We start from the raw sequence: 72089 nt of genomic DNA on the forward strand, positions 1-72089 counted from the left end.
TCAGCACTTTACATTTGGCGACGAGTTACCTCCAACTTTTCCACAAATTTTGTGCACCTAGCTGAGTCCACTGTCTTTCAGCCTTCCTCTGGCGACAATCTGCATGTCTTCAGGTTCTCCTCTTTGGATGTTTCCAGCTTAATTCCCGTGCAAAACCTCCTGCTCCGCACCGCCTCCGACCTCCAGAACATATTTTATGCATTTTTGAAGATTTTCAACATTTCCAGCAAAGACGTCATCTTCTACATCTGCCTCAATGTCTTCATCTAACATGATGATGTCTTCACACAACATTTGGCGGCCATCTTAGGTATATTCTGGCATTTCTACACCTTCTTCTATTTTTCCTTTTACCTCATCACGCTGCTTTCACAACGGCGGCCATATTGGATTGCATATTTTTTATCGTTTTCAAGCTCTCATCACGAACTTCAATGATCTTCTGCTTGGATCATCAATAATTAACTGTTTCTTCACTGGCCTCTTTTACACAAAATAAAAAAAGTAATTTATTATTTATTGAACTTACCTTCCTTGGGTTACGACCCTTTAAAATGTTTGAACTGTTTCTGCAACCTTATTGACTATTTCCTCATAACGCTTTATAAAGACACTCTGTGGCACCACATTTAAAAATATTTTAAAAGGACCTTTTTGGCATTATAAAAGCATTATTTTTAATGAACTTTCTCAATGTTATTTTTGTTAACACAAAGAAGCTGCCATGTCTTCCATCCAACAAATTGTGCATATAAATCATTTTCTTCCGTTACCTGGTAAACCTACAGAGTCTTGGAAAATTTGGTTTTGTAGTTTTGAAAGTTATCTTATTGCCATTGACGCTGATGATTATTCTCCCAAACGCAAATTAGCAATTTTATACAGTCATTTGGGCAGTGCTGGATGTCACATGTTTGATAATCTTCTACCCTCCATTCCACCGGCTGGTGATGGTGATGGCTGGGATATCTTTTCTGATGCCATTCGAAGACTTAGTAAGAAATCTTTAGAGCAACCCAATGTCATTTTAGAAAGATTCAATTTCATAAAGAGGAAGCAAGATCCCAACGACACAGTGGAGGAGTTTATTTCTGTTTTAAGGAACTTAGCTGCAGATTGCAACTTTGGTGCTTCTCTTGACATGCATAATAAACAGCAATTTATTTATAGTTGTTTTCACAAAAAGATACAGGAACGTATTTTAAGTTGTAGAGACCCATCTTTATTGAAAGTAATCGATATGGCAAAGAGCATTCAAAGAGCTATTGACATTGTTTCTCCCATTAATCTTATTCATAATGATTCTTCGGTTAATGCTGTACTTTTACAAGCAACAATTTAAAACCATTTTAAAGGAGAACAGATACCATGTGTTACAGATGTGGTTCAAAATCGCATTTTGGTAATGGTCCCACCTGCTCTGCTCTTGGTAAAAAATGTGTTCATTATCATTAAATTGGAAATGATCAGTCAGTTTGCAGAAGCAAACAGGTAGTTCAATTTAGCTCAGTTCTTTCATAAGATCATCCTGATTTTAATACCACTGCTATTGACACACCTTTACAAAGTCTTAATATTAATGCTGTTGTTTGACTTCTCATACTTTACCACAAAAGGTCAGTGTCTCCATTGACTCTAATGTTCAACCTTCCTTATCTGAGCGTGCCAAAGACTCTACTTATCAAGTAATGATTGGTGATCTCAATCTTGACATGATGGCAGGCTCAGGTGCCCCTGTCACCATTATTTCAGATACCATTTTTAAAAAATCATTGGTCTGCTACTGTTTATCTGCACTGTACAGATATCGTTCCAAAGGCATATGGTGATAAGGTTATAGATATGCTGGGTTTCTTTTATGAAAATGTAACATGTCTAGGTAGAAGCGTTTATACAAACATGTATGACGCTATTAAAGGTGAAAACATTGTGGGTTGGTAGGACCTTGTCAAAATCGGTCTGAAACTAGTTCCTGGTTCAAATAATTCTGTGCAGATCAATGAGGTTTCAAATTCAAATTCAAATTCAAATTTGATTTATTCATTTGATTTAGTTCTCTACTGAGAACAACAAATAGAATAATAAAACAATAGGATTGCATTTAATAGTCAGCAAAATTGTGAACACTTCTCCTAATACAAATTTTCAAAGGTTTTAAAAAATTTGAACAGATTATAGCATACAAATTCATTGGGAGGGAATTTAAAAGTGGAAATCAAACTCTGTACATTTGTAGAGTTACACTTTGTTTGAACTGGTTTAAAAAATCACTTTCTGGCGGCAACTACAGTAGGGTTAGGAGAAACAAACAAAATATGCGTCACATCTTGAACTCCTCCTTTCCAGAGGTCACATAAGCTGGTGGCATTTTTGTTATTTGTCAATTTGCAGGTAAGAGATTTGAGAGGAGGGATCGCAAACCAAATGTAGGTTTCAGTTTCCATTGTTTTGGAGAATTTTTATTCAATTATTCGAGTTATCTTTTCAGAATTCCCTGAGGTTTTCAGTACTTCTATAGGAAGAATTACAAATGTTGAACATCTCATCAAACTCAAACCCACGGCAATACTTGCTGCACACAAATCAAGATCCATTCCCTTCAGCGTTAGGGAGGATCTTAGAAGATTACTCGATTCCATAGTCTCTGAATGTATTATTGAACCTACTGACTCATCTGAATGGGTCGGTCCGATTGTAATTGTCAGAAAAAAGGATTCCAGTGTCTGTTTATGTGTTGACCTTCGCTCCCTCAACTAAAACATTATTGTTGACTGCCATCTCCTTCCCAAGATTTATTAACTGGTATCAGTGGTTCCGCATTTATTACTAGACCTTCGCTTAGCATATCATCAGATTCCCCTCTCCCCCTGCTCTACTGATCTAACTACATTCATAACTCCTTTTGGAGCATTTAAGTATCTCAGAATGCCATTTAGTTTGGCCTCTGCCAGTGTATTTCCGAAATTCATGGATTATATGTTAAAAGATATCAACTTTTTTACAAGCTTATCAAGATGATGTACTTATTTACTCAAAATACAAGACAGAACATATTGCTACTTTAAAAAATGCTCTCTCCATGTTTAAAGAAGAAGGCATTACCTTGGGTAGAGATACATGCAAATCTTTTGCAGTTGAAATAGACTGTTTATTTCATTCTATTTCTTCTTTTGGTATAAAACCCAAATTTCCTTTAGCCCAAGCCATCTCCAAAGTTGCCATTCCCAAGTACAAAGATTCCTTGAAGTCTTTTTTGGGCATGACTGAATAGTACTCAAGATTTATTCCAGAATATGCACAAATTGTTCACCCCTTAAATGTTCTTTTAAAGAGAAACTTGTTTGAATGGTCTCAAAAGGTCAGTCATGCCTTTGCTCTTGTTAAAAAGGTGATCATTGAAGCTCCTGCTTGTCCTCTTTCACAGTAGTAAAGAACAACAGAAGTATAACCCATAGACAGGATTGAGATCTGGGTAAGTATACATTTTTAAACACCAATGTCTCAACCGGATTCAATGAGGAAGGCAGATACACAGGTATGTACACCACATTACAAGGTAGCAAAGAAAGGAGAGACTCACTGTATTTTTTCAAAAGTGTTCATGGCATCATATATTAAATCACAGTTTATACAGGACAGTTATAACATCACTGTGGGCATAAAATGTGAAGGCAACCCAAGGGAACTTTGTGCACTTAGTGCTCGTGAAACAAAGAGGGACGGCACGAGTGACAAGTGGAAACACAGCGAAGGACGCAAGGTGACAAGGTGAAAAAAAATATTATATACAAAAACAACTGTTCCTCTACTATGATTGGAAGACATATAACTGTTTGTGAACCAAGGTTGAGAATGCACTGTGAGTTGCTCTGTATGATCGGTCGACGGTGTTTCGATCTTATCAAGTTAGGATCATCATCAGGACCGGGTTGCTATTTTTAAAGGTGCTGTACAAGAGAGGAAAAGGCAGAATTGAGGGCCAGGGCGGGAGAGGAGGAAGCGAGGTGAGGCGGACAAAGCAAAGGCCATTCTGGAAATGTGGTGGGAATGTTGTGAAACATGGGGTGGGGTAGGAGGGCGGAAAGAAAGGGTGGGGGTTAGGGGAAAAGGGTGGAGTGGGGGGGGGGAAAAGGGGGGGATGGAGGCCGGAAAAGGGGGGAAGAGCTGGCTTGTGTGGTGACCAGAGGGGACAGGTAGAGGAGATAAATGGAACCAAGGATGTGAGGTGGGGAGATGCTGTGTCATCTAGGGGAATGCAGGAGGGAGTACGAGCCCAAGAAGCAAGCGAGGTTTGAAGGGCAAGCAGGGAGGAGGGTGAGTGAGGCAGCAGAGGAGCTTGCAAGAAACGTGGCGGCGGGAGGCTGTGTCATCATGGGGAATGCGCAGGGAGTACAGGTCAGATGAGCAGGAGAGGTGTCCCACTCCTCACCCGGATGCGTGTACGTTCCATTCCACTGCTACATTTAGCATGGCGACTCACCAACCCTAAATGACATCCTTGTCCTCCCGCCTGCTCCTTCCTCCCACTGATGTAGGCCACCTCCAATGTTAATTTCCATGAAATTGCTGTGTGGTCCGTAATGCCCTGTTCATTGTATATTCAACAATCACATACACCTTAATACTAAATTTCTACTACAATCATGAATATCTTGAATTGTCACATATATTTATGTCACCATTGAATTGTTGCAATATGTCACCATAGGATCTTTTTATATTGTTGGCCCACCCTAGTGGCTACTTCTCATGCCCCCGTCCCCTCCCCCCCTCCAGGCACTGAGAAGACTGCTGCCCACCTGCCCTCTCCAGGCACTGACATGACTGCCGCCCAGTCTTTTCCCTACCTCTTTTACTTGCCAGCTCGCTCACCTCTCCATACACGCCTTCTCTCACTGCGAGTTACCAATTTCACCCCGCCCCTTGGCCCACCAGAGGTCATGCACCACTCCCACTAGTTAGGCCCGCCCCCACAACGCGGTTTATTCACCGCCTCCAGCTCCGTCACGCACTCGACTTGCTGGGCCAGACCGCACACGATGGTGGCATCTAGGACCTTAGTGCAGCGACCCGACGGCCTCAGGATTTGCTCCTTGGATCATAATTCCCTCTCTAAGGTAAGCCCCAAACTCGCCGCTCCATCCCAATCGCTTTACCACCTTCCTGACCTCTGAGCTCCATGTGCTTAAACCTTGCTTTTCCCTCCTCCAGTTACCCGCCCAGGGACACTGGCAGTGGATCGGGGCTCCGAACCTACCTATATTCTCCCTTGCCTCCCAGGTAAACGCATGACCTTTATTCCAGCCTCCCCTCACAATGGTCCCCTGCCAGCAATTGCCTTCCCTTTATGCGTTCTGTCTTTCCTTGATCAGGTCACCCCTCTGGGAGCCACACAGTGGATCGAGGATCCAACCCTGCGCCTTGTCTCCTCTTTCGCTCATCACAGTTGTTTACCACATAAGTTCACCCCTTCCCAGCGCGTTTCCCACTCCTCTTCTCCTCCACACCCGCCCTTCCTAACCTTCCTTTTCCTCCTTCACATGGCTGCCGATTCCCATCTACAGCCACCTCCTTGTACAGCACCTGACCCACGAGTTTGCTATAGTCCCGCTCACTCCCTTCCTCTCTACCATGTAAGTTCCTCCCGCCGCTCCCTCATAAGGCTTCCCCCCTCCTCCCTCAGCCCGGTTGGCCCACGCGTTTACCCAGCGGCTCTGCACTTATTTCCCTGGCCGCCTACCATACACTCCGCTCACACTTGCTACACACCCACCCCTACCACCACAGGTCCTGTTAGCTTCCTCTGCCACCTCACTCCCCCTCCCCCTGCTGGCCCCATAACCTCTACTGCTCAACTGACCTGTGCTCCCTGTGCATTCCCCAATAATGGTGCCTGCGCTAGACCTGCTACGGTGGGACCCTTCATCTGCTGGCAGATGTCGCAAATTAGGACAATTTCTTTGTCTGTTTAGTTAACTCTGGCCACCAATAGCGCTGTTTCAATAAAAAAAAAGTCACGGTAATCCCTGCAGTTGCAGAACCTAGACCCTCATGCTTGGTATTACTCTATCCCCCACTCCTGAAATTTGAGCATACGGAATGTTATTTTCATCTAACATGTAGGAGTACTTGAGTGGAAAACCTTTCTGCAAGGCTGTGCTGTTTTTGCGCAAAGCAATGATAGCTACATTATCTGTGCGTCTACTCTCATTTTTTAATGAGTGATTGCAGCTACGGCAGCAGTTCATACTGCCCCCTTTGCGGCTTCATCAGCCAATGAATTCCCTTCAATGTGAACTCCATCACGTTGAAGACTCAGCACGTGTATCACGTGAGCTCTTGGTAGTTCGTTTTATAACTCAGATACCTGTTTCCATAGCATTTTATGCTTAATTGTGCCACCTTTTCAGTCTTTACACCTATTTTGACCCCAGTAGTGAAGATACTCATTGTAAGACTGGGCACATTAAAAAGAATTGCCCACAATCAATGTGGGGAATTCTCGATCCGTATTTATTAGTGCCAGTAAAAGGGCTTTTAGTTCTGTCAGCTGTGCCGTGCAGTCTCCTAGAGACTGTGTCTTCGTACTGCTAGGATGGAACTTGCCTTCCTGCATATGACCCTTCACAGTCACACATGCAGCCCTGTAATGTTGTTAACTTACTACGGCCGGCTGAGCAGATCCATCAGTGTAAATAATGTATTCATACTCATCTAGAGGCAATCTTTCATTTGGGAGAGGATATTATTGTACATATTGCAGAAATGCTTGTGTTTTAAGTGTAGAGTCATATCTGTATTCTACATCTGCTGCAGTGAGAGAATTAGCCCATTTTATCCATGTTGGTAGTAAGCCTTTAGCATTGGGAATTCTAGATGGGTAACATCCTCTAAGGCTGGTACTGGAGTTACGACAATTATTTGTTTCCACTGAGCCAGTGCTCGTTCTCTCGTTACTGCGGTCTGTACTGCTGTCAGAACTTTTCTGTTGAAGCAAAACGCATTTCAGCGTTTGTGTACAAGTGTGATTTGTATGCAATTGGGACTGTCTCACCTTCATTGAAGGTTAAGTATGTATATCCTGATAACCCAGGGACGACCCGTATCACCAGGTTGCGGACATTCACGCGTGTCTGCAAGTGTTTTGGTGCTATCATGTCAGATTGTAGGGAACAAAGGATATCTGTGTGTTCCTGTGTCCAATGCCTAACTGAAAAATCTGGTCTTATTAAGTCGTAGAAATGTTTTACTTTTTCAGCGTAATCTAAAATGTATGTTCTGCCAAAATTTAAATATCCCAATATGGATTGTAAGTTCTTCAAAGATTTAGGAGGCATGAGCAGCGCACAGTTTTCTAAAACGTTAGCTGCCAGGGGTTTACCATCACTTGATAACTCATATCCCAAAAATAGGACATTGAGATGGGCTATTTTTGATGTTTTTAAAGTTGAATTTGTAGCACTTGAAGGCAAACCCCAAAATTACATTGCTCACCCTGGTCAAGTGTTCCTTTAAATCATCATCTGCCAGATAAATATCATCTATATAGGGCAATGCCTCTTCATTCAAATTCTGAACTAACTCTGTTACCCTAGTGGAGAACAACCCAGGACTATTCTTATAACCTTGGGGGAGTCGACAAAATTTACGTTGAGAACCTAGTGCTGGGAATGCTGTCAAATATCTGCTTTCAAGCACTATACTTTGGCAGAAAAATCCATTTGTGATATCTAGTGTTGTTTTGTATTTTTCCGCACAATGTTATTCATCAATGCGGCACTGTGTGCATTCTGTACTGCAAATGTTTTAGTGCATGTGTTCAGAAGTCTGTTGTCTAAAACTAGACAATATGAATTATTGGGTTTCATTATGGGAAGCAAAGGATTATTCATTGAAGAGGTGCAAGTTTCCATTACACCCTGGTATTTAAGTTGATCTCAGATCTCCCTGAACTGTTTTTTCACATCTTATTTTATTGGATACTGTCTCTGTGGAGCTAGAGTAGTTCTTACTGGGATTACATGGCGATGTGACACAATATCCCACCCAACATGGTTGTGATATAATGCTGGAACAAGTGCTACTACCCATTCCTGCACGTATGTATGTCTTAAGTATATTGGAACGAGGTCGGAGAAGGCCCGTAAAATAACCATTTCTCCTTTTGGGCAACCCATAACAATCTGAGATTGCCAATCTTTTTCAGCCAAAAGGATGTCATACCCATATGTCAGGTTCTCCCAAAGTAGACATTTAATTTTTCTCGGTTTGTCTCCCTCCATTTGGGGTATTATCACACGTAACCTATGTAGGAAACTTACCCTTATATCAGGTGTTTCCACCATTATATGCTCATTCAACTCCGCTGTTACCAGAAATTCCATCAGGTGCGGGCAAAATATTGTTACTTCTGCTGTGCTGTCTTGCATCATCAGAGCCCATTCCCCATTCAAAAGTTGAGCCCTTAGAATTCTGCACATGTCTAACTTTAAGACCTGCTACTTTCTTCTTTTTAAAGTGAGATTTAGATTTTTGCTTTTCATCTTTTTTGGAAGTATAGCCTGAAGCACAACGTGTGTCTGTGGACTTCATACACTCTTCTTGTCTGTGATCTGACCATCCTACCTGCTCTGAGTGTTTTTAAGAACCCCGAAAGGAACGAGAGGAACATGTATCAGTATCCTGATACCTGTCAGTTTTTTTTTAATGGTATCACGATTCCTGAGGTTGTACCACCTTTCAGAGGGCTCCTGTTGAGGACACCCAACCCTGGATTGTGATCTGTTCTTTCTATTCTTTTGTTTTTTATTGCTATTATCTGATTTATTCTTGGAAGAATCGGGTGCTTGCTTGTTGTTCTCTTTCTCAGGAACACCGATGAGTTGAGGTTTTGTTGCTCTTGCTCCCAAACTATCTGTTCCTAATTCAGCATAGGTGTCTTTGATAATTTTAAGTAATTCATGTTACTGTTGTAAAGGAGTGAAATCCCTGAGGCGTTGGTGTATTACCACTGCTGCTGCCTCCCATTTTATGTTTGCTAATATAATAGCTGATACCTGGGCAACATTTCCTAACAATTTCATCCCGAAGTTCAGAGCAGGTTCTGCTCCGTACTCATTCTGTATTTGTCTTAATACATCTGGTATTGCTGCTAATGAAGGGATACCATAAGTTCTGGTATATAAGGCAGCAAAAACTGTACCCCCAAGAGTTACAATCCTCTATCTAGGGAAGCAGATTGCTAACATTCTGTGTTTTTCTTGAGGGCTTGTGTGTGGAAATACTTCCTCTAGCCGTGTCATTTTCTGAGCTATCCAGAAAGTTTCTTGAATTCAGGAAACTCCTGAAAACTAGTTTTTTCATATAATCCGCTAGTTCCCCTCTTTCACACCTCTCAGCACCCAATCAGCGCCAGGAAACTTATGGTGTCAGAGCGCTATAGAAAATCCCTTTAAGATAAGAAGATAAGATAAGATAAGATAAGAAAGTCATTTCATAATGTCTAGTGAGCATTTTACCCCTAACTATGTGTAGAGTTTGTGGAGTAGTTTTAGTTCTAGATCCCTGAATTTGTCCTCTTAAGTAGCCCTTGCTGGTGGGAGTGTGGGTGTTCTCATGACAAACTTTGTCACGTTTCTGTACAGTTTTATTATTTCTTTATGAAGTGGATATAAGTCTGCTACCCACATTGTGTCAATGTATAGATGTTGTGTATAGGCCGCTAGGACTGGCCAAGTTGCTCCATCTCTTCTGAGCGGACCGAGTCTTACTTTTTCTGTAGTGTATGGGAGGGCACCTTTAAACCAGTTTATGTGTCCTTGTAGGTAAGCGGAACTTCAATGGCCTCATACGGACATTATTCCTCTGGTGTGTCATCTTCAAAGTAAGAAAGAAATGTTTGTGATTGTGTATATGCTTGTGGGAATTAAACCCATGAATAGAATACCTCTGTTCTATTTGATTTATGGGCCTCAATCACAAATGTGACTGTCCCACTCCTAGCTGCAACTCCATAGACTGCTAGTTTTAAAGTAAGGGCAGTTCTAGCATTTTCTGTAATGTTGATTTCTGACTCACCCTAAATGGGGTATCTCCGCGCTGAGGACAACTAGTGGAACAACACAGTAAAAGCATGCGATACTAGAAAAGCTGGGTCTTAAGCTTTTTCCTAAATGCCAAATAATTTGTATTTAGGCGAAGTTCCGGTGGCAGTTGGTTCCATAATGTAGAGGCAATGTAGGAGAATGATTTTCCTCCTAATCTGGTTTGCTTAATTCGAGGGATGACAAGCAAGCCTTTTCCCTCAGAACAAAGTGTGCGAGCTGGATTGTATTTAACTAGTTTTTCAGCTAGATATGTAGGGCCCATATGATTAAGGCCTTTGAACACTAGGCAGCACACTTTAAAGTGAATTAACTTCCGAATAGGAAGCCAGTGTAAGTTGTGTAGCAAGGGAAGAGAAGGGGCGCGATAGGGAGCACTGGTCACCAGGCGTGCTGCAGTGTTTTGCACTACCTGCAAACTTTGTAGATCAGAATCCTTGGTGGAAATTAACAAAGCATTAATGTAATCCAAGCGACTGAACACCAAAGCATAGATTAATGTTTTTCGCGTTCTCTTAGGAAGAAAATGGAAAATCTTCCGAAGTAAGCTCCGCACATAGAAACAAGATCTTTTGATAGTTGCTATATGATCCTCCAGGTTGAGATCTCTATTTACTAGAACCCCTACATTTTTGACAACTGTCTTGGGTGTGGGAGCTAAGCCCAGTTCTTCTGGCCACCATCTAGGAGACAGTCCTTAAAGAGCATGATTTCCGTGTTTCCTGTGTTTAACTGCAAGAAATGACTCCTCATCCAGGAGATAATCGTTTTCATGCCTTCTGAGAACACATTCTGGATGTTAGGGGTGTATTTGTTATATGTAAAAATAAGTTGTGTGTCGTTCGCATAGGAAATTGGGTGAAACCCAATTTTCCTAAGAAGTGCTGCTAAGGGGGCGACATATACATTAAATAAAGACGGGCTGAGACAAGAGCCCTATGGCGCCCCTTTCGTGACATGGCTGGTCTTTGATTGAAAAGAGCCTAAGTTCACTATTTGTGTCCTATCTGTTAGAAAATCTTGTAACCAGTTCAGGGCAGAGATCTGGACACCTATGGAACTCAATCTATCCAATAGGATTTGATGAGATATAGTATCGAATGCGGCAGATAGGTCAAGCAGTACCAGAATTACTGCCTGACCTGCATCCGCCAGCATTCTTATATCATCAGTTGTCTTCACCAAGGCAAGTTCGGTACTATGTCTGGTACGAAAACCAGACTGGGAATAATCCAAACAGTTGGTAGATCCCAGATAGGCCGAGCGATGAGTATTAACATGTTTCTCCAACAGTTTACTGTATAGAGATAACAAGGAGATAGGACAATAGTTAGTTATAAATGTCCGAAGCCAAATTGGTGTTTTTTCGGATGGGCATAATTTGAGCAACTTTACATGCTTTGGGACGTTTGCCTTCTTTAATGGAATAATTAAGGATGGAACTAAGAGGCTCTGCCAATTCCGCTGCTAATTTTTTGGCAAATTTAGCAGGGATTAAATCAGTTGGCGAGCCAGACTTTACAGATTTTAGTAAGAGTTCCGTATCCTGGGCTGTCAACAACGGAAATTCTTTAAGAATACCCTGTCCGAGAAAGTCAGGGGATTGGATAGTGTCAACGTCACCCTTATTGTTGACAGAAGAGGTTATGTTGTTATATATATCCTCTATTTTTTGAGAGAAGTGATCTGCGATTTTATCACAGAGAAATTGGGTCGGTTCCTTTTCTGTGTTAAGGACTTTAGGATTGACAAAAGTATTAAGAATATGAAAAAGCATTTTAGAAGAATTGCCTGATTGTTCCAGTTGCATAGTGATTTGGTGTTTGCATGCAGATTTTACGTTTTTATGATATTTGATCAAAGCCATTTTATTTCGATCTTTGTTTAAAGAGTCCTTGGTGCGCCACCAATTGCGTTCAAGTTTTTTACATTTTCTCTTCTCCATCCTGAGATCAGTTGTATACCAGGTGGTCTGAGTGCGGCTAGAAACAGTGTTAGATGTTTTTTTCCGGAATTAGAGCATCCAAGGTAGTTTTCTTGGTGTTATGAAAGGTCATATAGTTGCTATCCACTGTGACTGGACCAGATTTCTGCCCATTCCAGGTAAACAGTTCACCAAATTTGTTTGGGGATAATTTATGCCAGTGTCTGAAGGTCCTTTTGGTTGGAGCTTTCTTTACTACCTGTTTCCTTGAGTTTAGGAGGTCAAAAGGAACCATAAAATGGTCTAATCATATAAGCGGATCAGTAGAAGTATAGGTTAAATCAGGTGAGTTAGAAAGAACCTGGTCTAAAATATGGCCGGCAATGTGTGTAGGGACATCATTCCTTTTCGTGAGATTTAAGGCTAACATTTCATTAGAAAAAAATAACAGCATCTGAATCTTCCTGATTATCAATATGGACGTTAAAATCTCCCAAAAGAACAAATTTATCCTATGATATAACATGGGGTGCCAATATATCTAATAGGTGCGAAATAGAATTAGAAATAGGACCTGGGGGATGGTAGACGAGAGCTCCCTTCCAACTCAACTGTGAATGGAAGTCAAGTCTAAAAAACAGAATTTCAATTTTGTTGGTACTGAAAGTGTCTTATAAAGTGGCTTTTATTGGATCTTCATAAATTATGGCGACACCGCCACTTACTTTAATAGGCGTATCCAGTTTTAGGATATGATAACCATCTGGTACCGCAATCGCGATATCCGGAGTAGAGGACGGTTTTATCCAAGTCTCCGTTAAAAACCCAATGTCTGGGGCAGAGGAGGCAAAAAGATCCCAGATATTAATTGTGTGCTTAGGAAGAGAGTGAACATTCGCTAAAAAACAATTCCAGCTAGTTGTAAAAGGGGTGATGTCAGTGTCTTGGGTGGCATGTGACACAACTCCCAGGGAGGATGGTAGATCCTCAAACCCACAGTGGATACATGAGAGTGGACCCTTTATTTTAAGAGGGAACTGATTAGTGCACACATTTATGTTACATCCCCCTTAGCATTATCTTTAGTCTTTCTAATCCTTAACAGCTCCTGTCTGGAATAGGCAAGATGCTGTTTGTGGCATTGTGTGCAATCTACAGAAACACATGCAGAGGGTCTGGCGTCTGGCGGCGGCCTGGCGCAGACAGGCTTGCCTTTCGCGCGCCGCCAGCGTGCCCGCTGCACGTTGCCCAGAGCATCTTTATATGGGGAGGAAGTGGTGAACCACTAGACCGCTCACCCTTACGCCGGAAATGCGTATTTACTTAAATTAAAGAAGAGAAAGGAAGAATCTCCCTCCACAACAAACGAGCGAAGCTCGTGGTGGACCGGGGAGAGTGAAAGCAATCCCTGGTAAGTGATAATTACAATGTTTAAAAAGCGCACTGGCGCACTAGCGCCATGCCGCTACATAATCAGGCCACAGAGTGAGGTTAAAAATCAAATGCAAATTAGGTCATCACAAGCAGTTCTGTCATACCATATGTGTTGGAGCGCGTCAGCTGCGCGTCGCCCAGAGCATCGTTATATGGGGTGGAAGCGGTGAACCACTAGACCGCTCACCCTTCCGCCGGAAATGGTTATTTACTTAAAATGAAGAAGAGAAAGGAAGAATCTTCCTCCACAACAAACGAGCGAAGCTCACGGTGGACCGGGGAGAGTGAAAGCAATCCCTGGTAAGTAATAATTACAATGTTTAAAAAGCGCACTAGCGCACTAGCGCAATTCCCTCTCCAGATGTCTCTGGGTAAATGTGAGTAGGGGTCTCTGAGCACAGCATGACTGAACTACTCAGATTTTTTCTAGTGTAAAATAGATGTGCTGAAACAACCATTAGATAGAAACAGATATAAATGATTAGAAGAACCAACGGAGTAAAAGGATGGTAGATTTCTACCATAGTGCTTAAACAATGAATACAAGCAGGTATGAAAATACATTACAATAAAATGTGTACTCCTATGATGCGACCCTAACTAGATATACCTAAGTATACCTAGCATGTATGTGGTTGTAAAGCCAAGAATCCCTCAAGAAGAAAGTCAACCACATTGCTTGAAGTGAGAGACTGTGGGACCCTATTTTGCTCACGAGATGGACACCATGCAAGGGATGTCATACCAGGGCGAGCTGGGGTGTCTGGATCCAAGAACCTCAGCGTCTCGCTCCAGTGTGTAAGCATGGAAGTCCTTTTTGTCTATGGCCTACCCAGCAAGATATGGTGTTTACATACCCAAAGTGTTACCTTCCGGGGTTCTACCTTTCTGTGTCATGTTGTGCTTAGGATGATTGAAGGAATGACCCGTATAAATAGTTATTATGTAGAAGATGGTAGTCCTGCTGAATTTTCAAGAATCCTAGTTTTCACGCATGCGCAGTTCCCAGAAGAAGGCACAATGGACAAAGATGCGCCGGCGATAAGGTAAGTTTTCTTTTAAATGTTATTTTAGGCGTTGTAATGTAATTTAATACTGCGGGCGGGAGGCAGGCATGAGGCGAGCGGTGGGCGGGCGTCGTGTAACGGAACTATGCGGAGAGGCACGGAGATTGAACAAATCTCCGTGCCTCTCCGCGTAAGTCCATTACGCGACTTTAGTCCACTCCTAAAAGCCAGCATCAAGGAAGAGTTTCCAAGATGCGAGCGTTAGAGGTGATAGAGCCCTTTAACAGTCCTTGGGCAAGCCTAGTGGCCTTGGTCTCAAAGGATGCTGCACCTGGTGCCACGTCTGAACTTCAGTTCTGTATGGATTACCCCTGGATCTACCCCATTGCTAACACTGATGCACACTCTGGTTCCTCAGTACGTTTGAACTTACCTCTTAGTACTGGCAGATTGTCTTGACTGATGGTGTCATGGAGAGGTCAGCGTTCTCAATGCCGGGAGGGGCACTTCCAGTTCTGTGTCATGCCCCTCGGGTTAAAGAACGCCACTGCCGCCTTTCAGATGTCTGTCAACCATCTCTTGGCGGGGCTGGAGTAATTGCAGCACTGCCTACCTGGATTACATTGCACTGCTCTGTTCCAGCTGGGAGGATCTCTTGCATCACCTCTGGGAAGTGCTCAAGATCTTTCAGAAGGTAGGTCTTACTATCAAGGCTAGTAAGTGCCAGATTGGGCAGGGGTTTGTTGTGTGCTTGGGACACCAGGTAGGAAGTGGAGAGGTGGCACACCTACAACCCAAGATTGTAATTTTTCTGGATTGCGAGCCCCCCAAGACTAAGACAGAGGTGAGAGACATTTTAGGTCTCACTGGTTAGTACGGAAAATTTGTCATGGGCTATGGCACCATTGTTGCCGCCTTGACTGAGTTTACTTCCAAGAAGCAGAATGTTTCGGCAAACATTACTATTCGCCATATACGGAGAAACACATTTGGACTTTCTTCCAGGGAACTACTCAGAATTAAGGTAATTGTTTCTTACACTATGAGAGAATCAACTAGTAGCACATTTGGAGACTGGTTTGAAAGATAGACGTTTCAGATACCCAGATGGTTCCACATAACAAATATATACAAGAGTGTAACGAATTCCTTTTTAATGGATGGTATTCTCCTCCTTAATGGATGGTATTCTCTGATCATAGGTCCACTGCAGAGTATATACCTGCGGTCCCTAGAAATATTGTTTGAGCCTTAATTGTGACCCACATAGGACAATCACATGCGGTTTGGACTAGTGGATCTTATTGTTTCTCTCGCTTTTAGGTACCGGATACTTGGGTCCTTGGCAGTACACTTATCTTGCGCCTTCGGTGAATATGCACCATATCTTTCGAATTATCGGATTGAGATAATGTTATCTTAGGTGAGAATCCTGTAGGATTAATTTTCTAACAATTCTCTCACAAGACTTTGGGCCACAAGTAGGGAGAAATGTTCCCGGTTTCCTCTTCTTTTTCACTTCGGTGCGTCGTAATACCTATAGATGATTCCCCCTTCTCTTTTCTTCTCTTCTTTGTCTTTTCTTAATCCCTTGTCCTGGCTCATTGGCACTATACTTGGTTATTCTACTTGGCTCTTGGTCTTGGGTGTCTCTCCTCCCCATTGGGCACCTTAGTATATACGGATTTGGTTTGATGTAAAACTCGGGTATGTACTATTGGGATACACACCTTTTTCTTAAAATTTGAAACCATGCACGGGTGAGGGCGTGCTTGCTTTCAGACAGATGATGCATGTGCCGATTGGCATATTTTAAAATTTTTATGTCTATTGGTATATCCTCTAGTCATTTTTATTTATGTGTAATGTATGTTAATGTTTGTTTCCACATATGAGGCAAATAAGTTTACGTATGTAAAAAATTCTTTTGCAGCCCTGACGAAATTCCCAAGGCACGTAAGGGAATGAAACGCGTTGGCTGTGCCTCTTGATTCAAGAAAGAAAAAAAGAAATCAATAAAGAAAGAACAGAAGACTTATACATTCTATGAACTTTTCTTGTTAATCACACCATTGAGTGCACCTCTTAAATCTTTTGTGAACTCTTTGTATAACAGACATCCTTGGCAGCGGATGTGGAGAGTAGTTGCACCATAACAAATTCATGAAACAGAGGAAGTTGATGTGCTAAACCCTAGTCTGCTGCTGTGTGCTTTGGTTTTAGACAGCCCAGGAAGGTGATCTAACTGAAACTTTCCAGACCGCTTTTGATGCCCTGAAGGCATCCATTTGCACGGCGCTTGTGCCCAACTTCTCCAAGGAATTCATTGCGCAGACAGACACTTCAGAGCTTGGTGTGGGAGAAGTTTCAGCACATATAAATGAGGGCCTAGACCAACCAGTAGCTTATAAGCAGGAGGTTACTTACCTGGGAACACAGGTGGAGTACAATTGAGATAGAAGATTTTGCTGTGGTCTGGGCACTGAAGAAGCTACGGTCCTACTTGTTTAGGACTCTCTTCTGGGTTCAGACAGACCACAGGCCCCTCAGATGACAATGCAGATGACGGGTGAGAACCCAAGACTGTGGAGGGGGTCCATTTTCCTATAGAGGATGGACTTTACGGTGGAAAACCACCCTGATACAGAGCACGCCAATCCTCATGGTCTGTCCAGATTCTTCCACCTTAGTAATGAGAACTCCCAGGAGGTTGGGTAGTTCTCCCTACTTTCAGCTGGAGGGGACATGTGTTAGACCTGGAATCCTTGGCATGGCTTTCCCAGTCTTTTTGCCTCTTCAACCTGTCTTTTTCACTGTACGCTGGACTTTGTTTTTGCTGGTTTGTGTACTCTTGGCACTTTAGCACTGCTGATCAATGCTAACGTGCAAGCACTTCCTGTGTACATTGTGATTATGGTTGGTTACTGGCAAATTTTGATTTACTGATAAGTCCCTCATAAAGTTCACTGTGTGTGCCTAGAGCCTGTAACTCAAATGCTACTAGTGAGCCTGCAGCACTGGTTGTGCTACCCATCTGAGTAACCCTGGAAACATGTCTCTGACCTGCCAGTGCCCTGTCTGTGAGTGCAGTTTTAAATTGTTATAAAGACCTGGCAAGTGCAACTACTTCCCTTTTACTACATGTATGGCACCCGAAGGTAGTCCCAAAGTACCATCATGGGCAGGGTGCATTGTATGTTGCAGGTAAGACATGTACTGGTGTGTTTTACGTGTCCTGATAGTGAAATACCGCACATTACATTTTTCACTAATGCAAGGACTAGCTTTCCCATATCTTATCATTGGAGCTGCCTTGTAACACTTTACAAGTGTAACTTTCAATTGGGAAGTGCTAGAGAGTTAGAGTTTGAGCTCTCTGCGCTCAGAATTTAAAAACACATATTTTAAGAAAGGTGGTTTTTAAATTGTGTGTTTGAAAATGCCACTTTTAGAAAGTGGAAACTGTGACTATAACCTGGCTACTGATTTGTGGTACTTCTGAATTTCAAAGCGTCTGAATATAAAGGAGACACTATTCATTTAAACATCTGAAAACATGATTCATTGACAAACAAATAAACAAAACAATAAGCCTTGATGAGAGTCCTATGAGTTCCACTGGGACTTAAAACGCGTCGGCATTGGCGTTGTCTGAAAGGCGTTTTTTGAAAGAATAGACTAGCATTTGTTGCCCCCCCCTTCATTGTATAAAAACCAAACCCAAATGGTCTACTATTGTAAAAATTAGTGTGCAAAAAGAATGGTGCATCACTGACGCTTTAAAATTCAGAAGGAGTTCTGAAATGAAAAAGAAAAAGGTTAAATAAATAACCAGATCCAAACGTAATTCAACGTTGGTTCTTGTAGTGTGTCTGTTTAATTAAATAGCAGTACCACGAATCAGTAGCCAGGTTATCTTCATAGTACTTAAAAGGCCCCACCTCGCCACAGTCCTAGGGCCAAACCTCCCTTTAAATAACTTTTACAAAGTGGGCATTTTCTTGCTTTACCATCCTGTGCCTCTGCCTGCCTGTGGAACCAACATCTGGTTTATACTGACAGCTGGGTTGTTCATGCATTCACTCTAGACAGTCACACAAAGGGAGCTGATGTGTGCCCTGCATATCTTGATGGCTCATCACCATCTAGATGGCCCTTCCTGAGGTAGAGTGGTGGGAAGAGTTGTCACTGGCACCTGAATAGGGCTGTGCCTGGCCTCTCATAATGCTGTCTCTACCTTCCTGTAATGTGTCTGGAGCCAAGACATGATTTGTGGAAAACAAAGTCTATCCTTTGAAGTCTGCCTACTTCAAAGGTCAAAAGAGGTATAAGTATTGGACCTGTAACCCCACATTTTTAGAACACTTCTGGATTGAGGACTCTGCAGAGAAGAAGAACTGAAGAGCTGTCAGGAAGAGTACTGATGCTCTGCTGTGTGTTGTTTGCTGGGTTGGCCTGCCGTTGTAGCTTCTGTCTGTGGGCATTAAAAGAACTGGACTTTGCTTTTGAGTCCTGCTTTTCCAAGGTTCTCCTAGTGCTTTTGTGTGCTTGCCTCCTGTTGGAATTCTCAGGGTATCAAAGACTTCACCTGTAGCATCCCAGAACTCTTCTGCTGGGAGTTCTGACCTACCAAGTGGTGCCAATTCCAGTCCTGGGCCCTGGGAGGTTGTTACTGCTGCAAACGACTGCAAAATTGAAGCATCGCACTTCCAGCCCCTCTGTTTCTGATGCAGCATCACTTTGCAGGAGAAGTTTCCACGCTCCACCGCTGTGTGGCCAAAGAAATTGATGCATCACCTGTTTGAGGCCCAAAAAACCACCGCAGCCCTAGTGCAGCACAACGTGTCTCCGATGTCTGAAAGCACTGCACTGACTCTGCCACAGGTGCTGCTATGTGGCTAAAGGAATCGACGCATCACCAGTCAGCGGCAGAAAGATTCAACACAGCATCGTTTTGCCACCGCTGCAAGGCACCTGTGCGGCAAGTTTTTCACCACCCCAATCGCCAATCAGAACCATCTTCAGATTTCGACGAAGCGCTTCTCCTTACAGACCGGAACCAATGTACCACTTCTCCTGCGTTCACCAGAACTAACGCATCACAAACCAGCAAATTTCGCTGTGCTTTCCGACCTTTCCCTCCTCTGTGACTATTTTCCACCAAAAGTACTTTGTACTAAAATAACCACATCCATAGAGTTCTATGTACAGATTTGCCTAAACCCTAGAAAAGTGATATCAAGTATGTTGAGTTTGTGTCAGTGTGGTCTTGTTTAGTTTAGATAAAGATTGTTTATTTTTCTAAACTGGTATGGTGTCTATTTGTAGTGCTTTTACTGTGGTATTGTATGTGTTATGTACAAATACTTTACACAGTGCCTCTGAGACAGACCTGACTGCTCGTGCCAAGGTACCCAGGGGGTGAGCAGGGGTTATTGTTGGTATGTAACTCCCTTACCCTGACTAGAAAGAAGGGTCTCTACTTGGACAGGGTGCATACCGTTGCCAACTAGAGACCCCCATTTCTAACATAAGTGAAAACACAACACAAGAAAAACCACACCAATTTAGAAAAATAGAGCAACATTTAATAAGGTATTTGAAACCAAAATGACAAAAATCTAATCATTAGAACTGTATATGTGCATTTTCAAGGTTTTAGGAAAACAGGGCATAGAAGCACAAATCACCAACTGTGGTTATCTGGCCGTGCTGGACTCAGACACAGTTTCAAGCTCAGACTGACTGTGATGGAACAGGGAGCAAGTTCGGACAACTGAACAAGAGTACCTCAAATCTTGGTTGGACAGCATTGCGAGATCCTGGTCGAGAATACGCCGCGCAGCGGGGGTTCATAGGAGCTGTAAGGTTGTAATGCAAAGTCTCTTGCTGTCATCGAGGATGCCGTCAATGAGGGGCTTGCTATGTGAAGGCCTGCATCAAAGTTGTGTCATGACCAGTGGTCTGAAGAAGTTTCAGGGCTTGTGATGTGAAGTCTTATGTCATGGAAGAGGATGCCGTCAACAAGGGGCTTGTGATGCAAAGGTCTGCATTGTAAATGCTTTGTGCAATGGTGGTTCTGAGGAGATTGCAGGCTGGAATGTGAAGTTCTGCATCGGGTATACATTGCGCAGCAGCAGTTCTAAACTGGAGCTGAGAGGAGATACATCACGCAGCATCGTGTCTGACCAGAGCACTAACCTCAGCATCAGATGAGAGACCCTGTGCTGGCGATAGTACCCAAAGGGAAGGGGGGGTGGGATTAACAAGAAAGAAAATGTTGCAGTCCGATCGTTTTCACCTGGCCACTGCACTGCTACTTCAGCCCTGATCACTGCTCAGCTACTTCCGCACCCCAGAGTGCTTTTTAGCTACTGCACATGGTATCTATCAAAGAAATAGAACAATTATTTCAATGTTGATATAAGCATATTAATATGGTACCTTATCACATGGCTTCACTGGAATCTCACCCAACTTAAAGGATAGCGAATTGTCGGATATCAATTTGTTAATGCACTCTGTCTCAAAGGTTCACATTCATGAGCGATTCATTGAACAATACAACAACCTGTAAACATAAGCAGTTGGTTTGTCCTCTTTTCACCAAACTTTCTCTCGTCATGTAAAAGGATGAGTCTTGGGTTATGATTCTCATGCAATATTGATTAGTACCATAATCATCAGAATAACCATTATTAGATCTTTGTTAACCATCCTTACAGCCACATGCATCATTGTTCCATTTTGCGATTCCTTAATTGCGAAAATTAAGGAATCGCAATTAAGGAATTGCAAAATGCAATTCATACACAGCCTGATTCATCAAGCCGAATTGCACTCGCAAAGGGCCAGATTCTGAGAATCTGGCCCATTGCGAGCGCAATTTTTGCATTTGGGATTCATCATCCCAAATGCAAAAATCGGTAATTGCTAATTCGCTAAATTGCGAGGAATTACATTTAAGGAATCTCTATTTGAGATTCCTTAAATGCAATTCATCAACCATTTTTAAATTGCTAATTCGCAATTTCGGGCCGCTATTTACCGAGAGGTCAGACCTCTCGGTAAATAGCAAAAACGTAGAAAAATGCTTTTAAAAGCATTTTTCTAAGTTGCATGTTGCACACACACATGTCCTTTGGACATGTGTGTGCGCAACACCAGTTTCAATTTGCATTTAAGGGGTGCTACAGGGTGTCCTTTGGACACCCCTGGCACCCTTTAAATCGCTATCTTATTTGCGAGTAGCAAATTGCTAATCGCAAATAAGGAATAACTCCCCATTCATTCCTATGGGCCAAAAGGCCCATAGGAATGAATGGGGAGTTATTCCTTATTTGCGATTAGCAATTTGCTACTCGCAAATAAGGAATGTGTAGGAATCGCTATTTATTTAGTAATTCCTACATGAATACCGTTTTGCGAGTTCTTAATAGCGATTCGCTATGAATCGCTATTAGGGGCTCGCAAAACGGCCCGTTGATGAAGGTATACAACCTTTACAACGCAACTTTTACAACGACCTACCATTACCACGCATTTTTTACAACGCAGGATCCATTACAACGCATACCATTACCACGCATGTATTTACAACGCAGGTACTTTTACAACGCATACCATTACAACGTAAGTATTGGTAAGTATATTATTTTATTAAAAATATTATTTGGGTTTTTGGGTAAAGTGGTATTTTTAGGGTTCAGGGTCAGTTTTGGGTTTTTTGGTAAAGGGGTATTTTTAGGGTTCAGGCTCAGTTTTGGGTTTTTGGGTAAAGGGGTATTTTTAGGGTTCAGGGTCAGTTTTCAGTTTTTGGGTAAAGGGGTATTTTTAGGGTTTAGGGTCAGTTTTCAGTTTTTGGGTAAAGGGGTATTTTTAGGGTTTAGGGTCAGTTTTCAGTTTTTGGGTAAAAGGGTATTTTTAGGGTTCAGGGTCAGTTTTCAGTTTTTTGGGTAAAGGGGTATTTTTAGGGTTCAGGGTCAGTTTTCAGTTTTTGGGTAAAGGGGTATTTTTAGGGTTCAGGGTCAGTTTTCAGTTTTTGGGTAAAGGGGTATTTTTAGGGTTCAGGGTCAGTTTTCAATTTTTGGGTAAAGGGGTATTTTTAGGGTTCAGGGTCAGTTTTCAGTTTTTGGGTAAAGGGGTATTTTTAGGGTTCAGGGTCAGTTTTGGGTTTTTGGGTAAAGGGGTATTTGTAGGGTTCAGGGTCAGTTTTGGGTTTTTGGTAAAGGGGTATTTTTAGGGTTCAGGGTCAGTTTTGAGTTTTTGGGTAAAGGGGTATTTTTAGGGTTCAGGGTCAGTTTTGGGTTTTTGGGTAAAGGGGTATTTTTAGGGTTCAGGGTCAGTTTTGGGTTTTTGGGTTAAAGGGTACAGGGTAAAAATTAAATATAATTAAATTTAAATTACATTAAATTAAATTGATTAAATTAAATTAAATTAATTAAATTAAATTAAATTAAATTAAATTAAATTAAATTAAATTAAATTAAATTAAATTAAATTAATTAAATTAAATTACATTATATTAATTTTAATTAAATTAAATTTTAAAAAATATTATATACTTACCAATACTTACGTTGTAATTGTATGCGTTGTAAAGGTATATGCGTTGTAAATACATGCGTGGTAATGGTACTTCGTTGTAATGGATCCTGCGTTGTAAAAATTGCGTGGTAATGGTAGGCGTGGTAAAAGTATGCGTTGTAACGTCATACATCCGTTGATGAATCAGGCTGTAAGAAATTCGTAAAAAAATTGCGATTTCTTAAAATTCCTCAATTGCGATTCTCTAATTGAGAATCGCAATTAAGGAATTTCTACCCATTCATTCCTATGGGCCTGGAGGCCAGTAGGAATGAATGGGAGGGCATTCTCAATTAGCAATTTATCATTGTGAATTCGCAATTTGAGAATGCAATTTCAAGGGTGCAGGGGTGTCCAAATGACACCCTGTTGCACCCCTGAAATTTGCTTTTGGATACATCTTACACACACACATGCCCCAAGGGCATGTGTGTGTGTAACCTGTAACAAAGAAAAATGCATTTAAAAGCATTTTTCTAGATTTTTGCAAATTACCATGAAGGTCAACTTCATGGTAATTTGCATTTCTAATTTGCCAATTTGCAATTTCTAAAAGTATGATGAATTGCATTTAAGGAATCTCAAATTGAGATTCCTTAAATGCATTCGCAATTTCAGAAATCGCAATTGTGCGATTTCTTAAATTGCGAATTTCTGAAAAAGGTTGGTGCATCCCAAATCAGAATATTGCATTCGCAAACGGCTGAAAAATGCGATTCGCACCGTTTGCGAATGCAATTTACCTTGATGCATGTGGGCATGTTCTTTGTTAACCAGCTTTAGTTCTTTGTTAGAGAAATGTTTGAAAATCACTGTTTGTAGTCTTCTAAAATGCCCAAATGCCAAAGCCCTTGCTTGTAAAATGAGAGTGTGTGAAGTGCTAGCGATTACAGAGGTGGCACTGCGTACTATACACATTTGCATCAAACCTTAATCAATGTCTTGTTTCTGTTCTGTTATTTTTCAGGAAGAGGAAAGTCCCAATTGGCAGGAACCCAAAGACGCAAATCAACAGTTGGAGGAGCCACTGCAGAGGATTCATCGTGTGAGTCGTTTTGGTAGCCAGTAGCTGCAGCAGTTAGGAGCAGGTAAATGGTGAAACTATGAGGCCGAGCGCCATCTTGCATGTGGGATTGGCTTAAATAGCTGCTCGCTGACAGCCTGAAGCATGTGCAGCTCTTGGAGAACGGTTTTGCGCAGATGGATGAGGTCAATGTAACGCGTTGGCAGGCATCAGTGAAAGCCACATGAAAACCAGCTCATTGTCTCTAGAGTGTACAGTATTCTGTATTGCACTCGTACCACTGCTACCAGGGATGTTTATGTGAAAAGTGAACGGGGGAGGGAGAGAGGGGGCGAAAGCGGGCCCAGGAAGCTTGTTTTCGGTCCAGGAAGACCCTGGTCTGGTAATTCCGGCTGGGATGTTCCCATGGCGGGGCAAGGTCAAGATTGATTTGCAAATGCCTAGGTTTAAACTGGAATGGCCTGGGGAGCAAAAAAAACATGGAATTAAGCCCAGCTCTCTGTACTGAGATGGATTTTTTACATTGTTCAGCATTTTGTCCATCAATTGTTCTTTTTGGATGTTGAGGGGTGTTAGACCTGGCTTCCTTGGTGTGGGTTCCCCAGACCTTTTGACTCTACTTCCTGTATTTTTGATTTTTGATTTGTTTATGTTGTCTTAGATGCTTTGGGCACTTTGCCACTGCTGATCAGTGTCAAAGTGCAAGTGCTCCCTGTGTAATATGTTATTATGATTGGTTATCCATGCTTGGCATATTTGATTTACTGATAAGCACCTAGTAAAGTGCACTGAGAGTGGCAGGACCTGTAAATCAATTTAATCTAGTGGGCCTAGAGCCCTATTTGTGCCTCTCACATAAGTAGCCCTGAAAAGATGTCTCAGGCCTGCCACTGCAGTGCCTGTTTGTCAACTGCCATGACGACCAGGCAAGTGCACCCACGTGCCAGGCCCTAACGTTCCCATTTCTTACATGTTAGTCACCCCTAAGGTAGGCCCGTGGTACCCTTGTGGGCATGGTGCAGTGTATGTGAAAAGTAGGACTTGCCCAGATGTGTGTCGCATGTCCTGATAGTGAAATGCTGCCAATTTTGTTTTTCATTATTGTAATGTTTTCTGTTCCATAGGATTGAATAAGGAGTTTACTTATAACTTCTTATAAGCATAACTGCCCCAGGGAACCAGATAGGAAAATAAAGTTTAGAATGCCTGTACTCAGAATGTTAAAATGCATCTTTTAGTGAGGGTAATTTTTACATTCTGTGTTTGAAAATACCACTTTTAGAAAGTAGGTATTTTCTTGCTTAGCCATCCAGTGCATCTCTGCTAGGATGTATATTGACTGTCTGGCTTTGGAGTGACAGGGGCTGGGGATGTGCAGTGGCTCCAGAGAATCTGGATGAGTCAGCACTAGGCTGAATAGGCCTGGTCCGCATTTTGGCGTGGTGGGAGGAGTAGCACCTGCACCTGAATAGGGCTGTGCCTGCCGTCCACAATGATGGCCCTGCCCCCTTGTGGTGTGTCTGGAGCCAGGGCTCACACTGACAGTGGAAGTTGTTGTACACTTGCAAAGTGTCCCCCAGAACTGGTTTGGACTGGGCTCAGAGCCCTGGGCCAGGAGAGGACATATTACTGTATAAAAAGAGGGGCCCAGACCACAGACTTTTAGATCATCCCTGGAATTCAAGAGGACCCTTTGCCAAGGAGACGAGTTGGAGAGACTGAGGAGAAGTACTGCCCCTTTGATGTGTGCTATGTGGGGTTGGCCTGTAGTTGTTGTTTCTACCAAGGAAAGGAGAAGACTTTGCTGTGTGCTGTGTTCCCTGCTTGAAGGACATCTCCAAGGGCCTGCGTGTGTTGGCCTCCTATTCTGAAGTCTCAGGGACACAAAGAATTCACCTCCAGCTCTGTCAGGAGGTGTCTGTGTCAGTATTGGACCTCTGAAGGTTGTCGCTGCTGTTTGGGAGCTGGAAGAGAGAAGGAACTTGAAGAACTACAAAAACAATGCATCACTCTTCTTGCGGCTGTTTTTCTGATGCATTTCCACAGAGCGAGAAGAACTTCCACGCATCGCTGTGCCGCTACAAAAACTGATGCAGTGCCTATTGCTGCTGCAAGAATCGACGCATTGAGGGGTCGCAACTGAAGAAAATCGACGCAGCATCGCTAGCCGCGGCCACATCGATTACCGACGCATCCCGGACCAGAACCATCATGAAGAATCAACGCATCACTTTCCCCTACAGCCCGTATTCAACGCCTCACTTCTCCTGCTTGCAGCAGAACTGTTGCATCACCTCCCCAAGGTCTCAGGAGCTTACGCATCTCTTTGTTTTTGAAGCTTCTTCACTCTGCAGCTGTTTGGCCTTGTGAATTTTGACGCAACTACAGGTACTTTGTGTAAAAGTCACGCATCCATAATTTTCTATTGTACAAGTTTATGAAACCGTTTGAAAGTCATATTTTTAACTGTGCATGCTGGATTTCTGTCCTTTTGGTGCTGTTAAGTTTAGATGAAGATATTTATTTTTCTAAATTGGCGTGGTGTCCATTTGTGGTGTTTTCACTATGTTACTGTGAGTGTTGGTACACATACTTTACACATTGCCTTTGGGATAAGCCTGTCTGCTTGGGCCAAGCTACCAAGGGGGTGAGCAGGGGTTATCTAAAGTGTGTATCCCCTTACCCTGATTAGAAGCAAAGGTCTCTATTTGGACAAAGGTACGTACCTCTGCCAACTAAAGACCCCCATTTCTAACAAGGGGAGAGAGCACAAGTACTTTAGCACCGGTTAGCACTAGTATAGTGCACATAGTCCTAAGGCCAATAAAACAGAGATCAGCAAAAATGGAGGGGTAAGGCAAACTGTTTGGGGGAGACCAACCTAAGGCTGTCAGGTCTAACAGTTGGCAAGTTTCTGCTGCACACGGTCTTCACCGTGTGCACAACCATTCACAAAGAGCTCACTCCCTTAACACACCAAAGACTCATAAGGAGATCAAACATGTTGCTAAAGCTCACAACCATCAGCATTGAAAATGTGTAAGAAAACAAATTATGTCGAGATGTACTTTATGTTTGGTTGATGTGATCAGTGATGTCATCATTTATGTTGTTTGAGATTTTATCAATGATGTCATCAATGATGTCATTGAACATGTCATGAGAGATATAACGGTCAAGGTCATAAGGAGTGTATTCGAGGGGCCCAAGCTACAGTTAGCTCAGTAAACTATAACTTGTGAATTTCATTGTTTGTTTGTCTTAAAATGCTACTTTTATATTATTATACGGTCTACACTATATTATTAGAAGAACTAACTATAACATGACTTTGACCTCTGTTTTTTGCAGGATAGTTCTATGTTTATTTGATATATTAAAACTCAGCGGAGTTCGGGTGAAGTGACAAAATAACTCCTCTGTGCTACGCAGAGTTCCACAAGTGGCAGAGTGTGTTATGTTGCTCTGTTCATGCTGATTTTTACCACCGAGTTTTTGCCCCTTACCTTAAAATGAGCACGAACAGCACCACACGCAGTGCAAGAGGGTGCTGCTTCTTTCTGCCACTCGAGTAGAAGTTCTACTCAAACGGCAAGTTCCACAATGTTAGAATTAAAATTCCCCATTCTCATATTGTATTCAGCAAGTTATATTAGATTAACGATGTGTGACTAAAGTACGGGTAATTTGTGACTAAAGTACATGTAAATATGCTCACGTTATGCAACCCACTGAGTTATCCCTGTAACATGCAAGCTTTTGTTAGCCAGTGTGACTCCATTTTGTATTTTGTAATCCTTATTAGACTGTCTCTGCTAAGCCCGTGTTAGGCCTTAGAATTCAGAATAGTTTGCCTCAGCAGGATACTCTATTTTGTTATATTTCCTTACTCTGTCCAAGGCTGCAGCTCGACTTGCTAACAAGACAATTATTCTGCTTTGCATTCAATTGTATACATGCAGTCCTGCTCCCACTTTAGAAGATCCTGACACTCGGCACAGTGGCCTTGGGCCACTGATAGCATGCCCATCTGGCAGGTGTTGGCTCATCTCTCTGTACCTCCTTTGTTCATTTCCGACTCAGGCAGATACTTTTCCACCAGAGGCATGGCGGAAGTCTCTTGAAGGGTTTATCTTCTATTAGCGAATGTTGGGGAGTCAGTCCCCTTGACAACATCTTATGGTGATGGTCTGACTGGGCTCCTCTGCAGAGAATAACAATAAATACGTACGTCTTCATTCTCTACTGTCAGATCGATTCATTTTGGCAGGCATAGCAGGTGGTCATAAGTACCCGTGTGGCCTAGAGGGCCCCATCCTTCAGTTGGCTCCCGAAACAGGGACCCTGCAACAGGGCCCCATTACCAATAATAATCGGGTTTGCAGGGGCCGGGGTGGTGTCTGGTCAGTCAAGCAGATCGGGCCCCACATCCATAGGACCGAGCTTGGTTCTCACAGCTCCCCGCACTTTCGATTAGAGGGATCTTCGGCTAGTGGCCCTTGGCTGGGGTCCTGAAAAGGCAAAACTTTGGAGCTGATCGGTTGGTCTGAAGAGTCGGCAATGGAGAATAACTTGCTTGACCTGAGTGCACGAGGTGAGTGATTTGATTCTTGGAAAAAGGTGCCATTCTTGGTTGACACAAGCCTGCAGGCTGTGTCCTGGTGCAGTCTTTAACTGTCTTGATTGAATGGCACAAGCCGATGGGCTGTGTGTCCTGGTACAGTCTGCGGACTGTCTTGTCTTGGACTTGTTGGGTCTGCAGACTCTTGTAGGACACAGAGCGCTTGTGAGCAGTCCACCTGGCCAACTGGTAATTGGCTTCTTTTTTAAAGGGTCCAGGACCCTTCACAGGTAATCTGCCAGACCAACTGGTGATTGGGTTTGCTCTTGAAAATGTCGAGGCCTGTCCTCTTTTATTGATACAGTCTTTGGACTGTCTTGGGTGCAGTTTGCGGACTGCCTTGCTTGGACAGTGTACATGTCTTAAGTTAAAATGCCTTGTTTTAGTAAGTTTGGCTGTTTCAGATGTCTATGCTGTTCCCAAGATACGTGGTTGGAAGAGAGCCAGCCTGCCCCTCCAGAGGGCATTCCGAATTTTGACATATATGTCAAACAGGGAATTGGCCCTATTATGTTTAGCACCTTGTGGCATAAGTATACGAGGGACAATAGTGAGCTACAGGGGCCACTTACTGGTTTGTTCGATGAACACAAAATTAAATACTTGCAAGATAAATTGTTTGCTAAATGGAATAGACAGTCCATGTTTGACTCTTTGAGGGTGTGGCAGAAGGAAGCGAACCAGCGGCGCTTGAGAGCAGTGAAGGTGGCTAGAAGAAAAGAGATGCAAACGATCACACAGAAGGCAGTAGCCTATGATAGGGAAAAGATAGTAAAAGGCATAGAGCGCGTAGACAGAAAGTTTTGACTGCAGACTGATAAATGTTATGTTGCGAGGGAGGAGAGAGACAAGTTAGTTGAGGAGCTTCTGGACTCTCGTCCTCCACCCCCCTATGCCCCACAGCAGATATATCCTGCAGTCCCCACTTTGCCAGCTACGGCCCCTGGGACTGTTCCCTCTGAAATTCCCAGCACCAGTACATCAGCCTCAGCCCCACTTGCTTCCCTTGCATTCCTGCTGGAAACAGGAACAAGCACAGCCACTTCCCCTGTGCTGTCCCTTCCCTTTTCTGTCTTGTCTCCTAGTTCCGCCTGTTCTATTACACTTCCCCTTACACCCCCCACTTTTACCCCCTATGTGATGGTACCCATTTTGGTATCTATTATTCCTTCTGCGAGTGCTACACCCCAAACACTGTTACACACGGAGACGCCCACATACAGATTTCCTGACACCATCTGTGCGGCGGTGAAGGATCAAATGAATTAAGTGTTAGTGCACTCTGCTGTAGGCACTGGGGAGAAACAGATGGTAGCGAACCAGGCAGCTCAGTGGGCTCAACACCCGATTTATACTGTGGAGGATGTGTGGAGTGTGATGAAAGATTATGAGCCCTTCATACAGCAACATTGCCCTAAACACGTCGGCCACTCTGATACAATTGTGGGAGTAGTGTTTTCAGGGTACCGCACCCCAGATTATCTATGACATATGAGACCGAGTATACATTGCAGACATTGCCCGAATGAGGTTTTTAGTAATTTGTCCACCTTAGTGGGTTATTGAGTCAGATTACTCCAGAAGGTGCCATCGCCAAGGGCGCAACACCCCATGAGAGAAGTCCATCTTATTTACCATCCCTAAATACCAGAAATACTGCGATAAGGCAGCGAGTCGATGCTCGGTTTCAGGTGCAATGGATCTATACCCCTTGGAAAAGGAGTGAGGTCCTTTGCCTAAAGAGTCAGTTACAGGACCTGAGAAAAAAAAAACAACTGTGTACTATAAGGAATTGACAGATTGACAGAAGGGGTCTCCTCCACAGTGATGACGTTAGCTGACATAGAGTTATTCTTTGGCTTGTTGGTACCGGTAGATATATGGGGACAAGTCCATATGCAGGACCATGCACTGGAACTGGGTGGCACATGGGAGGAGATCAGAGCATGGGATAAGGAGAGCAAGCCCGGGGAGAAACCCAAGGCAGAGCTGCTGGCTCTGCCAGGACGTATTATTGCCTTCATGCACTCCCTTATCCAGCCGAAGAAAGTGAATTGGGATAAATTGACTGCATGTCGCCAGAAGAAGGATGAGAGTGTGTAGGATTTCTTTATCAGGTTTGAAGGGGTGTTCCTCGAATTTGGTGGTCAGGATCTGTCACAGGATGGTGTTGTTCGTTTGTTTGTGAACAGGTTTGTTACAAATTTACTCCCTGAGATTGCTGCTCATCTGCAGGCCTCGGAGAGTACCTGGACCACATCCACCCCATCAGTTATCTTAAGTAAGGCTCAGCATTATGAGCATAGAGAGAATGAGGACAAGGAAAGAGTGGAGAAGAGGCGAAAGATTTGAAAACGAGAGTGTTGATGCAGCAGGTTGCAAGAGGCAGTGGAAGAGGATGTGGTTCGCGGCCAGGTCCGCAGGCCCCAGGTCTAATAGGGTGGTGCTTCAGGTACACCTTTGGGGCCCAACCAAATGTGTCTACTGTAGAAAGGTGGTACATTGGTGGAATGAGTGTCCGGAATTGTTGCAGAGAGGTGGGGTTCCTAGAGGAAGAGGTTCTGGAGGAAGAGGTCGTGGAGGAGGAAGTCGAGATGAGTTGCAGTCAGAGATCATGACGAACAATAGGCTGAGTGGGAACTATTTTGATGACCCCTAAAACTGACAATACTATCATGACGACTATGACATGGATGAAGTGACAGGGTTGCCTCACAGCTAGGACAGCCAGGGGCAGGGCAAGGGACCAGTTTTGGTGCCTGTAGATCAGCGTGGACCATATGTTACTGCAGATTACAAGGTTCCACCGAGAAATTCCTGGTCGATACAGTGGTTATGAAAAGCTCTGTTTCCCGTTCACTGGTCCCGGGGGAAGCTCTTCTTGGCCAAAATAATATTTCGGTAGGTTTCTCAGGTGTGCCGGTCTTTAGCCCCATTTCTAAGCCTCTTGCTCTGACCATTGGCCCTTTTGCAGTCGATTCACCTTTCCTACTGACATCGAATTGTGGGGAGAATTTACGCGGATTGGACTTTTTGAAAAGATTGCATGCTACAATATATTGCTCCCGGATGGTTTTCACACATGACTGTAGAACCATGAGTTGCCAATGCCAAACAATGTTTCGCAAAGGACGACCCCCTCCCACCTGAGTTCCATGATGTACCACACTCATTGTGGGCTACCAATGATGTCGATGTTGGGTTACTTCAGATACTCCCTGTCTCTAAACAGGTGTAAGCCAATGCCAGGTTGCCCATAACTCCCCTGTATAAGATATCCCTGGCAGGAGAGAAGGCTTTATTGCTAATAATTCAGGATTTGATTAAGTCTGGGTTGTTTGAGGAGACACCAGCAAATGTGTGTAATAGCTCCATCCTTCCTGTTCTTAAAAGCCCCCTTTGGAATGTCCAGATGCCACTCCTGACCTTTACCGTTTTGTGATAGATTTGCGTGAGTTAAATAAAATGTTGGTTCCCCAATACCCTGTGGTGCCTGACATAACAACAATTTTGACTATAATTCCCCCGAGTGCTAAATTTTTCTCGGTCAATGACTAAAAAAATGCTTTCCTTAGCATTCCCATCCATCCCGATAGCCGTCATCTTTTCGGATTTGCAATAGTCGGTCGGAGGTTTAGATTCTGTTGTGCTCCACAAGGCTGTACGGAAAGCCCCAGCATTTACAGCCAGGCTTTAAAAGTATAACTGGATGCATTGGAATATCCATCTGCTAATGTGTTGCTAACATATGTTGACGATCTTCTGGTGGCCTTAGACTCTGAGCAGGGCTGTAAAGAGGCCATGGTTAAATTACTGCACCATTTGGCAAACCATGGACACAAACAGCCTGATTCATGTACAATCCGTTTTGCGTGGCCCTAATAGCGAATCATAGCGATTCGCTATTGAGGACACGCAAAACGGCATTCATGTAGGAATTGCTACTTAAATAGCGATTCCTACATGTTCTTTATTTGCGAGTAGCAATTTGCTACTCGCAAATACTCCCCATTCATTCCTATGGGCCAAGAGGCCCATAGGAATGAATGGGGAGTATCCCTCATTTGCGAGTAGCAATTTGCTACTCGCAAATGAGATAGCGATTCTAAGGGTGCCAGGGGTGTCCAAAGGACGCCCTGTAGCACCCCTAAAATGCACATTCGAACAGGTGTTGCGCGCACACATGTCCAAAGGACATGTGTGTGTGCAACATGCAACTTAGAAAAATGCTTTTAAAAGCATTTTTCTGAGTTTCTGCTATTTACCGACAGGTCTGACCTCTCGGTAAATAGCGGCCCCGAAAGTCCAAAATCGCTCTTTTGTTTTGTGTCATGAATAGCATTTGAGGAATCTCTATTAGAGATTCCTTAAATGCCATTCCACGCAAATATGCGAATTCTTACATCACGATTTTTGCATTTGGGATTGTGAATACCAAATGCAAAAATCGCACTCGCAAAGGGCCAGATTCTCAGAATCTGGCCCTTTGCGAGTGCAATTTACCTACATGAATCAGGCTGAAAGTGTCTCTTTCGAAGTTTTAGTATTATCGACAGAAGGTCACCTACTTAGGTCACCCACTGTCGAAGGAGGGACGCAAATTAACACCAGAACGCATAGCTGCCATAGCTAACATGTCTGTCTCTAAGACCCAACACTAGGTATGCGCGTTCCTGGGGACAACTTAGTATTGTTGACAATGGATCCCTAACTTTGCCCAACTAACGAAACCCTTTCTTTACCTCACCACTAAAGATGTGTATGAGCCTTTGCCTTGGACACCAGCATGCCAGCAAGCTTTTGACCAATTAAAGACTGTGCTTTGCTCTGGTCCTGTGCTTGGTACTTCTGACTACCAGAAGCCTTATGTGCCCTATGTACACGAGGCCGATCGTTGTACACTTTCAGTACTAACACAGGGTTTTGGTGGTAAGCAGAGACCCTACTCTTACTTTTCAGCCATTTTGGATAATGTCACCAGAGTGCTCCCGAGCAGTCTAAGAGCTGCTGCACTGGCAGCGGTATGGATCAGACAATCGTCATGGCTCGTTCTTGATACTAATCTCCCAGTGATGGTACCTCACGCTGTGGACACACAATTGAATAGGACGAAGACACATCACCTCACCAGTGCACGTCTTACTGGATATGAACTGTCTTTGTTTGCTCCACATATTACCATAAAAATATGTGCCACTTTGAATCCAGCCACGTTACTACCCCTCCCTTCGGAAGGAGAGGACAATGATGTTCATGATTGTCTGTTTCGAACAGAAGTAGAAAGGGATGGGTAGACCTTACTGATGTTACCTTATCTGACCAACAAAGGGAACTATATGTCGATGGCTCTTGTTTTAAACTGCCGGATGGCACTACTACTGCAGCCTATGCAATCACCATGCTAATTACTGTAGTTGAGACATCCCGTGTTCCATATCAGTCAGCCCAAGCTGCAGAATTGGTGGCTCTCCTAAGGGCCTGTGAACTAAGTGAGGGACTGGCCGTTAATATCTACACAGTCAGTATGCCTTTGACGTAGCACATAATTGTGGGTGCATCTGGGCAGAGAGGGGGTTCGTGACATCTCATTGACAGAAAATACAACACAGCCCCCTAATACTTAGATTGTTATCCGCACTTACACTCCCTGACAAACTAGCTATGATAAAATGCAGTGCACATAAAGCTGCTGCGGACATTGTGGGGAGGGGGAATGTGTTTGTGGACCAGACAGCTAGGTCAAAGAGGAGTAAATGTGTATGGCAGGTCCGGCTTGATGGGTTCCAGACAATGGAATGTTTGAGAAGACTGTGTAAAGTGTGAGGGAAATACAAAGAGAGACAACTGCAGACGAATTGGCAATGTGGGAGGAGATAACAGGGCGTTTAGACGAGAACGGGTGTTGGACTGACTTGTCAGGCAAACAAAGGTGGTTGTTGCCAAACGCATACATTTTTCCTGTGGTCACCATGGCCCATGACCAGGTGCACCTTAGTACAAAGGGTATTTGTAAACTGTTAGACCCAGTATGGCAGAATGAGAATATCCCTAAAGTTGCAGCACACTTGGTGAGACACTGTGTCATTTGTCTTAAGCATAATCCTGGAAAAGGTACTCCTACACCTGCTGGTAATTTTACATTGCCTTCCTTCCCTATTGAGGTTCTCCAGATGGATTTCATCAAAATAGAACAAGTGAATAATCTGAAGTATGTACTGGTCGTAGTTTGTACATTCTGTAAGTGGGTTGAGACCTACCCAACCAAAGAGAATACGACTATGGCGAAAGCAAAGGCACTCCTAAAGGAGTACTTCCAACACTATGGATTGCCACATGTGATCTGGAGTGACAATGGGAGCCACTTCAATGCCAAGTCATGTAAAAAACATAGGGGACACCCTACTCACATGGAACCACGGTACATTACAATTTAAACAAAAACAGCGGTTCCTGTGGACACCCAATGATTAATATCACAATATAATTCTCAGAACAATCATAGTTAAGAGGGAATCTATCAATGTCAGGGAAAGAAGAACGCGTAACACAGGTGGTATAGAGAAATAAGCTTTTTTACATATGAAAATTCACACATTTGTTATAAATTTATCAGTGAGGAGTGTGCCAAGTGAAAAAAAGCAGGAAACCTATGAGTATCAATTGTGACGTTTGTGACATAAATACAAGGTTTCAATGTTGTTGCAGAAAACGACCATTCAATGGATACACAATCAATTTTAACACTTTCCTGGTTTAATAGTAGGGACTGGGATTAGTTCATTTTCAGCAATAAAGGCTTTAGCCACACATGCTAAAATAAGGGTATGTTAGAATTAAAACTTCCTGTTCTCATATCGTATTCAGCAAGTTATATTAGATTAGCAATGTGTGACTAAAGTACATGTAATTATGCTCACGTTACTTAACCCGCTGAGTTATCCGGGTGGCATACAAGCTTCTGTTTGCCAGTGTGACTCCATTTTGTATTTCGTAATCCTTATTAGACTGTCTCTGCTGAGCCCGTGTTAGGCCTTAGAATTCAGAATAGCTTGCCTCAGCAGAATACTGTATTTCGTTATATTTCCTTACTCTGTCCAAGGCTGCAGCTCGACTTGCTAACAAGACAATTATTCTGATTTGCATTCCATTGTATACATGCTGTCCTGCTCCCACATTAGGAGATGCTGAGACTCGGCACAGTGGCCTTGGGCCACTGATAGCATGCCCATCTGGCAGTTGTTGTCATCTCTGTAAGTTCCTCCTTTATTTGTGTCCGGTTCATGCCAGAACTTTTCCACCAGAGGCGCGGCCGAAGTCTCTTGAAGGGTTTATCTTCTATTAGCGACTGTTGGGGAGTCAGTCCCCTCGACAACATCTTATGGTGATGGTCTGACTGCGCTCCTCTGCAGAGAATATTAATAAATATGTCAGTTTTCATTCTCTACTGTCTGATCGACTCTTCATTTTGGAAGGCATAGCAGGCGGTCATAAGAACCCGCGTGGCCCTAGAGGGCCCAGTCCTTCAATAACACAAATCGAATGTATCTCAACGCGAGCAGGAGTGACCATCTGCGACCATCAGCAATGAAAAATCTCACTAGGAGGTGTTCATGCATTGGATTTTCCTCGCTCACGCTTGCCAACTTAACAATGGCGAGCAATGAAAATACTATAAAACTATGCAGAACGGAGTTTTTCAGAACTCCTTGTGTTCCGTGGAGCTTGGCGTTCACTGCCTAGGTCTCTTTAATATAATATATACTCCTAATACTTTATCTTAATATAAGGCTAATATAACTGTGGTTTTACAGTGATGTAATATGCCAGGTCATAAGCAGTGCATAAGAGCTCTACAAGTAATACGTACGGTTAAACTTTGTTTTTTTTTCAGTCAGTGAAATGTTTGAGTAATTTTAATGAAAGATAAATGCTTTTTAACTTACTTAAGTATAACTCCACTTTAACCATTGATTTCTCAGTGAGTTCAAGTAAGATCTTATTACAAAAAGTGTCTGCTGTCATCACATTACATGCAGGGACTTGGCCGGCATGTCAGGAGGTTTGCAGCAGGACCTTGCATGTGCCAAACACTGGGTGGGTGGCCAACCTCCCACAGACCTTAACTTCATATTTGTCTTTTTAAATTAGTTTTTTCCAGTCAGGTGGGACTCCGCAGGAGTACGCGGGGCTGAACTGACTCCTATCCTACGGGAGTCCCACAGGACTGTGACAACATTCTTGTTTTGGTTTTTAATTTTTGCCAGAGAAACCCTTCCACAAGGGCAAGGGGGACTGGGTAGCCATACACTCTCCCCTTATATTATTTGTGTGATTTTTTTTAGAACTTAGGGATTGAGTCCTACAGTCCAGTAATGGAAGCAGCAACATTTCTCTTTATGCTGCAGCAAGGTAATCAGTTCATTCCATTTGGACCAGCCAATCAAAATACTTCATTTTCCCACAGCAGTAGATATCCCTACTTTTTTTAAATCTTAAATGTTCTCAAAAACTGCTGAAAAGATACCAAATTACAAAAAGCACGCTTTCAGGGTAAAAACCTATCAATCAATCAATCAAGAGTATTTGTAAAGCACGCTACTCACCCGCTAGGGTCTCAAGGCGCTGGGGGGGGGGGGGGGCTGCTACTGCTCGAAAAGCCAGGTCTTGAGTTGCTTCCTGAAGGAGACATGGTCCTGGGTGAGTCATAGGTGGGTGGGGAGGGTGTTCCAGGTCTTGGCCGCCAGGTAGGTGAAGGATCTTCCTCCGGTGGTGGTTCTGTGGATCCGTGGGACGGTGGCAAGGGCAAGGCTGGCGGAGAGGAGCAGGCGGGTTGGCGTGTAGAACGTGAGGCGGTTGTTGAGGTATTCGGGGCCCAAGTCGTGGAGAGCCTTGTGTGCATGGGTGAGGAGTCTGAACGTGATCCTCTTGCTGACGGAGAGCCAGTGCAGGTCCCTCAGGTGGGCGGAGATGTGGCTGTGTCGGGGGATGTCCAAGACGAGTCGTGCTGAGGCGTTCTGGATGCGCTGGAGTCTTTTCTGTAGTTTGGCGGTGGTCCCAGCGTAGAGGGCATTCCCATAGTCCAGACGGCTGGTGCCAAGGGCGTGGGTGACCGTTTTCCTGGTTCCAGTGGGGATCCAGCGGAGATCTTACGGAGCATGCGGAGTGTGTTGAAGCAGGAGGAGGTAACGGTGTTAACTTGCCTGGCCATCATGAGGGAGGAGTCAAGGATGAAGCCCAGGTTGCATGCGTGGTCCGTGGGCTTGGGTGGGGGGCCCAGAGCCGGGGGACACCAGGAGTCATCCCAGGCGGAGATGGATGGGCCGAGGATGAGGACTTCCGTCTTGTCTGAGGCCAGTTTCAGGCGGCTGAGCTTCATCCAGTCTGCGATGTCTTTCATTCCGTCCTGGAAGCTGGCTCTGGCTGAGGTGGGGTCGTTGGTGAGGAGAGGATCAGTTGGGTATCGTTGGCATAGTAGATGATGTTGAGGTTGTGCTTGCATGCGATGGCTGCGAGGGAGCTCATGTAGACGTTGAAGAGGGTGAGGCTAAGCGAGGAGCCTTGAGGTACGCCGCAGATGATCTCGGTGGCTTCTGTGAAGTAGGGCGAGAGATGGACTCTTTGGGTTCTGTCGTAGAGGAAGGAGGTGATCCATTCCAGGGCCTTTCCTTGAATCCCGGCGTGGCGGAGGCGGGTTGTCAGGGTGCGGTGGCAGACCGTGTCAAACGCAGCCGAAAGGTTGAGCAGGATGAGGGCGGCAGTTTCTCCGTTGTCCAGCAGGGTCCGGATATCGTGCAGAACAAAATACATCGGTAGTGCGCCATAATAACAATGGAAAGGATGAAAATGAAAAAAACAGATGATCATTAACATAAAAGACAATCGTGACCAGACAGAAAGTCCCATAATGCCTTATAATGGGCTACTATGGCTGAACTATAAAAAGGTACATATGGAACCAAACCACATTCACTGGATGATGTCATCAGTGATGTCATCAGTGATGTCATTTGAGATGTCATCAGTGATGTCATCAGTGATGTCACTGACAATGTCATGAACGATGTAATATGTGACATCATCACCAGTGGATTGCGGGTGCGAGAGTTACAGTTAGTACAACTAACTATAACAGAAGAATTTCAATGGTTTTGTATGACTAAAATGTCCAGCTAACTATAACACCCCTAAAACCTATGTTTTTTTCAGGGAATTTTTAGGTTTTTTAAATGCTAATTCCTAACTATAACCTGCCTGAAACCTATCGTTTTTTCAGTGAATTTCAAAGGTTTTTTAAATGCTAATTCCTAACTATAACCTGCCTGAAACCTATGGTGTTTTCAGTGACTTTCAAAGATATTTTTTGATGACAATTCCTACTTATAATGTTGACAACTTCCCCATATTTTCAACAAGTAACCAAATCTGCAATGCCACCCAAAAAATCAGGCAATAGTTCCACTTATCACTAACAAATTAACATCGACATTTAACTACTGTAAGAACGTGGAATATGTACTGTGTGAATTACATCCAACTCACACCCATGTTTAAAAAGCAATATGTGATAGAGGTTCTAATTATACACTTCCGACACCCAACAAAATCACAATACCCAGCGCCACGACCACCACAACCATCCCCACGGACCCCTCCCCCCTACTACCTCAGAGGCAGCGCAAAACAGGATAACGGACCTTTCCAAAATGATATATCCCCTCAACAGTACACTAGCTCAATCTACAGAGATGTGGCAACCAAGTATGTATAAGGGAAAGAACTTGAACATCAACAATAATGTACACAATGCTAAGACTACCGGTGAAATAATATACACAATTCACTATAGAAATAAAAAACTTTTCAGTGTGTAGATATACCATTGATACGTGTAGTGTACTGAATAGTGGACGCAACCATATTATCTCAGACACTGGGGAATATTTCGGTCATGTAGCTGTGTTCACCCCCCCATTTGAAACAGAAGTGGAGTGGGCTAGTCCAACGTAAACAATGTCAACGTGAGACTATAAATAATTAGTCTACGCCTTGAGCGTGGTTCACTACTGCAAAGAGAACAGACTGCGCCGCAGCGAAAGGTCCGCACCCTGCCACGTGGCTCCCGCCATGACCGCGTGCCTCTCCGATACAGGCCCATTGCAAACTCGGCGCCACACCACCGCAGACTTATGTCTGTTTCGACTATTGCTTTTCATCGACACTGCAGACAGAAGGGTTCACAACTTGAATTCAACTTTGGATCTAAATTTGTCATTGGTATCTGTGCTGAGTACTGCCTTCAATCTACTCTGCGGTTAGTAGAATGGACAACTTGTTACCGGTATACAACGTTTACAATGCAATTTTTACAACGCACTACCATTACAACAAAACTTTTACAACGCAAAATCCATAACAACGCATGCATTTACAACGCAGTCATTACAACACATGACACTACAACGCTCACCACTACAACGCATCCCATTACAACGCAGTCATTACAACGCATACCATTACAACGCATAAATTACCATCCAACACTTACCCTACTGTTGCACCCCCTGGAGTTATAATAGTAATTTTAACCCCTACACTATCCAACACTTACCCTACTGTTGCACCCCCTGGAGTTAGAATAGTAATTTTAACCCCTACACTATCCAACACTTACCTTATATGCAATGTAGTGTAATGCGTTGTAATGGTATGCGTTGTAAATGTACTATGCGTTGTAGTGGAATGCGTTGTAAAGGTAGTTTTAAAGTATTCGTTGTAATGGTATGCGTTGTAATGGTGTGCGTTGTAATGGATGTTGCGGTGTAAAAAAAGCGTTGTAAAGGTAGGCGTTGTAAAAGTATGCGTTGTAACGTCATACATCCCTTGTTACCAGTTGTGCATCAGCACTACAGAAAACATTAAATTCAGTCTCGATTTATTTAAACCAGAAACAATTGTACTATGTCCTCAGATTTTGTTAAGGTTTGAACAGTAGGAAATTCAGCCTTTATTTATTTAATACAGAGACAATTACGGACAGCATTCAAGTTAGCCTTGATTTATGTAGGGCAGAGTCAATTTTGTTAATGGATGCCACAAAAAACGTTCATCTATGTCTGTACTAAGGGGCCTATTATGATTGCGGAATTTCCGCATCCTCCGGGCCGGCGGAAGCCACCGCCGGCCCGGAGGATGCGGAAAAACCGCAGCGGACCCACCAAACACCCACCGCCACATTAGAATGGCTGGTGGGTCCTGGTTTCCATCCGCCGCTTTTCCACCGCGGATGTCTCTCAGACACCGTCCGCCATATTAGGATTGCTGCCAAGATATACTTTTCCGCGGCGGGTTTACCACCGTTGAAAAGCATACGGATCCTCACTGCAGGGGATCGTTGCGGGCCCCCTAGGTGAAGGGGGTGTGGGGGGTGCACATGGGGGGTACCTATGGCACCCCCCTGTATTTGTATGCAGAAAGTGGCAGGCACTACTACATACAAATGCAATGTGTGCATTTTTAACATTGCTGCGGGTGCAGCTTGAAGCTACACCCGCCGCAATGTTAAAAATAGAGGATGTGACCGCCAGGGTGGCGGTAACATCCTAATAGCACAGGAGGGAATGCCGCAGCCCATGCGGACGTTCCCTCATCCTCGGTGATCGCGGACGGACTCAAGTCCGTCCGCGATCATAATCGGCCCCTAAGTACTACCTTCAAGTGTACACTGTGATCAACAGAGTTTACCACTTGATACCAGAAGCGGAGAAGCACTACAGACAACATCGATTTATTGAAGACAGAGATAATTCTACTATGTCGTCAGATTTTGTTAACGTATGTGACAAAAAAGCATTTGTCGATGTTTCTGTGGACTACTGCCATAAATGGACAGCAGGGTTCACAACTTGAATTCAGCTTTCCATTTACACTATGGACAGAAGGGAATTTAGCCTTGATTTAAGTAATGCAGAGACAATTCTACTGTATGTGTTCAGATTTTTTTACATAAGTCACAAAAATCATTCATGCTATCAACTGCCTTAGATCTACATGGTGAGGAATCACGATTCAGGTGGAATGGCGATTGCACATGACACATTCCAATAGCCAAGAGACATTGTACCAGTGCGACCTGCCCGAACTACGAATCATCGCAGGGTGCGCACACGCTGAGTTCTTTAGGTACCACTAACTCACTGCACCACAAGTCATCTCCCCTTGGCCTTATTAGGACAGAATTAACTAGCCAAAAAACATTACTCCCAGTGCGGCCTGCCCGGACTACGCATCATCGCAGGTTAGGTACACCCTCAGTGCCAAAGGTACCAGTAACTCACTGCGCCCTAATTCATTGTCATGTGGCCGTATTCAAGCAGAATTCAATAGAGAAAAGACATTGGTAAGAATGTGGCCCCCCCTTTACCACTCATTATCGCAGAGTACGTACAAGCTCAGCGCCAAAGGTACTACTAAGTCAATACACCAAAAATCATCGCTAGGGGCCGTATTGAGTCGTATGTCTTATTTAAAAGAAAATATATCATACTTTTCGGAGATCTACTTCAACTTACTCCCGTGAAAGGACAACCTATATTTATTCGAAAACTTGATTTTAAAGACTTTGCTACCATTGTGTCTTTCTCTGAGCACGTATCATCGCAGGCTCCACAGAACTTTGTTGCTTCAGGTTCCACTAACTCCGTGGACCACTTATCATCGCTGCCTGCACACACTCTAAATTACCAATAATGTGCAGCTCTAATCAATCTCATGTGGTCATGGGCTCTTGCTAATCGCTCCCTCCTGCCTACACTGCGGTCATCAGAGCTCACAATTAATTCCACTGTTGATTTATTATTTGCAGACTACAATACCAAACTAAGGGCCCGATTAGGATCGCGGTGAATCCGCATCCTCCGGGCCGGCCCGGAGGATGCGGATTCACCGCGGCGGACACAGAAAGACCCCCCGCCAGATTAGGATGACTGGGGGGGTCATTTTTCCGTCCGCCGCTTTTCCGCCGCGGTCGCCTTCCGACCATAGCGGAAAAGCTCTAATATCAGACACCGCCAGCCATATTAGGATGCCGGCGGAGACATGCTTTTCCACGGCGGGTTTTCCGCCGTAGAAAAGCATGTAGAGTTTGAGTACGGGGGGCCGTTGCGGACCCCCAGGGGTGTTGGTGGGTGGGGGGTGCACATGGGGGATACCTATGGTACCCCCCTGCCTTTGCATGCACGAAGTAGCAGGCACCACGCGGTGCCTGCCGCTGCGTGCATGCAATGGAAAACAGGCACATTTAACCTTGCGGTGGGTGCTGCTTGAAGCAGCATCCGCCGCAATGTTAAATATAGGGGATGTGACCGCCAGGGTGGTGGTCACATCCTAATTCCGAGGGAGGGAACGCCGCAGCCCCTGCGGACGGTCCCTCCACCTCGGGGTGGCGGATGGCCGCTGGTCCGTCCGCCATCCTAATCGAGCCCTAAGTATAACATTTATCAAAACCTATACAATATCCCTTTATTATGCTTCCTTTAACAACTTTTTTTATATCACTTATAGATTTACTGGAATAATACATTTCACGCTGCAAGTGCAAAGCTACACTTAATGATAGTCTACACTGTGGATAGCATGGGTCACAAATTGAAACTCACTTTTTCTTCATTGGAATCCTGAATTTCTTATATTGAGAAAAAAATTGCAACACCACTGGAAGAATCATCTGATTCTGACAATTTTGTTGCTGAAGAATTCATAACCATCAATAGCACTTCCACCCATCAAAGTACATACAGTCCAGTATGCAACATTCAATACTTTGAGTGCAGCCCGTTCAGACCACGCATCATCGCAGGGTGTGCACACGCTAAGCACCAGATGTACCACTAACTCAGTACACCATAAATAATCACCACAAGCCTTTATTAAGGCAACATTCAGTAGTCAAAAGTCATTATCCTCAGTGCGGCTCAGATCTAAAGGTACTATTAACTCAGTGCACCATAATTCATCACCACATAGCCATATTCAGGCAGAATTTAACTGATTCTTCATTCATTATGTGTCCGATTTTGCTCCACGGAATCCGATTGATGCTTATAATGGTCCACCTCCAAACGTCACAATGCCTCTTGTTTAAACACACAGAGGGATTGAGCCATTAGGTGAGGGATAAAAAGAACAGGGAAGGGAAAGGGAAGGGTCAGCTGGGAAGGGATATACCTGCAACGACAAAAACAAATACTTAGACATGCATAAGTGAATAACTGGCTACTCTCATATGATCTCGCTAAGGGCTTTTGTATACCTTGTGGTATGATAGGAAAAAGGATTCTGGCAACACGTCTCCTCTATCGCCTCCTGTCACCCAAAACATCTACGAGGAGTAGTCTCAGACCCAAAAGAAACCCTGTCCCACTTTCTTCTTTCTCCGCCTCTTTCGCTTATTCTACCATCTAACCGCAAGGCTAGGTTAATCATATCAGAGCACGTAACAGGTTGAGGGTGTCATGCCTGCCTAGCTTCCGCGGTAACCTCGGACGAAAGATCCCATTCCAAAATGGCCTCGCGGTTAAGCGCATGCGCGAGGGGTCCGAGCCGGAACTTAAGCTCGCGTCCCCAGGTGTTCCGCGCTTCGCGCTCCAGTCTTTCTGCTCACTTGTAGAGACTTCCGCTGGCCGTTTCCTGTTTTTACGCCCACAGATTTCTTCGAGGCGTTTTGGGTCGCTGTAGTTACTCGGTTATTTCCTTTGCCTTGAACCTGGCTTACTCCTTTGCCTCTTGACCGGCCCGAGGTTCTGGTGACTATAACCTTACCTCGTTCTCCGGTATTACAGGCATTCCAGGCAGAGCGTTTTCCGCTCCTTTGATTCATATCGAACTCTTGTTTCCCTTCCTGCCGTCCACCTGCCGAGAGTCATTGTTGATTGCTTCTCCCCAGGAATGTTGGAAGGAAGTATAGTTATTTCCCGATTGGCCCAAGTGCTCTCTTCTTAACTTGGGCTCTAATATTTATTTTTTGCCCATTCTCGCTACTGGCCGGCTGTCTTTACCCAGTGTCGTTGTGGTGTTCCTGGCCCTGTTTTTTGCGGACTCGTCATTCGGCCGGACTACGGTCCCGCCGAACGGCCGGTATTTGCGGAGACAGTGGTAGGGAGTATTGCAGGGCATTTTGGGCTTAGTGGTCCGCCTAGCGATATCCCATTCCTCCTTTTGTTGTTTATGGTTTATTTTCGTTTGCTGGACGTCCGGGATGCTGGCAGCCATCGCAGTACAGGGACACGAAGAACTGGTAAAGCGCTTGTAGCGCACTTTCTTATTGTATTCTTCATTCAAGATATATGGGGGCTCATGTATATATTTTCGACTCCTCTAGGCAACTACCTCTGTGATCCTGCTCTATGTTCCATATCTAGATGATCGCCTACCCTGATGTCTAGTTAGGTATGACAAGGAGTACACACTGATTAGTATAGTTATAGATTCCAAGATCATCACTAGGATAATATTTTACATCCCTCTAATCCAGGTCATATTGGATGTATATAATGCCAAGGTCACATATGGATTCCTAGTTGCTGTGAGTGATATACTCTTGAGCTCTCAGGTAAAGGGTGATTTCTGTATTGATATTCAAGGAATTGTGGGGTGACTGTTGTTGTGCTAATTTCTTATTTGTTATAGCTTCACCTCCAGACGGAAGCAGAAGAGAGCTGTCCAGAGAGTCCAGTGTTTTGTCTCCCCCTACTTTCCTTGTTTTGTTCCCTCCTTTCCCTCCATATCACCCTAGTGTCCTAGAGTTTGATAGGCACCTGTGGTGTAGGGGGGAAGGGTTGGGGCTATAGACGGCTCCTGGCACTCCTGAGGAAAACACCTTCCGCGTCCTTACTGAGGGTCTATCTGGGCAATGATGTCTTTTAGCCCATCTCTCAACCCTTGATAAAAAAGCGATATCCTCTTTTCCTCCGGCCAGGAAGTCTCTGCCACTAACCTGTTAAAATCAGTCAAGTATGACACCAGATCCCTCCTACCCTGTCTAAGGGTGAGCAATTCCCTGTCTGCGCTGAATGTAGTAGCGCGTCTATAAAAAACTCTTTCAAACTCCGCACGAAAAGCGGTCCAATCAGATAAGATGGCATCGTTGTTTCGCACCAGGGGTACTGCCCAATTGGCTGCATCCCCGATCAAATACGAAATGGCAAAAGCCACCCTTGAGTAATGATTTGGAAATGAGGCCGGTTTGCAAGAGAAATGCAGCATTATCTGAGTCAAGAAGACTTGAGTCTTAGTCGGATCACCAGAGTACCGCTCTGGGCTAGCCAAAGGAATAGGTGGTGGGACAGTCACCTGCACCTGTGAAGTCGAAGCCTCAAAGGGGTTTCTACTTAGCCTATCTACCTTGTCTCTCAAGTTAGCCGCCTCTGTTTTAGAAGCAGCCAATTCTTGCTGGACCAACACTAAGGCCTGTAAAACATCCTCCAGAGTAGCCATTATAAGCTCAAACGGATCAGGTAAAGCAGTATTCGTGGGCGTGTAATTCTGTCCGATTTTGCTCCACGGAATCCGATTGATGCTTATATGGTCCACCTCCAAACGTCACAATGCCTCTTGTTTAAACACACAGAGGGATTGAGCCATTAGGTGAGGGATAAAAAAAACAGGGAAGGGAAAGGGAAGGGTCAGCTGGGAAGGGATATACCTGCAACGACAAAAACAAATACTTAGACATGCATAAGTGAATAACTGGCTACTCTCATATGATCTCGCCAAGGGCTGTTGTATACCTTGTGGTATGATAGGAAAAAGGATTCTGGCAACACGTCTCCTCTATCGCCTCCTGTCACCCAAAACAGCCTATCGGGATACAAATATAGGTCAGAAACAAACACACTTACACGAGCACAAAAGACCAATTGGCTAGTCCCTGTAGTTGAACATATCATGACAATATGCGAGAGACACTCTAACTGGATTCTAGGAATGTACAGCACAGGGCTGTACTATAAAAAGGCAAAGGTATCCACAAGGAAGAAAGAAGTGCAAGGTATCCTTATTTACAGATAACGGCAGTGTGTGGGAAGCAAGAACCACTACACTCCGCTCTGTGCGGCATAAGGTAAGGGACTAGTCAGAAACCCTTCCCAACAGGGTATAAACACGTAGTCTTTGCTGTTTATATCCAATAAACGAATTAGCCATACAACAAGTAGAAATGTCAATGAAGAAGAAATGGCAATGCCCGGTGACGCGTAGTTACGACCACCACTGCGCCCCGCGACTAAAACCACAAATTGTCTTCCCCTCCAGTCACTAAAGAAACGTGGCTTCAATCTCAGTCCCTTCCGAAGTTAACACCACTCCGGGGCTGAGAGAACGGGAACACGTGGCTGGCCACCACCGTGCTCCGCTCTAACTATTCCTGAACAAACGAGCGGCGCTCAAGCAGGCGGCCACCCGCCGATGCGTCACTCTAAAAGTACAGTTTCTACCTGGATCAGCAACCGCCGAGGAACTCCGGCTGCCCTCCTACAAACTCGCCGATCATACGCGGCGTGCAGCGTCTCTCGACCTCCTCCAAACCCGAACTCCGGAAATCCTGAATTACACGCAACAGGATGCGTGCAGATGATGCTCATGTACTTCCTCCTCCCCGGGGATTCTGGGGAATGTAGTTTTTTCACCCGTTCTGATCCAAACATCCTTCTCCTCCGCACCTGCCCTCACTATTGCACATACTATGCAGGCGCAAATAAGGAGAAACCTGACAGTACATCCTCCCCACTAGCGCCTCCTAGGGCCAGGCCGCAGAGGAAACCTACGATGAAAGGAATGGACAACTTCAGGGGCATGAAGGTTCTGCACTGGCTCCCAGGAATCCTCCTCAGCCGAGTACCCCTTCCAGGAAACCAGGTACCACAACACACCCCTCCTGTATTTGGAGTCCTTGATACTCCGTACCACGTACTCAAAACCACCATCACAAAGCACTGGGGGAGGCGCACGCCTTCTGGCACCGAAAGCAGGTTTGATAGGTTGCAATGGAACACATGATGTATCCGTAGAGTACCAGGCAGCTTCAGCTTGTAGGCCACAGGATTGATCTGTTTTAAGACAACATAAGGACCAATGTATCTGGGGTGAAAGATACTTCGCAATTTGAAACGGATGTTCCTAGTGGAGAGCCATACTTTATCCCCTACCTTATAGGAAGGTCCTACTCTCCGATGTTTGTCCTCATACTTTTTATACTCGATTTTCACTTTCTGCAGATGAGCCCTGATCTTTTTGTGCATAGCCTGTAAGTTACGCATCTGCCCCAACACAGTAGGTTGATCAGCTACCCCCTCCGGTATGCAGATAGGAAGTATTCGGGCGTCAAAACCATAGGTGGTGCAAAAGGGTGATACCCCCATCGAACTGTGCCAGGCGTTATTGTACGCCACCTCGGCCATCCACAGCAGAGAGACCCACGAGTCCTGAGCTTCAGCAGCATAGCACCTCAGATATTTTTTCAGGGTCTGATTGAGTCTCTCTGTCTGCCCATCAGTCTGCGGGTGGAAACTAGTGGAAAGAGAAGACTGGATCTGCATGGCCTGGCACCAGGCCTTCCAAAACCTGGCGATGAATTGCGGGCCCCTATCCGAGACTTTGACTTCGGGCACCCCGTGCAAACGAATCACGTTGCTCAACAGTAACTGCGTTGTTTGACTTGCGGTAGGGAGATTCATACAGGGAATGAAGTGCCCCATTTTAGTGAGACTGTCTATCACCACCAGTATAGCCGTTTTACCCTGATCCGGAGGTAGTTCTGTGACGAAGTCAATGCTAATAGTCTGCCAAGGCCTTTTTGGTGTGGGCAGAGGCATCAGCAGCCCTTTCTTTTTACCTGTCTCGTTCTTAGCTCGGGCGCATTCCTCACAAGCTCCTACCCAAGTGGTTATGCCTCCCTTGATAGTCTCCCACCAGAAATGGCGTTGTAGCAACAGTATTGTTTTTCTCACACCTGAGTGGCCTGCCAACAAGGTGTCATGAGACAACTCAAAAGCCTTCTTTCTTAAAACTGTACTGGGTAGGTACAACTTGCCGTCCTGCAAAGGTAGCCCTTGTTTTAAAGTGCGACCACTTCCCCTAGCCGCCCACATCACCCATGCATCTGGAGCTTTTGCTTGATGGACCAAATCCAAGAAGGTGTCTGCTTGAACAACGCAAACCACCTATCCCGGATCTATAATCGACTCTGGGGATTTATCACCAGGAACGTTACCAGCCTGTTTCTGCCTGGACATGGTATCAGCTTTCCTGTTCTCTACTCCTGGTCTGTAAGTGATGATGAACTCGTATTCCGAAAAGAATAACATCCATCTCATCTGTCTTTGTGTGAGGTTCCGGGCCGTTTTCATGTACTGAAGGTTCCTATGATCAGAGAACACAGTGACCGGGAACGCAGTCCCCCAAAGATGTTGACGTCATTCCTGGAAGGCCTTCTTTATAGCCAGTAGCTCTTTCTCGGCTATGGTATAATTCATCTCAGCCGTGCACAACTTCTTGGACATATAAGCTATGGGGTGTAGTTGCCCTGTGACCTGGTTCCGCTGTGACAGGACCGCCCCTCTCGCTACATCTGAAGCATCCGCTTCCACTATGAATGGATGCTCTGGTTTAGGATGGGCCAAGATCGGGGCAGTGGTAAAGGCTTTTTTCAAGGTCTCAAAGGCACTATCCGCTTCAGTAGACCAAAAGAAGGCTACTCCTTTCCTGAGTAATTTGGACAGTGGAGACGCTACCTGAGAAAACTGCGAAATAAACCTACGGTAGTAGTTCGCGAACCCCAGGAAGCTCTGGACGTCCTTTACACTGGAGGGAACCGGCCAATCCTGAACCGCCTGAACCTTTCTCTCTGACATCTGCAACCCAGAGGGGCTCAGTATCACTCCCAGGAATTCCACCTCAGTCACACCGAATTCGCACTTACTCAGCTTGCAGTAGAGTTTGTTTTCCCCCAACCTTTGTAGTACCTGAAAAACATGGTGTCTATGATTCTCAGTTCTGTCTGAGTAAATGAGAATATCATCTATGTAGACGACCGCACATATGTCCACAAATTCCTTCAAGACATCGTTAAGGAAATACTGAAATGCCGCCGGGGCGTTACACAGCCCAAACGGCATAACAGTATATTCATATAATCCATAACGAGTTTTGAAGGCGGTCTTCCACTCGTCCCCCTCTCTGACACGCACCAAATGGTACGCGCCCCTTAAGTCCAAACGGGTATATATTTGGGCATCCTTCACTTGATCCAGCAGGACCGAAATGAGGGGCAATGGATATCTGTTTCGTACTGTGTTCTTATTTAGTACCCTGTAATCCACACAGGCTCTTAAGTCTCCATTTGCTTTTTTGATAAAAAACAAAGGAGAGGCTGCAGGGTATCTAGAGGGTCTGATAAATCCGATCTCAACATAATGATCTAGGTATTCTTTTAAGTGTGCAGTCTCGGGTACCGACAGTGCATAAACGCGGCAGGAAGGCAGTGTGGCTCCCTCCACCAAATCTATGCGACTATCGTATATCCGGTGTGGGGGCAGTTGCTCTGCCTGACTTTCGCTGAATACATCCCTGAAGCGTTGATATTCAGAGGGTAACACAACCTGTTTTTCTGCTGCGGTGGCCACCACTACCGGGAGAAATAAGGCAGCGGCCAGCGGTGTCCGGAAAGCGTTCAGATGCTCTTTGCATTCCTCTGACAAGAACCGGACCTCTTTAGTTTTCCAATTGATCAACGGGTTATGATAGCTTAGCCATGGCATCCCCAAAATGACCTCGTATTGAGGGGCCTCAATTATGTTGAGTGTTAGTTCTTCTCTATGCAGTCCCTCCGGTCCCTTGAAGGACAACACTACCACCTCTGTTTGTTCCGTTATGAGTCCGGATGTCAGAGGTTTCCCATCCACTGCCAGTACTTCCTCAGGGGTGTCTCTAGTTACTCTATCCAAAGACAAAGAGGATACGAAGCTGCTATCAAAAAAGTTCCCAGTGGCCCCGGAGTCAATCATGACCTTAACTTGATGTGTCTGTAGCTGACTCTCTAAGCTCATAGGGAGAACGATATGCGTCTCCGTATCCTGCAAGGCCAGAACAGTTAGGGAAGGTATCTTTAAAGGCGGAGACTCCCTGGGTTGTTCTTGTGATTTCACTGTCTCTGCCTCGTAGGTACCCACAACAGAGACTGCTATTCTTTTGCTTCGGTTCCATACTCCAGACGTTTTCAGTTTTGTGGGGCACTCTTTAACGTAATGCCCCTTTTTCCCACAATATAAGCACAACCCCAGGGCTCTACGGTTCTCTTTTTCTTCCATAGACAAGGGTGCTCGTACTGCTCCAATCTCCATAGGTTCTGAACTAGTTTCTGAGGAAGACAACGATCTACGAGGAGTAGTCTCAGACCCAAAAGAAACCCTGTCCCACTTTCTTCTTTCTCCGCCTCTTTCGCTTATTCTACCATCTAACCGCAAGGCTAGGTTAATCATATCAGAGCACGTAACAGGTTGAGGGTCTATCTGGGCAATGATGTCTTTTAGCCCATCTCTCAACCCTTGATAAAAAAGCGATATCCTCTTTTCCTCCGGCCAGGAAGTCTCTGCCACTAACCTGTTAAAATCAGTCAAGTATGACACCAGATCCCTCCTACCCTGTCTAAGGGTGAGCAATTCCCTGTCTGCGCTGAATGTAGTAGCGCGTCTATAAAAAACTCTTTCAAACTCCGCACGAAAAGCGGTCCATTCAGATAAGATGGCATCGTTGTTTCGCACCAGGGGTACTGCCCAATTGGCTGCATCCCCGATCAAATACGAAATGGCAAAAGCCACCCTTGAGTAATGATTTGGAAATGAGGCCGGTTTGCAAGAGAAATGCAGCATTATCTGAGTCAAGAAGACTTGAGTCTTAGTCGGATCACCAGAGTACCGCTCTGGGCTAGCCAAAGGAATAGGTGATGGGACAGTCACCTGCACCTGTGAAGTCGAAGCCTCAAAGGGGTTTCTACTTAGCCTATCTACCTTGTCTCTCAAGTTAGCCGCCTCTGTTTTAGAAGCAGCCAATTCTTGCTGGACCAACACTAAGGCCTGTAAAACATCCTCCAGAGTAGCCATTAAAAGCTCAAACGGATCAGGTAAAGCAGTATTCGTGGGCGTGTAATTCTGTCCGATTTTGCTCCACGGAATCCGATTGATGCTTATATGGTCCACCTCCAAACGTCACAATGCCTCTTGTTTAAACACACAGAGGGATTGAGCCATTAGGTGAGGGATAAAAAAAACAGGGAAGGGAAAGGGAAGGGTCAGCTGGGAAGGGATATACCTGCAACGACAAAAACAAAAAATACTTAGACATGCATAAGTGAATAACTGGCTACTCTCATATGATCTCGCCAAGGGCTGTTGTATACCTTGTGGTATGATAGGAAAAAGGATTCTGGCAACACGTCTCCTCTATCGCCTCCTGTCACCCAAAACAGCCTATCGGGATACAAATATAGGTCAGAACAAACACACTTACACGAGCACAAAACACCAATTGGCTAGTCCCTGTAGTTGAACATACCATGACAATATGTGAGAGACACTGTAACTGGATTCTAGGAATGTACAGCTCAGGGCTGTACTATAAAAAGGCAAAGGTATCCACAAGGAAGAAAGAAGTGCAAGGTATCCTTATTTACAGATAACGGCAGTGTGTGGGAAGCAAGAACCACTACACTTCGCTCTGTGCAGCATAAGGTAAGGACCTAGTCAGAAACCCTTCCCAACAGGGTATAAACACGTAGTCTTTGCTGTTTATATCCAATAAACGAATAAGCCATACAACAAGTAGAAATGTCAATGAAGAAGAAATGGCAATGCCCAGTGACGCGTAGTTTCGACCACCACTGCGCCCCGCGACTAAAACCACAAATTGTCTTCCCCTCCAGACACTAAAGAAACATGGCTTCAATCTCAGTCCCTTCCGAAGTTAACACCACTCCGGGGCTGAGAGAACGGGAACGCGTGGCTGGCCACCACCGCGCTCCGCTCTAACTATTCCTGAACAAACGAGCGGCGCTCAAGCAGGCGGCCGCCCGCCGATGCGTCACTCTAAAAGTACAGTTTCTACCTGGATCAGCAACCGCCGAGGAACTCCGGCTGTCCCTCAAACCTACACAAAAATGAAACTTGGCCTTACTAAGCCAGGATTCACAAGGCAAAAAACATTACTATCCGTAGGTCCTGCCCAGTCCACACATCATCGCAGGCTCCACAGAACTTTATTGTTTCAGGTGTCACTAAACCAGTAGAAATCAAACTAAGTATAACACCTATCACACCCTACACAATATCCTATTAGTATGCTTCCTTCAATTTTTTTTTATATCACTTATAGATTTAGTTGAATAACAAAATTCACGCTGTCTACATGTTCGATCTTCCACTTCCACTATAATTGCAGATGATGCACTCCACCCTAAGATGTATGCAGTGGACAGCAGGGTTTACATCTTGAATTCAGCTTTGCATCTACACTATAGACAGTAGGAAATTCAACCTTGATGTATTTAATGCAGAGACATTTATACTGTATGTATTCAGATTTTGTTAAAAAAATGAAAAAAGCATTTTTCTATAACTGTACTGACTACTAGTTTCCATGTACACTGTGCACAGTAGGGTTCACAACTTGAATTTAACTTTTTATGTACACTACTGACAGCATTAAATTCAGCCTCGGTTTCTTTAAAGCAGAGAAAAAATAGTGCTGTTGCACTGCTAGTATGTGCAAGCGCCTTCAATCATTGTATTCTGTGAACTATGATGATAAAGAATGTAGAAAATTGGTTGAGAGCCTTGCGAAGCACTGCCATACGTCAGGCCAGCTCACTCCACTTACGCTTCTGGGAAAACACAACAATGAAACATTGCCCAGATTTCCATTGTAGTGATTTCTTAGTTCCAGGTCTAGTTGTCAGAACGGCACACACACACTCCCTCATGGCTAGTATACACCCACATTACACCCATCCAGCGCATCTGTCACTACACACGTCCTGGTGGTACGGACGCCTCATGTAGTCCCGAACCACCAAACAGGGGGCCCACCACCACATGCCTCGCCTCTTTGGTTACTGAGTTAGTGGTACCGGAAGGACTGAGCAGGTGAAGAACTTGCGATGATGATGATGGGAGCACAAGTATGTTGTTAGCCATAGCGATATCAAGACTCAGCACCATATGTGAGACTTCTTAGTGGCAGAGCAGGACTGCATGATGTAGAAGGTGTCCTGTCCACAAAAAGGTGAGCAATGAGGCCTAGGTGTTCATCGGAGGGAGTCGATGGGGTGCAGCAGACTGGATACAAAAAAGCGGCACAACGATTTAGGCGTACGCAGTCGTATATAGCATATCTTATTGCATGTATATATATTTTTTTTACAATAGCAGGAACGTTTTTATGATCGGTCAAACGTCCGGAATATAAACTATACAAATAGTTGTTTTTAAATGCGAGAGGGAAGGTGTGTGAAAGGGCGATGTTATTCAACTACACATTAAGATAGTAACAAATACAAATCATTACATCTTTCTTTTACTATCTTTTATATGGAAAGCTTCAGGGTGCATTATGTCCAGGCAAGTGGTGAAAAACACACAGGTGACAGAAAGGTGAGCTGTGAATATTCTTTGCAGTCACTCTCTCACTTCCTCTCTCCTTTGATAAAAAAATGACACACAATATTAACTTCCTTTTTATCTTACAGGTTGTGTTTCAAAAATTGGCGTCCCCCAACACTTCTAAAGCTCAACTTTCGAGGATTCTGTGATGATGCATGGCCATCGTAACAACTTCTGAGAAGGCTGCTCCGACATGTAGTGCACCCTCTTTGAATCAGGCCAATGGCACAAGGTGAGCAAAGAAGCTTGTTTCCGAAACAGTGACAAGTCATCTGTGAAAGGAGAAAGTGGGTAGTGTGCAGCGGCTTCACTGCGTAGGAATGTACAATTACCTTGGGGCAGTCAGAATAGATAGGTTACAACAGTCTGAGGGGGAGATGTACGAGCTCATTGCACCACTTTTGTGTCACTTTTAGCATGGGAAAAGTGGCGCAAGGAGCTTCTAAATCTGCCTCTGACTAAAACAAGAAAAACATTCACCTCCGGACTCTGCGAGTCAATGGGGTGCAATAGTCTAGATACCCAATATTGAGAACTCACCGCTATGCAGTGGGAATGCATGGGATATACTACTTTGGACAAAAACAGCGCACAGACACCTCCTTTCAGTGGAACTTGTTGTAATATAGTATCCTGAGTGTAAAAAAAAATAAACCAAAAATATACGTGTGCAGTTGTATGTACTATGCTATAACTAACTCTAAATACTATCTTTCAGATCACTAAACTGGAGGGTGCACTATGAACCAGCACGTGCTTGGACACATAACGGAGGCAAAAGAAGAGCTACGAGTATTTTCTCCACTATTAACTGCTCCATCTAAAACTTTCTCTCTCTCACACTTTTAATATTGTTTTTTCTCTCTTTCTCTCTCTCACTCTCTCTCACATCGTTTCTCTTTCTCTTTTAAAGTTATGGACGCTGCTGTCCACTCTGACGTGTAGAACCAAAGCTGAATTCAAGTTGTAAACTCTGTTGGTCACAGTGTTTACATAAGGTAAGCAGAGCGGTCTAGATATACAATCCGTCCGATTAAATGCATTAGAAGTAAAAGAGCTTATTTACAAGCCCCTTGCGCCACTTTTGTGCCACTTTCAACATGGGAAAAGTAGCACAAAAAAGGCGCAACAGTCTTGTAAAAAAGCTCTAAAGAATATTGTCCTGCATAATGACTTGATCTCTCACCTAATTCTGTCTCATCTCTGAATCATTTTAAAGACCTATTGATCCATAGTGTAAATCTGATGCAGTAGGCACTTCCATACAGACACCGCTTGAACGCGGACCTATAAAACAAGTGACATGTATCAGACACACTGCAGACGTAAAAATAAGGAAATATTGCCAAGTATTACCTTGACTTGTAATGTATAACCTCATTTAGTCACATCGATCTAATTTTAAACACTAATTTTCATTTTTCTTTTGCAGATTACCTGCCGTACTGGAGTCCATATCACATTTTGTTTATTATATTGTTTTGTTAAAGTTATGTTTCTCGTTATTTTTTATACTGTTATCTTTAAGTTACGTTTACAGTTATTTATTATTGTTTTAATAAAAGCTAATTTAAAAAAGTATATACGTCTTCTTTTTTGGGGGGTGGCAGGCCCCAATAGATTTGATATTTATAATTTGAAGTATAATTCTGAGGCTAACTCTTTACCAGATCTTTCCCAGAGTCTATAGCTACAACTACCGGTTCCTATGAAAAAGTTTTAAAACTCCAGCACAGTAACTTTTTCCATTAGCAACATAGTGTGGTGAACTTCTAACCTCTGTGCTCACGTAAGTGTTCCATGAACTGTGACTATGGTAACAGGCAGAAAGCCGTTTGGGGGTAGGGTTGAAAGGTACAAGCTGTATAGAAACCGTTATATTTACCCTGGATCCTCTAAATCACAGAAAGGAAAGCAAAGTAAAAAATAACACTGTGTACCAGATTTACAACCCCATGCGCCACTTTTGCGACAAAGGCCCCCACTGCAAAATTAGAAGTGTGGGGACCTCAATGACCCCCCTCAAACCCCGGGAACCAACACCCTCGGGTATATGGGTATTGTGGGAAGCAGACTGCGTGGCCCTCCGCCTGGATCCCTCGAAGGTCCTGGAGACCACCACGCCCCAGGGCCGACTCCTGCAGTGTCCCGGGTTTCCGACCGCCGGGACACTGCTGTTTGCTATGAGAGAGCGGGAGTCTCACGGCTCCCGCCCTCCCATAGCGAACTTAGGGTCCCATTAGGATGGTGGGCAGATCGCCCCCGCCAGGCTGGCGGTAGCCACCGCTGGCCTGGCGGGGGCAGTGCGCCCGCCATCCTACCCGGGATGACCCCCACACACATTAGTATGGCGGGAGACCACGGCGGACGGAAAACCCGTCCAACGCTTTTCTGCCCCAGTCAACTTGCGGCCAGGGCAGAAAAGGTTTAATATGGTGGCGGTGTCTATCAGACACCGCCAGCCATATTAGCATGGGCATTTTCCAATGCTCTTCTGAAAGGAATGTGGAGACACCCTGCGGGGGCCCGTTGCGGCCCCCCAGGGACTCCGGGGGGGTGGGGGCTGCACTTGGGGGGTAACTATGGTACCCCCCAGCATTGCAAAGTACAACATGGCAGGCACAGCTTTCAGCACCGCCCGCCGCAATGCTAAAGATCCAAGATGCACCCTCTACTGTGGCGGGCGCATCCTAATACCCCCACTGGGACCCCCGCCCTTATGGCGGGCGGTCCCTACACACGACAGGATGACGGGCGGACAAAGACCGCCCGTCATCCTAATGAGCCCCTTAGGTTGCATTTTGAAAGACACAGCAGTGAAATCTGTTCTCACGTTCAAAATCCAAACCAGATTGCTTTTCCACATGCAAGTTAGCATCTCCCCATGCGGAAAAGCAATGCCGGCTCCCAAAGAAAGCAGGGAGCCGGCGGGACCGTGGGGGCATTGTGGCTCCCCCCACAGTCCCCAACATTTTTTATAAGACCCGGGGGACAGGGTCCCCGGGAATATTAGAAATTACTAAAAGGGGCTATTTATTTACGGTAAAATTAAAAGTCACCCAGCGCAGCGCTCAGTGCGGCCCCCTGGTGTGCACGCACTGGATTTACGACTCATAATCTGTAGGGTCGGTGACTCCAGCGCCTTTGGTGCACAACTTCTACGCGCTTGGGAGCCGGCAATGCTTTTCCACATGGGGACCTACTAACATGCAGCTCCCAATGTGGTAAAGCAATCTGATTTAGATTTTGAAAGAGAGAACAGATTTCCTTGCTATGGGAGGGCAGGATGGACACCCTGGGACACAGCAGGAAACGGCCTCCCACAATTCACAAAGCCCCGGGGAGTGGTCGTCCCTTGGGATTTGGAGAACTTGCAGCCCCCCCAACCATTTTTTTTGTAGCCCCAGGGGTTAACGGGGCACTCCAGTGCTCCAGGAGGGGTGCCACCCAGTCCCCCCCACAATACATAAAGCCCGAGGGATGATGGTCCCCACAGCTTTGGGGATCTTGGACCACTCCCCCCACCATTTTTCTTTTTAGCTCCGGAGAGTGATGATCCCCGAGGCTGGGGGGCCCCTCTGGGCCCCCATAAAATGTAATAATTTTGCCCCCGGTACTTAAGCCCCCTGGGACTAATTTAAAAAAACCTCTGTTTTATTTTATTTATTTTATGGCACAGTCCGTGCGCCCTACACATACTTTCCGGGTTTTAAAAAAAAATTGGGGCCCTGGGGGTCCTTCTGGGTCCCCCTAAGCAGGTCTAGGGGGTAAAATTATTTCCACCCTGTCCCCTTTCTCCGTATTGCACACATATTTCACTGACTTCCTCAGCCTCGCTTCTACCGAGGCACAAAATGTCTGCCAACAGTTCCTGGTTTCGAATGTTGACAACCACTTGACAGCCTATTAGCCTTCAGCATGTGATCGGAAGGGTGCCCTTATGGTACGATGACAATCCTCGCACACTCCGCGGATCCACCACGCCCATAGATATATAAATGACTTTAACTGTAATTTTCTCAGGAACTACTAAACAGATTGACACCATATAAGCAAAAGGCACAAGTCTGAACTGAGGACTACCTCTTTGCCAAATTTGGTGTAATTCCCTTCAGCCGTTCCGGCTGTAGCTGTGGCTAAAGGTCCTATGAGAAATTGCATGGGGAAACCGTGTTTTGGGAACCTCTTTTTTCTAGGCCCCCACTTGACGAATCACCCTGAAACATTCAGGATAGGAGCGGAGCAGAGCTGGCCAAAAGTTTGGAACATTTCGCAAAGATTCATCAATCGGTGCCAAAGATATGGGGGAAAGAATGTTGCTGATTTCCTATGCATAATAGGTCCTAACTATAACTACCTACTGGCGACCGCCAGTAGGTAATATATATATATACATCTTTGTATTTAATCTAACGTTGGGCAACAAAATGTATCGGTCTGGAGTTAAGGAAACTGGATAGAAATGTATTTACTAAATCACAGAACGCATGTTCTCTTGTATTTTACATCTATTTTGACCATTTACATGAGGGGGAATATGTTATCTGGTTTGGCACTGACTTTTGCGTATTTGCACAGCAAACTTTGAACTATCAATACAAATGTTGTTGCATAGGTCTTTGTTGCTATCATGAATTTAATCATGTAATTTAGGGTCCGATGTAGGTAAATCTTTTTTACCACTTCTTAAATACCGATTCATACCGAATCGGTATTTAAGAAGTGGTAAAAAAGAGGAGGGCAGATGTAGGTAATTTTATTTTTATAATTACCGAATCGGAAGGAATCGGTATTTACCGATTCGGTAAATACCGAATCGGTAATGCCCATTGATTCCTATGGGCATTGAAGCCCATAGGAATCAATGGGCATTACCGAATCGGTATTTACCAAATCGGTAAATACCGAATTTTGCAAGGGTGCAGGGGGTGTCACTTTGACACCCTCTGGCACCCCAATTACAGGCATGTGTGCCATGTGGCACACATACATGCCCTAAGGGCATGTCTGTGTGTCATATGGCACAGGTGTGCATGCACAGATGTGCATGCACACCTGGATTCGGTATTTTACCACCCAATTGGATTGGGTAGTAAAATACCGACTCCTAAAGGCCTGTGGCACTGTTTGCAGTGCCACCTACATGTGAGATTTACCGAATCTGTAAAATTACCGATTCGGTAAATTTACCAATTCTGTAAAAAAGGTCCCCTACATCTCAATGACCCATTTACCGGTCGGTAACGGTCGAATTCGGCCGTTACCGACCGGTAATGGCCATCTACATCGGGCCCTTAGTGTTTTTAACATTATACAGTCAGCGAATTTTAAAATCAAGTTCACTGTTTTTTACGAGTGTTACATTCCTCAATTTGAAGTCTTGTCCCACTTGCATAGTCTTTTTTCATTATCGACTGTGCCTTGGGTTGTGTTAACCAATTATATGCACTTTACTGTTTGCACTTGCACTTTAAAAGTAGATTCCTCCCCCCATGGCGTCATGTGATTAAGGCCTCTGGATACGCCGAAACGTCATGCTGGCAGGGCGCTCTTCTTTTGAAATAAAGATCTAATTGCTCACCTGCATATATTGGGTCAACTCCTCATTTCTGGTCATCGTGACGCTCCCGGGATTGGGGGCTCGGCGATTCGGACTGAGTTCTCAGCATTCCTTTAACCGGTTTTGTGCTTCCCCGTGTTTTGAGTTGACACCTCCTTCATTTTGCGGCGGAGCAGCAGGAAGCCGCGACCTCTGGTGATCCGGAAGTCTTCTGAAGTTCCCGTTGGGGAAATACTGCTCCAGCCCCCGGACGCCGTTCATTGTCACTGCTACTGAAACCGGGATCGGCGCGGTGAGACGGCCGTCTCTGCCTGCGCCTGGGACCCGCTGCGGAGGTGGTGACATCAGTATTGTCCGGTGAAGGAGTTTGCTGGTCTCGTGGCAGGAACCATCAGGCGATTGCACCCGTGACCTGTGAGTACGCATTAGCGCATTTGTACCAAGAGCGCTATGTCAGCTGACGCCTTGAGAGGGAGAGAGGAAGCAGCCCTCAATTTGTTTGATAACTCCCCCCCTGGGGGGTCACATGGGGTTATGGCGGTGGAGCCTTGCAATGAAGGGGCCCCTAGCATTCGAGACAAGTTTAAGAAGCTGGAAAAACGTATGAAAAGGGAACAGGCTAAGTGGTGGGAGCATCGATCATTTAGCAGGTATTTGGAGGTTGGGTGCATTCCTAGGGGTTTGAGGATCAGGCTTGCCCCTAGTTACGAGCTTCCAGACCCTAATATGCTTAAGGAGTGGGCTGAATGCAACCTAGAGTCGTCACGACAAATCATGACCATCTTGGTGAAATATGCTGAAAGTGATCGTGCGAGCACTACAAGTTCAGATTGTTGAAATAAATGAAGAAATTGACGCATTAGACGTAGGGGCCACTGTGGAATGTACCAAGCTGAAAGATGAAATGTTGGCGAGACTACATAAGGAAGAGGAAATTATTAAAAAGAGGAAGGCGTTTAAGTTCCAACGTGATAAAACAGACTATCAGGAAGGGCGAATATTCACATTCGCCAGGAAGTTTGACGCCATTAAAGCAGCTACTTCTCATGTTCCTCCTGTCAGTCAGGCCACACCAAATTCAGCTGCTGCCCCACTCCTGACATCTTCGGCTTCTGACCCAAGCTCCATGCCTGATAGCGGCTCTAATACTGAGGCAACATGGGGTAACCCTCGTCTGGGGTTTACCAGGCTCTCGTTGGCGCAGGAAGTGGATTGCCTACGCCAAGACAGGCACGAAACTTTGCGCCCCAGAAGACTGTTTCAACAAAATGCAAAAGCCACAACATCCAGCGGCGTGAGCGGAGAGCAGCCTGCGCAAGGCGCAAAACCGAAAAAGAAAAACTTTTCCAGAAGATGGAACAAAAAACAGTAGATTCAACGCTGCATTCTATCAGTGAGCCCTCAATTATTAATCTCACCAATGTTGTCCTCACTGAATCTGACCTACAAACTTTCTCGCTGGGCTTATCATACAGCCCAGCCAGCAACTTTGATTATGCGAGGACCAGAATTGACCACTTTAAGTTTACACGCAAACTCAAGTTGCAGAAACATTTCCTTTGCAGTAAATCCCAGCCTATCCCTGCTAGACCACCAGAAACAAGCACTTTGCCAGGTCTCAATGTCCATGATTTACAACTGATGCAAAATCTGGAGGCGCTAAGAGTGGAGCAGTCAATTTCTCAAAGTACAGAGGAACCACCACTTCTGAACACTGCTGGTATCTCCAACATTAAACCCCGGTCCACCTTTACGCCATTGATGTTACATGATAATATTGACATTTGTCATGATTTGACTACTAAAGAAATGAAAACTCTACATGTCAAGACATTGAAAACCACCCGTCAATATCACATACAAAACAACAAGTATGTCAGTCTAGTGAAGAAAATACAAGGGGATAGTAACATCATAGTCCGACAGTCGGACAAAGGTGGAAACGTTGTCTTGTGGCCTCGGACATTATATATGGAGGTAGCTCTTCTCCAATTGAATGACCTAACGTGCTACAAACGTTGTGATGCCGCCATGATGAGGAAGGCGCAGGTAGACTTTTATTCTCTTTTGATGGGATGGCGTTGTTCAGGACTTTTAAGCCTGGATAAATTCAAGTTTTTAAAAATCGATCACCCAGTCACGCCTGTTTTCTACCTCATCCCCAAGGTGCATAATGACGCCGAGAGACCACCTGGCAGACCCATTATTTCTGCACGCAGTGGTCTGTTGGAGAACACCACTGTGTATATTGATTCATTCTTACAGAAATTTGTCGGCAACTTGCCATCTTTTATACAGGACTCCGGTGATTTCCTGAGGAAAATCAATGGTGTACCTTGGGATTCTGACTATTGGCTGATAACCCTGGATATATCATCCCTTTACACTAGTATTTACCATCACGATGGGGTCAAGGCGGTCCAATATTACCTGGGCAATAGACCGATACAGATGTCAGAATATAACAAGATGCTATTAGCCATGATTACCTATTGCTTAAACAACAACTACTTTATGTTTAATAATCAATACTATCAGCAGATCAGGGGTGTCGCCATGGGGGCCTGCTTCTCTCCCAGTTATGCCTGTCTCCATATGGGCTACTGGGAGAGGCAGGACCTCCATGGTGAGCATCATGATATCTGCATTGAACATATTGTGCATTGGTATAGATATATCGATGATATATTCTTAATATGGCGGGGTTCCTATTCACAGGCTGTTGCATTTGTGGAATTTATCAATTCTAATGCCTTCAATTTGTCATTCACGTCTAGCATCAGTCAGTCAAAAGCTTATTTTCTGGATGTAGAGATTGGGATAATCAATGGCAAGCTGGAAACCAAACTTTACAGGAAGCCTACGGCGGGCAACACTGTGCTGCACGCCACAAGTCACCATCCAGCCCATTTGATATGCAGCATTCCCTATGGGGAAATGCTGCGTATCAGACGTATCTGCAGCACAGATCACCAATGCCACTTGGCACAAGAGGCTAGCAAAATAAGGTTTTTGGCCAGAGGGTACAAGGAGTCTGTTATAGTTAACGCCATCAGAAAAGCGAATGCGTTTTCTAGAAAGGAGGCCCTTGTTCATAAGAAATGTCAGAAGGCAAGTGTGGTAGAACCTAAACAGCACACCAGATTAATCTGGACTTATAACAAACAGCACGGGGCACTGCGTAAGATTATCAACAAACATTGGAGCCTCGTGCGGTATGATCCAGTAATTGGTGAGCTCATGACACCCAAACCAGCAATAACTTTCAGGAAAGCACGCTCCATGAGTGATGCTCTTGTTAAATCTAGTCCTGAAGTTGTTACTCCTAAAATCTGGTTGCATGCTAGCAAAGGCTTTAGAAAATGTGCCGGTTGCAAAGCATGCAAACATGGGGTCAACAAAACTGTGTTTGCCACGCCCTTTTCCGACATCCCTCAAACTATCGCCAAACAACTTACGTGCAAGACTGAGTACGCAGTGTATGTGCTGGCATGTCCGTGTGGCCTGCAATATGTTGGGAGTACCAAGTTGCAGGTTCACAAGCGGATACTCCAGCACATCAGGGCTATCAATACCAACGATGCCGCGTACCCGGTCGCCCTGCACTTTAAAGAACATCACGATAACAAAAGCGAGTTATTGAAATATTTCATGATAGATGCCGTTGGTCCTCTCGGAAGAGGGGGCAACAGGGCGGCAATCTTACGAGCCTTAGAAACCAAGTACATCTTGGAATTAGATAGTAAGACCCCCTCTGCCCTTAATGCAACTGAGGATTTGTACACATGCCTCTAACCCACCGTAAACTGTTTAATTCCTTCTGTCAGCTTAGCCATATATTTTGTGAGTTTCTGGAGGGGCACTGAGTCAGATGTCCCAGCATAACATATGAAACGCATTTCCATTGCTGGGACTCCAAGCACCTTCACCCTGGTTTTCCGCGCTGTGACCACTTGTACATATTTTAATCACACATGTTTCCAATTCCATTTTTTACGTATTTTCCCTAGCAGCACAATTTTGTATATAATGGTTAGGACACAAAAGAGTATATTTACTTGATCTTACTTGTCATTGGCTCATTTGGGCAGGCATGTTTGTACAAAATACATCTTTGTATTTAATCTAACGTTGGGCAACAAAATGTATCGGTCTGGAGTTAAGGAAACTGGATAGAAAATGTATTTACTAAATCACAGAACGCATGTTCTTGTATTTTGACTAACCCTGGGCGAAGCACTACGCTACGCTCGCGGAGTTTGCGAAGTTTTTGCAACTTTGCACTACGCGAGCTGCACGTAGCACAGTGCGAACATGCGTAGTGCAGCGTAGCGTAGTGCAGCGTTCATTTTTTGCTTGTTCACGGTCCTGAACGTCATGTTCGCGACCGCGAGCAAGCAAAATGACATCCCGGCGAGATTCTCAACGCGAGGAGGTCAGGTTTCTCATTGTGAGTGGTTGCCCATGCTCGCGACTGCTCTCAATGAGAAACTACCTGTTCGCGTTGAGAAAGCTGCCGCTCGAGTAATAATCTACTCGAGCAGCAGAAAACTACAGCTCGCACTGTGCAAGATGCCGTTTTCAATGCTTGCACAGTGCCGGATGCTTGTCCGCACAGTGCGAACATGCTACTACGCAGCTCGCGTAGTGCTACGTGAAGTTCGCGTAGTGCGAAGTGCACTTCGTGTAGCTTCGCGTAGCGCTACTACGCGAACTATGCCCAGGGTTAATTTTGACCAATTACATGAGGGGGAATATGTTATCTGGTTTGGCACTGACTTTTGCGTATTTGCACAGCATATTTTGAACTATCAATACAAATGTTGTTGCATAGATCTTTGTTGCTATCATGAATTTAATCATGTAATTTAGTGTTTTTACCATTATACAGTCAGCGGATTTTAGAATCAAGTTCACTGTCTTTTACAAGTGTTAAATTCCTCAATTTGAAGTGTTGTCCCACTTGCATAGTCTTTTTTCACTATCGCTCTGTGCCTTGGGTTGTGTTTATTTATTTATTTATTTATTTATTATAAAGTTTTGTATAGCGCGAACAAGACCCGTGGGTATCAGAGCGCTTAACATAGCAGAGGTAAAAGGATTAACAAACGTATTAACAGTTATACGAACAACAGATATGAGGTAGATGATATATATTCATAACACATGTGAAGTTTGCGTTAATATTAAGTTGCGGCTAGACTTATATCATGAGCTATATACATAAATATAAATGAGGTAGATCGTTATAGGTTCATGTGGGATGCAGTTATAAGTCCGCATTGATATAGGGTTGCGGTAAGGATATCGTTTAGTGATATAAATGAGGTCAGTCTCACATCATAGAATTAGCGTTCATGTTATTACTGATTATGCTTCTCTTTCTGATGACATAAATGTTTTGCATTTGGGCAGTAATAGACCAAAGCAGTGAGCAATAATCTTCTCTATGTAACGTATTTAGTCATCAGAAGGCTCTTCACTTCCCGCTTGAATGTTGCAATATTGTGGATCTTCCTAATGTTTGGAGGGAGTGAGTTCCAGATTCTGGGGGCAGCTCCTGAGAACGGTCTGTCATAAGTTTTTTTCTTTCGGAAAATGGCTGGCCGTAACAGCAACTCCTCAGCGCTCCTAGCTGGTCGGTTCCCTCCGGATAGCTGAATTTTCTTGGCTAGGTATCTTGGAGTGTTGTAGTGGAGCGCTTTATGTGTGATACATGCTATCTTCATTTGTATTCTAGCTTCATAAGGTAGCCAGTTTAAAGCTTTCAAGTGCGGGGATATATGATCGAATTTCCTAGATCCGGTGATAAGTCTTGCCGCAGCGTTAAGGCAGGCTTTTAGTGGTGCTGTGGACATTTTTGGTAAGCCAGCTCGGGTGGTGCAGCCATATTCAATCCTTGAGATAACTAAGGATTGGATTGCCAGTTTGAGATCCGCCTCTGAGATGAAGGGTTTCAATTTTCTTAACTAGTTCAGGTGGAAGCGGGCACTTGTAGCTATTGAATTAATGTGGGCTTTCATGTCCAGATTCTCGTCTAAGGTGATTCCTAGCGATTTAGCTGAGTTGACTAGGCTTGGGTTGCAGTTTAGCGCAGTCACGAATTTAGTCCATTCCTTTATTTCCGTATTGCTCCTTGGTGGTGAAATTAGTAGGAACTCTGTTTTGTGAGCATTTAGCTTCAGATGATTGGTAGTTAACCATTGTAGAGCCATTTTTAATGTCTCATTCATTAGTTCAATGTCTTCTAGGGATGCGATCTTTATGTATATTTGCATGTCTGCATACATGTGATAGGATATCTGTGATTTTTGGAGAATTTCTGTAAGCGGTTCGACGTATAGGTTAAACAGATCTGGGGATAATGTCGATCCTTGAGGGACTCCAATTGAATTAGGGCATGGAGGTGAGATTGATTGGTTGACCAGGAATCGCTGTGTTCTGTTCTGTAAAAAAGAGTCGAACCATTTCAGCACAATTCCCGACAATCCCATCCTGTCCCGTAGCCTGGACAGTAATGCTTCATGATTTACCCTGTCAAAAGCCGAAGACAGGTCAAGGAGAATCAGTAAGTATGCTTGATTTTGGTCAAGGGCTTGTAGTTAACCTATTTTAGTAGTAGTTTGTTGTTAACCAATTATATGCACTTTACTGTTTGCACTTGCACTTTAAAAGTAGATTCCTCCCCCCATGGCGTCATGTGATCAAGGCCTCCGGGTAGGGCGAAACGTCATCCTGACTGGGCGCTCTTCTTTTGAAATAAAGATCTAATTGCTCACCTGCATATATTGGGTCAACTCCTCATTTCTGGTCATCGTGACGCTCTCGGGATAGGGGGCTCGGCGATTCGGACTGAGTTCTCAGCATATATATTACCTACTGGCGGTCGCCAGTAGGTATATATAGTTAGGATTTTTTCTCTATGGGTTTTTTTGAAAATTCTATGTCTAATAACTTTGGCGTTTGTGGACGGAATTGGCTGAAATTTTCAGGAAAATGGCACATTTTGTTTCTGAGCAGCCCTTGAAAATTTGGGGGGGGTTCGTCAAGGGGGGGCCGAGAAAAAAGGGGGGTCCCAAAACGTGTTTTTAACATTGAGTTTTCCATAGGGCGGTTGGCCTCACTTTTAGCCCGAATGGCTGAATGGATTTGCACGAAACTTGGCAAAATTGTAGGGACTGGTAGCCCGATGTGCCTTTTGTAGGTCTCAATATATGTGCTCCAGTGGATTTTGAGAAATTAATGTTTAAAAAAAGATATATATCTGTAACAGCGGACCAGGCAGCGCTCCGGTTCGCGTACTTTACGCGCAACGGAGCTTTGTGAAGCGAAGCTGATTGGTTCTCCGGCGTCTGTCAACATTCCAAAAAGTCCGTAGCGGCCGCCATCTTGTCTCTCGGTAGGATCGAGAGACAAGAGGAGGTCAAAACAAAGGGGGAAATAACTATAAGGGGGCATAGTAGATCCTCGCTGACCCCCTAGGTTTGATGTGGAGGTTTTAAAAGGGCCCCGCGGGGCAAAAAAAAATAATAATAATAATAATCGAACGGCTGAATGGATTTGCACGAAACTTGGCAAAATATTAGGGACTGGTAGCCCGATGTGCCTTTGCTAGGTCTCAATATATGTGCTCCAGTGGATTTTGAGAAATTAACGTTCAAAAAAAGATATATATCTGTAACAGCGCTCCGCTTCGCGTAACGGAGTTTTGCGAAGCTGATTGGTCATTCTGTCACTGGGCTATAGTTGGGCTACATCTGGCTGATATTTGGGCTACATTTGTTTTTTTGTGTGTCTGGCGGCCATCTTTGGGCTACATTGGGCTACATTGGGCTTCATTGGGCTACATTGGGCTACATTTGGGCTCCAACATATATATAGGCCAATGTAGCCCAATATATATTTTTCAAAGTTAATGTTCGTAAAAACCACTGGAGCATATATCTTGAGACATAGCAAAGGCACATCGGGCTACCAGTCCCTACAATTTTGCCAAGTTTCGTGGAAATCCATTAAGCCGTTCGAGCTAAAAGTGAGTCCAACCGCCCTATGGAAATGAAGGAAATGAATGGGTAATTTGTAATTAGCAAATAGCTAATCGCAAACTAGGAATGGTAAAGAATCGCTATTTATTCCTTAAAGTTCGCTATTTAGGAAATGCAAAAAACTTTGATGATACATATGGCGGTTCATCTCTAACAAGATAAGAAGCATAGGGATACATTTATGATGACTGGCGCATCACCAGGGATGTGTTAGTCATTCTGTGCCGCTGTTCCGTCACCTATGGTGTGCTGCATTTACAATGCGGCGCATCATGGGGCAAAAACAGCACAGATGCGTGATGTATCTGTGCCGTAAAGGTGGCGCATTGCTGGAGTTGTATCGCAAGTGTGATGAAGCTCCAGCAAGGGTCGGGGGTGCCCCTGTCGCAGGGTTTCTGTTCTCACACAGAACTGTGGACAGAGGATTGGAACCTCGGCGAATTAGGGTGTCCCAAAACTCACGTTAGTAATCAAAAACTCCTTAGCAAGCTAGGTACAGTGTCACATTGGATATAACAAACTCTCAATGTTTAGACAATCCAGAATATGAACTTATAGTACCTCAGGATACGTGGAACTCATGAACAGTCGGTCGTTATATATTTCTTAGAAACCAGAACATGGAGTTAAGAAGAACACATGTGTATTTGAAATGTTTATTTACTAATGCCGTCTTCTCAGGCGTAGTATCTTAGATAATAGAAGTACACATATTATCAGTAGCAAAATTACCAGCATAGTTACTAGTACATAAAAAGCGAATGGTGACAGTATGTTAACATGCTGTAAATGAATAAGAGTTAGCAACACTTATAAGCAGCCGCGGGCCGTGGAGGGAGTTACGGTGGGGCAGGGAGGCGGGGAGGGGGAGGGGCAAGGTAGAGAGGGCTCCACCCTGCTTCTCCCCCTCCCCGCCTCCCTGCCTCACCGTAACTCCCTCCACGGCCCGCGGCTGCTTATATCTCACCCTCCCTAATACACATATTATATTATTTGCTAAGAAGGTCTCTTTGTGTTGGTTTAGGGCGTGCCCATACTTTAGTGTCTTAGATTTGAAGGAATCACATCAGCATACACCAGCTCTCTCTTCATGTGAACCGCATCAACTGTTGTGTATGTGTGTTCGGCAAAGCAATATAAAACTCGCCTCATGCCCAGAATTGGCAGAAGTTGCACTTATGTTATGAGTATGAAGTCGTGGAGATCAGACCTCATAACAATTCTGTATCGTGTTGTTCTTGAAACTTTAGCACTCGCTGTACAGATATAGTTTAACAAGCAAAGCAGATAGTAGAGCAATAACATATTATTCTCATGTAAACCACGATGAACTACTAGGTGGAAAGCTAAAGCAACAACTAAGTGTCGTGTGCAGAAGTTGCAAAAAAGGAAAAATGGCGTTTAAACCGGTAATGAGCCCATGCTAACTTAACACGGTGTAAAGATATCCAGGACCTAGATGACACCTCCCCATGATCCGGAAACAAACTGAATAAGATAATAGAAGTGCCATCTCATGAGAGCAGATTGCAAGTTTATATGTGGACGGTCCGCAAGGTAAAGCATTAAAAACTAGGAAAATTTAATGCTAAAGAAAAATAAAACAGCCAAGTACTTTATCGAGTCTTAAGCCAATAGGCAAGGTAAATAATAAAAACTTGACAAATAAGTCAATGAATTGTCAATGAAATGCTAGTACTCAGCATATCAAACATGAAAAAGGTCTATGACATAACTGTGTATGCAAAATAAGCTGCAACAGCCTCCAATAGGAAGTCACCGTCTTCATCCGAAAACAGTTCAGCCATCCAATTTAAAAGCGGAAAAGAACATACGTGCTCTCCCAGCACCGGATCCTCTATCACCATCAGAGGACAGCTCGGTGGGTTTTCAAGAAAGCTCTGTTCCAAGAAAGACTGTGCTGCCGCCAGTAAATTCCAGGGACCAAGTAGTCCATGCATCAATGCCACAGCCATAATCCTTTCGCCAGGACAAACCAACTCGTGAGTAATGATAGGAGTCATCAGCTGATTAAAGTCGACGTCAGGAGAAACCGGTCCGCAGAGACACAAATCAATGGCCCAATCGAAATCACAGGTCAGGCAGTGAAATACAGGCTGGACACAGGTGAAGTAGGAGAATCGAAAAGATAATCCATATGCCGTGCTTAATATCGCCAACGGCATTGTGCCATAATATTCTAGCATGCGATTGCGGAACAGTGTCAGCAGCTGCAGGGTGGGAGGTTGCATAGGAGGGACATCCATATTTAAAAATGTAAAAAAGCACAAGAGCGTCCGCTGGTAATGCAAGTAAAAATGCCAATCCACGAACCGGAGTGGAGAAAATGGAATGAAAGGAAGCAGGGATGACTCCAAAGATTTTCTCAAATGAAGTCACGAGACCACTGGTAACAACTTTAAAAAAGTGCGCCAGGGTCTTTGTGGAGGATGCGTTAAAGATAGTCGGAACCATCTTGCTGAAATTGAAAGGCAAATCTGAATTAAAAGTATTCCTTTTATCGTAACAGTAAGTGAACGGGTTATTTGCTGCAGAAATGTTCTATTTCCTCCCACACATGAACATAGGGAGTTTTCAATCTGGCCACAAATACCAACCTTGGGACAGATTTCAACGGCATGGCAAGAATAAGAGCTCTTTTGTCTCAGAGAGAGGTGGCCTTGAGTTCGGCCCGTGAAACTTTCGTGCTTCACATAGCGAACACCCGTACAGAGGTGCAGACCCTTTTCAATTAACTCAGAACAATCTTCATTATTGAGCATCAAATAACTACCATTTTCCAACAACTTGAACGTGGGGATGATAGCAGGAACTGGCGTGCCTTGCAACACGCAAGCCATATTTGGTCGGTGTTTGTTGCATGAACCGTGTAACTGTATGTGCCTACACATTAGTGAATGATCTGGCGTCTCAGTGCATTCCTCTCCATTCAGATAAACTTCTTGATCATCTTTGAAACATCTGTATGTGTATGGAAGCGACCAGACCTCATGAAGAAAAGCACTACCTAAAGGTTCATAACGACCTATTGGTATATATTTCATACAATTTGAAAACTTATATAAAGCAAAAGGCAGCGTTATTAAACCGTGGATAAGGCACGTTGCCAAAAAACCCGCAATCCTCTGCTGATGATGTCACTGAGCATGTCATGAATGATGTAATATGTGACATCATCAGCAGTGGATTACGGGTAATAGTATCTCTAGTTTACTCCCCTATAGCTGTCTTTCTTTTAACATAAGTGTCTGTTTCCTTCCCTTATACTTACTGTTTTTGGTTCGCTTCTAGTTCGCGTACCGGCGAGCGAACTGGGAAGCGAACTAAGAGAAATAGAGGTTGGCACAGTTCCAAATATTGTACCAATTTTTTAATAACGGGGAGGTAGTTCTGAAAAGAACTTTTTTTTTTATTGTTTTTGTTGTTTTATATTTTTTTTATTATTTTTCGGAACATTTTTTTACTTTTTTTGAATTTTTCTGAAGTTTTATATTTTTTTGGGTTTTTCTTGGAGGGGGCAATGAAAACGATTCATTGTAAAGGGCTCAACAGGAGCAACAAAACAAAAAAAGAAGTATTTATTATTTTGGGCGTTTCGTACAAACTTGCATATGATAGTCAATAGCTCTGTTGATCAGAGTGATGCTTTTTTCTCCGTAGGAAATGAATCGATCGCAAAATACGCAGGTGTGTTTTACTTCACCAAATTTCATTTGTATATTTGGCACCATCTCCCTGCCCTCTGGTCCCGTTACTTCCGGTACAACAGATCTTCTGGCCATAATAGGGAGATTATCTAGGTCGTTCCGAAACTGTGCAGCACTGTAGTTGTTAGGATGCCACCTAGTCATATGGCGATGCATTGTGTAGTTTCCGAAACTGTATTTTTTCTCGGTTCCTCTGGACAGTCTATCTTGACATATAAGGCAAGTTACTTATCTTGCATTTACTTTTTTCTGACCTTTGGGAATTTTAAAAAATTGCCAAATGAAGTTTTCTTTCCGGTGAGACGTCCTGGGCTGCTCAGGCAAAAACTGCCTCTCTTCGTGCTCGTCGTCCTG

This window comes from Lissotriton helveticus, chromosome 4_1 (assembly GCF_964261635.1).
Source record: "Lissotriton helveticus chromosome 4_1, aLisHel1.1, whole genome shotgun sequence".
Taxonomy (NCBI): Eukaryota; Metazoa; Chordata; class Amphibia; order Caudata; family Salamandridae; genus Lissotriton; species Lissotriton helveticus.